General features: G+C 37.4%; 1 long non-coding RNA gene across 1 annotated transcript; it reads right to left on the reverse strand.

Moving 5' to 3' along the window:
• Positions 1-6589: 6589 nt before the first annotated feature.
• On the reverse strand, positions 6590-54711 carry LOC117291911. Its single transcript, XR_004519220.1, has 3 exons — positions 54356-54711; positions 33969-34033; positions 6590-6660 (listed from the first exon to the last, which is right to left on the reverse strand). It is a non-coding gene; the product is annotated as an uncharacterized LOC117291911 (long non-coding RNA).
• Positions 54712-63427: the final 8716 nt, after the last annotated feature.

The following is a 63427-nucleotide window of genomic DNA, read 5'->3' on the forward strand; positions in this document are numbered from 1 at the left end:
CAATCTCCTGCTTATTTATCTGAACTTGTTCATCATTATTCCCCTACTCGGACTTTACGATCATCTCAACAGTCATTGCTTTCTGCTACTAGAGCTTCTTCCATTTTTTATGGCCACAGATCTTTTTCTTACGCCGCACCGTTTCTTTGGAATAGTCTTCCTGTGCATATTCGCCAAGCTAATACTTTACAATGTATTAAGTCCTTGTTGAAAACTCATTTGTTTAAAGCTTCTTTTTTGTAATTTGCCTATTTGTATCTTGTATCTTTCTCTAATTGTTTATTTTATTGTTTTTTTAATGCGCTTAGAGGCTTTTGCATTAGGCGCTTTACAAATGTCTTATTATTATTATTATTTACTTGTTTCTTAATACTGGGTCTGATACTTTCCAGTGGCCTAGTGTTTGTATTAACCTGCCAACTTTGACTGATCTCTATAAACCATGGAACAAAATGAACTTCTGACCAAGCGCTCTTCCTATAAACATCAGGGTATTACTAGTTTATCCACGGTTTATCAAATCACCTTGCCAGCTTTATTATTATTATAAAAGCTGCTTGCCACTAGCTAACAAATTAGCTTAAACACATCTTTAAAAAATAAAACTTTAAAAAGTCATCACTGACTCAAAATTTAATTCACAAATTTTCATTTGCCTCACAGAAACTAGAAGTAATAATAATAATAATAATAATAATAATAATTAAAGCTTATAAAGCGCCATCTATCTAAGACTAAACTTTTTCCGAGGTGCATAAAATAAACAAAGAGAGTAACAAAACAAAAACAAAAATACAAATTACGAAGCTTGGAAAGAATAGGGTAAGCTTGGGTACGTTGAATAAAAATGTTGAATTACATAATTGTGCAGGCAAAAATAAATGGTTAAAAGCAGACAGAAAGTCAATCAGAAGAAATTTTGAATAAGTGGGTTTTTAGCAGAGTTTTGAAAGTAGAATAATAGCAGAGTCTAAAAGGTTGAAGCTTGAACTAAAACTTTTTGTACCGAAATGTACCGAATGTGGCTGGCTGGACCGACAGACAGACAAACGGAAATGATCTCTCTTCGCAGCTCACCAAAAGGAAGCGTGGACAACCCATAGCTCCTAGTTTTAGACTCAACTTGGTAAGTTCACCAGGGGTCGATTTCACAAAGAGAGAGATAGGAGTTATTAAAAACGTGGCTAGTCTGAAGTTAGGATGAGTAACTCGTCCTAACTCAAAATAAGACTAGTCTATTTATCTCTATGTGAAATCCACTCCAGTGGTTGGAAATAAATTCAAGACTCTTGAACTTGAACCAAAACGTTGACAACATTGATCTTGTACAACAGCTGCTGAAAACACTAGCAATTGGTTATCATCTAAGCTATCCATAAATCCACTTTACAGAATGAAACACAAATCTCTGTGGACCAAACACACTCTTGAACAAAACCCAGTCATTTATCACGGACAATCTAACTTGTTTAACCTAGAAGGATACAAGAGTCAGAGTTACACACTTGTGTTCTGACACCCCTGATTTATTTTTCACATCCTCACCCTTTCCGTGATCTCAAAATCTGAGAAGGTTGATGGTCATTCGGAGGATGATGATGCAGAATGACAGTCAACCAGCTAAAATGAAAAACCAGCTACCATGAACACTACTTTTTAAATGAAATGGAAAGATGAGTTAAATTGGGACACCCCACAGATGGGCTGGCTGACAACCTTAGAATTGAGTTTGTTGCACTCTGTGACCTATTTATGTACTGTACAGACCTAGAATTGTCTTCAACTCATAACATCTTAATGAGGGAGACAAAAATAAAACAGAACTTAAACTTCTGGAGAAACACCTCACCAAAATAAGACAGGGGTCAAAATTAAGTGTATTTTCTTGAAAGTCAGCAAGGCAAGTACCCTAGAGATTTTAGTAGCCATGATGAGATTTTGGTAGCCCGAAAAAACACACTACGTTTTAAGTTACGGCACAAATTGGTCACCAAAAGTATTTTATTTTGCAATACCATCAGCACGGGTCATTATTGTTTGTGATGTTGATTTACTGCATTATTTTCCCACTAGCCCGTCAGGCTATCAAACTGAAAAAATAAGTTGCCCGGCTGTAAATCGGCTGTAAATCGGGAGTGGTAGTCCTGGGCGGGCAGGCTAGTGGCAATTTCGACCCCTGTAAGATGTCATTATTCATGTTCAAACCTGCCTCCTAAGGTGTACACAGTTGACTGGTTTGTTGATAATTACCTTACAATCCGATAGATTATGACAGATCTACAGTACAGTTACATCAACAAAATGTCTCTTGGAGGTGCAGCAGGGGTACTTAATTTTAGAGCTTGTTTTTTTTTCCTTCAAAAATCCGAGATAAATTTAAGTCTTGACATCTTTGTGAGATTTTGTGGGATGGGCAATTAATGGAGGGGGAGTGCAGTACTTTGTCTCTAGGAAATATTGCCACAAATTAGAATAGGCCCTATATATACCTTTTCGTTTGCATTAAGAAAATAACTTTGTCAAAACTCAGTTGAGATGCATCTTTTGTACACTGAAATTGTCTGGCCCATACACATGGTACTGAAGGCTCTTTGGTTTTGCTGTCCACTGCTTTTGAAAAATCAAGACAGTTCTCAGTACAACATTATTGGATTGGAAAAGGAAATGAAGTTGAAGGGGAGGAGCCACAGGTTTTAGGGAACTATTACGTTAGGAGACTTTATTCAGCATGGAACTTGCATTTTAAAGGCAGTGGACACTATTGGTAATTACTCAAAACAATTATTGGCATAAAACCTTTCTTGGTGACAAGTAATGGGGAGAGGTTGATGGTATAAAACATTGTGAGAAACGGCTCCCTCTGAAGTGCCATAGTTTTTGAGAAAGAAGTAATTTTTCAAGAATTTGATTTCGAGACCTCAGATTTAGAACTTGAGGTCTCGAAATCAACCATCTAAATGCACACAACTTCATGCGACAAGGGTTTTTCTTTTTTATATTATTATCTCGCAACTTCAATGACCGATTGAGCTCAAATTTTCACAGGTTTGTTATTTTATGCATATGTTGAGATACACCAACTGTGAAGGCTAGTCTTTGACAATTACCAGTAGTGTCCACTGCCTTTAAGCCATCAACCCCCTTGCCAAAACTGGCCAGGTGGTCCAATAGTGATAACATGAATGTATAGGGGAAAAATGTTTGATATGGGTAGTAAATCATAGAAATGACCTTTGGTGGCTGCTGACATTGACAATAACTTTTGGTAGAGACATTACTGCTAGGTACATGAAGGTTCATGGCTTTGTAAGACTGATTCAAGGTCTTGGGATCTAGAGCTTATAGCATCAGATAGCAGTATAGTTCATGCCCTATACTACATGCATAGTGTGGTAGACCCAACTGCTCTCCTGAATTAGGGGCTGGAGTCTTGGTACTCTTTTTCTATTTCTTAGTCACATACTCATAATATATGCTTAGCTTTATATTTTGAATTAAATTGAGCTCAAATAGTTGTCACCAAACCCATGTTTAGACCTTGAGTAGATAAAGCCATCTGCTATGAAGTAACAACAAAACCTTGTTTTGCATTTCCATTAAAGGCAATGGACACTATTGGTAATTACTCCAAATAATTATCATTATAAAACCTTTCTTGATTACGAGTAATGGGGAGAGGTTGATAGTATAAAACATTGTGAGAAACAGCTCCCTCTGAAGTGACATAGTTTTCGAGAAAGAAGTAATTTTCCACAAATTCGATTTCGAGAACTCAGATTTAGAATTTGAGGTCCTGAAATCAAGCATCAGAAAGCACACAACTTCGTATGACAAGGGTGTTTTTTCTTTCATTATTATCTTGCAACTTTGACGACCGATTGAGCTCAAATTTTCACAGTTTGTTATTTTATGCATATATGTTGAAAAACACCAAATGTGAAGACTAGTCTTTGACAATTACCAATAGTGTCTACTGTCTTTAAGACCAATAATGCATGGTAACTTTTACTGATACCCTTGCTATTTATGCTCTAGTCTTCTTAACTATATATGATTTACTTTTCAACCCCAATAGCTGTGGAGGCTGTGACTAATTACTCACTCAACCAGCCAATAACAATGGCCTTATGTGATTGAAACCATCACTCCCATTGGTCAATGGTCAGACAAGTTTTACAATCTATCCATTCATCTTGCACCTAGTAACTTAAAATAGGTCTGTTATGACAACCCAAGAAGGGAGGGGGTCAAACAAACCATGACCTCATTCCAGTAACTTGGGAATGTTATGCACAACCCAACACAAACATTCGTTTGGCTGACTGAACTGAAACAATACATAGACATTATGCACAGGAAACTTAAAGGAATGTCTGAGTTGACTCAAGATTATAGATAAGTCACACCCAAGCCTCGGGGTCTAGAAAAAAGAAATGATACTGGGCACTCTTTCATCCTGCATTCCTCAATATTCAGTGCACTATATTGTTACTTTTGACTTTGACCAACTCTAGGAGTAACCCACTTATGCCCTGGGGAGGTGAACTGCACTTTTCCCTCCTAATCCATACAAACAGTCTTTTATGAAACAACAACTTTGAGAATTAAGCAGGCCAACTGTATTAAAACATTTGATGCAGCTAATTGAACTGGGGGGAAAACACAATCGATAGACTCTCTAGAAGTTGATTGGAAATTAAATTGGGTTTCAGAAAATGAAGGGGAAAATTATGATATACATGGGACACATAGGCTAGAGTCATAGAGTTATATATAAGAACTAGAGAGCGCACTTGCCTATATACGCGCCCCGGCGGCCATTTCCTAAGTTGACAAAACTGGCATCTCACAGCGTGTGTTTGTGCGGCCATTTTTTAAGTTGAACAAACAGCATCGCATGAGCGTTCAATAAAAAAAACCTCAAACGTGTATTTTATATTCAACGCGCGTGCAGAATGACGCGCTTGTCATCTTGCGGTCCAATGGCGTTTGTGCACGAAGCATCACTCGTGCGCTCTCTAGTTCTTATATATAACTCTATGGCTAGAGTAGAGATGAGCAACAGTGTTCTTGCTCCACAAATTTCACAGGCAGTGTGCCTGATATTGTGACAAATTTAACTTATATGCCAACACAAAATATAATCAAGGTTTTAAGAACTTTGGAAAGGGGAATCCTATCGAATCCCCAGCCGTGACACTTGTGTCCTTAAGCAAGACACTTAACCATTGCTTCGTCTTTCGGATGGGGCGTTAAGCCGTTGGTCCCATGTGTTATGTAACGCATGTAAAAGAACCCAGTGCACGTATCGAAAAGAGTAGGGGTTCGCCCTGGTGTTCCTGGTCCGATCGGCAGCAAAATTGCGCCACAGCACCTTGTAAAGCATTACATGGTGCTATCAGAATTAGGTCTCATAATTCAAAAACGTAGTCCCACATCTGGCAGGAAATACTGTATGTAACAGCGCCAGGAGCGTCAGGGTGACGGATATGTGCGCTATATAAGAAGCCACAATTATTATTATTATAAATTATTATTAAAACAGGTCCTACAATGCTTTTGTAGGTTTCAAGACTACAAAATGCCAACCAGCCAGGAGGAAGCAGAGTTGTGCTGCAATGCTCTGTTAAATTTGTCACCATTCGAGCATGAGCTACCTCCATAATTTGAGGTAGAAACTCTTTACAGCCATGGTATTCTTACTTGGTACCAGTATTCTTACTTGGTGCATCCCACTTAAATACTTAAAATAACAAATCTGCGAAAATGTTTATTCCATTGGTCATCAAAGTTGCAAGAGAATAAGGAAAGAAAAACCCCTTGTTGCACAAATTGGTGTGCTTTCAGATGCCAATAAAAAAAGCTTCCTTCAGGCCAGAAGTATTTTGGTATTTGAGTGGGAAATTACCTCTTTTCTCAAAAACTGTGTTACTTCAGAGGGAGCAGTTTCTCGCAAAATTTGATACTATCAACAGCTCTCCATTGCTTGTTACCAAGTAGGTTTTTATGCTATCAATTATTTTGAGTAATTACCAATAGTGTCCAGTGCATTTAATTAAAAGTAAAAAGAACATGAAGGGGAGGATTTATCCAGTCATGTATAGCTAGGAGAGGGGATAATAATCAGTTTGTGTTTGAAAAAAACTGAACAAATATTTGAGCACACAGATAAACTTTCCTGATTCTTGGTAGACATTTACAATAGCATGCAACACACACAGTTTGACTGCTGTTCCACATGGTCTTGGGGCTAGGGGCACTAGGAGGGGTCGATATCACAAAGAGTTAGGACTAGTCCTAACAGATATCAAATACGTACAGCTTAGTCCTAGTTAGGGCTCGTAACTCGTCCTAACTCGAGATAAGACTAGTCCTAGCTCTTTCTGAAATCGACCCCAGATGGTTTTCCCAATAACCACAACAAGGACACATATGATGTACAATCCCCTAACAACACAGTCTCACTCACACATCACACAAATCATCAACCCATGAGAGGTAAAGTGGACTTCAGGCAAATATTTAGACTGCCAAGAATGAACAAAACACGACAAGTTCTAATTCTAAATAGTCAAATTCTACTTACAATTTCCTTCTCTCTATAGGAAAGAACTGCTTACACTCCAACTAAAATGTCCTTCCTCTTCAAAAGAATCAGTTCTGTAAGAAAAACGGCAGAAAGAAGCACACGATGAAGAAGGCATATATAGAGACATGAGAGACGTGCTGTCCAATCCTGTGTGAGTACCTACACCAAGTGTATGTCCTATTCCACAGATTAGTGTGCCCGGTAACTTATTGAATCATGTTACACCATTGGACAAGCTGTTATTTCACTGGCAGAGTAGACTAGTGAGTATACATACACAACAGAGATGGGCCTACTATAGGGGTTTGTGTGGTGGTGGTATTATACATGGAAGGTTGCACAGCCAGTAGTGACTATGTCATCAACTGCCAAACGTTTGCTGGGTGATGATTGGTGGAGAGAAGGGATACTTGATCTTCAAATTAGGGATGATCACAAGATCCCACTGCTTGCCGGGAACAGCTTTGGGAAAACAAGTAGGTTAGTGCTTAGATTTATAAGATACTGGACACTATTGGCAATTGAGAAAGAGGTAACTTCTCATTCATATTATATGTAAAGACTTCAGGCCTGAAAGCCTTTATTTAGACATCTGAAAGCACACAAAATTGTGCAACAGGGTTGTTTTTCTTTCATTATTCTCTTGCAACTTTCGTGACCAATTAAGTCATAATTTTCACAGGTTTGTTTATTTATGCATATGTTTGGATACACAGGTCTTTGTAACAATTACCAAAGGTGTGAAACAGTGTCTTTATCTGTAAAGCTGACTTAAAATGGAATATTAGTAAACACTCTGTATTGTGTTTGAGGTTACTTAAGGCCTTTTTTTGTCAGAGTAATGACTTTGTGTGTACCTGTGTATGAAGTGATGCAGGAAGGGTTATATGTTTTATTTTGCCAGGAGTCTAAAAGATGAAGTGCTCTTTGAGAAGTGACAATTCTATTTTGAGTACGATTAATAGGAAAAACGAAACGCTTTCCTTCTCAACTCTTTGGAATTCAACAGTCAATTAGGGTAATTTGCAAGATGTTGACTATAAATTTAAAAACAGGTATGAGGGGTTTGTGTCCCTCCTTTGCCCCGCCCATCCTCCCCTGAGAAAATCCATATATTGGATATAAAGTTAATAAATGCCTAGGAATGCCATGTGAAGTTGAAAACAGTCGAAACAATAAGCACATTAATCAAACGTCTGAGTTGAACTTAAAGAGTGACAGCCACCCCTACATGAAATATCACAAAGGAATTTCCAGAAGAAATCCACATCGAAATGAAAAAATATGCTCTCCGACCAAATGGTCGGCCCGAGGTTATTAAAGTAGGACTGCAGACCACTTGAACATCTATCCATCACCTTCCAGTGCTGAGGAATGCGTGGTACCCCACCTGTTGTTTATGCTGCTGTTTATTATTATACCTGAGCTGGGGAGCTGAAGCTGCCAAAAACGTACCTGGCAAACACTTGTTTTCTAAGATAATAATAATATTTCCTACACCCCAAACACAGTCATTTATTAAGCCGATGTCGTTCATTAAACTAGTTTCTAACATCGTAAAGGGATGATATCATGAGGTTGATGATCTCAGGTGTGATACTGACCCTTGACAAAAAAAGTAGGACAATTTTATTGAGGACAGGGCTGGCCTGAAGTAGGCCTACACAGTTGTAGTAACTACTATAGTACAGCCCTTTTTCTGAGAGCAAAATAATCGGAAATCAGAAGAACACCAAACCTATCCATAATCTGACTTTCAAAAGAACCATCTTGTGATGGTTGCATCGTCCTTACTGTATCATGGTTGCATCAAAGTAGATTCTATAATAGCTCTGTATATAGCTCCAAAAACCCACACAAAACCTTCTCTTAAAACGGACTCATATTTTGGACAAGTAATATTTATGCATTTTCTATTTTGTTAATGAAATTTAAGACTATTTAAACCCATGCTATAGTCATTTGTTTGAATATCAACACCAAAACTACAATTTCAATGTCACAAAACGTTGTTGCTGTGAACAACATGAACATTCTTTGGTTAACCGCTAATAGTTACAAACCACAGAAAAGAATTACAACTTGAGTTCCATTCATGATATGTTGACAGAGTGATTGTAGAATCAGCATGGGTATTTTACCTTTCCCAAATGCAGAAAACTACTTCTTGCAATACTGGAGAAGTTACAAACAGTTATAACTAATCCAAACCACAGAAGAGAACAAGAAGCTATGACAGGGAAACAACTTGCCCAAGTTTACTGAAAATATGTTTAGTCCATTTACAAACCTTTAGTTCACATGGTTCACATAACAGTAAAAACAAGATTTGCCATTTTTTAGTGACTAAACTAAACCAGTAGGACCATATTTATCAGCTTGTCATGTCATTAATTCGCCACTTTTTTCACTGGTTCATGGTTTTCTTTCAACAATGTCATTAACATACGTGGGACTTTGAACTAATATGACTTGAAGTGGTGTACGTGTTGCGATGTTGCTTCAGTGTTCAGCCAAACTGGATGGACAGAATTATGCTTATTGCTCCCCTTTGTTTTTACTGGCATTTGAAAAGTGGTGGATATGTTTAGGGAGTTCGCTCATCAAGATGATTCACATAAATAGTGACAGGAGGATGCCCTAATTTCCCTAAACCACGGAGAAAACTTTTCGCTTCTGGCCAACAACTGGACCTGGGTCCATAGACCTTTCCATTGTTGATAAACAAACTGCACTGGTTGGCATGGACGACCGAATGTTAGCAAAACATTCAGTTGTGTTAACAGATGTTGTGAACAAATTCAACATTTTCTGCAAACTGTCAATTAACTCAAATATCTCTTTTGTTTCCAACAAATTTGACACTATCTTTTAAATATTTGTGTAACATTGTTAGGAATTTATGTATAGCTATCTGTTTTTGCCTTGCATTGATAGCTTTCCATAGTTTTTCAACCTCAGTTGGTAAAAACCTGGGCTGTGATGTTGCAAAAGAAAGGTCTATCAGATACAGAAAAAAAAGGTACATTGTAATTTAAGAGATGTTAAATTTGCATCGGGGACAAAGAATATTAATTTTGGTTTTTACCCAAACACTTATATCTTATATCGTTGCACCCGAGTAACATGCCTGTGATATTTTTTCACAGGACTCAGGGAAAGTACTGAGTATACAGTGCTAACACACATCGGTGTATGGGTAAAAACCAAAATTAATATACATTGTAATTGTCATAGCATGGAGGACTCTTTATCTTGTTTCAATCATTTGTGTGGATCTAAGTTAAGGTATCACCATTATTCCTATTGAGGTTAACACTACCAAAGCTTCCCATCCTTCTGTTAAAATATTATCTTGTGGGAATGCAAAGCCTGGGGCTTTCTTTTGTTTCCACAGCTGGTTTTCCCAACAAGGAGGCCATGAGGTGGGGGCAGGGGTTAGGGGTCAAACCAGGTCAATGAAGCCAAGAGTCAATAGTGTATGCAAAGGTATAGGAATCCAAAGGGGATTTTTATGTATTGTATGTGCAAGCCCACACTTGTCCTAGGAAATGTGCACTTCCATTACAAAGTACAGGTAACGGAATATTGTAGATTTGACTTCAAGTCTGAGATCGCTGTTATTTTTGTCTGCATATCAGCCACACAAAATGCCACTGGTCTTTTGTTGGCTATCACAACTTGAGATCCAGACTCTCTGACCCTCGTGTGTTTACGGGATAGTTTGTAACCAAAACTGTAATTTACATAATACAGATGCCAGATAATTAAAGGCAGTGGACATTTTTGGTAATTACTCAAAATAATTATTAGCATAAAACCTTACTTGGTAACGAGTAATGGGGAGAGGTTGATGGAATAAAACATTGTGAGAAACGGCTCCTTCTGAAGTGAAGTAGTTTTTGAGAAAGAAGTAATTTTCGAGACCTCAGATTTAGAATTTGAGGTCTCGAAATCAAGCATCGGAAAGCATACAACTTCGGGTGACAAGGGTGTTTTTTCTTTCATTATTATCTCGCAACTTAGATGACCAATTGAGCAAAAATTTTCGCAGGTTTGATATTTTGTGCATATGTTGAGATACACCAAGAGAGAAGACTGGTCTTTGACAATTACCAATAGTGTCCACTGGCTTTAAAGGTATGATTATTAGTGACCAATATACAACTCCCCTTTTTTTAGTGACAGCATCGCTATTAATGTTTCAAGAGTCAATGTTTACAAGGTTAATATTGCTTTGGCATATCTTTCGTTTATGTTTCTCGACCTCAACGTTGAGTAGGTTTCTTGGCTACTGTAACTATCAACTGAACTAACATCAACAAAGACAAAGGCGATAAAAGACAGCAAGTAATACAGTCAAGGAAAGTTTTTTTATAACAGTTGACTTTGACCCTGAGAAAGTTAAACCATGGAGCTAGACTTTGTATAGCTCCATGGTTAAACATGCACAGGTATTTCATCCATTAGGGAGTCCACAAATCAAGAAATACCTGCAACTTTGACTTGGGGATGAGGAGGGTGACCACACCTTGAGGTAGTTCTAACTTTCTCACCTCATGTTTGCTATCATTATTGAAACTAGTATTAAGACGGTCCCTGGATGACCTACTAATAATTTGACTGACCTGGTTTTAAAGGTATTGTGTGAGTCAGGGGAAAATAGCGAAAAACCATGTAATGTACACACACATTTCTTACATTTTGGTTCAAACCAAAATCAGCTGATTGAGTTTATCAAATCATTTAACTGGCAGCAGAGGGCAAGGGTGACAAGGTGTGCAATTTATATCCACACAGCATCAGTGGGTTTTAAATTCAATCAAACCATGGAGGTAGAATGGTCAAGTTAAAAAGTGTCTTACAGGTTGTTAATATTCCAGGGTGATACAAAACCACATCGTTCTCAGGGCAGTAGAATGTAAGATGTCGGAGAGAGAAAGAGAGAGGGGCCATCTGGGCTGAATTTCAAACCCAAGCAGATGGTAGGGGATCAGGATTACTGGTTCACAGTGTGTGATGATGAAACTGCTGGCATTCACCCAGCAGGGGAACATAAGTGGACTTGATGACTTAAGTGGTAGGCAAAACACCAGCTTATATAGTCCCTACTTCTGGGTCCTTGATCCCTGCTCTAAATACGGATATCATTTTCAAGTACAAAGTCATCTGATAGTGTCCATCATTATCACTGCTTTCAAAACAATGCTTTCTTGAAGGGTTTTCATAGAAGAGCTTGCTTCTTCTTAATAAGGGAAACGTCAAATCGTCCGCGGGAAGATGATGTTGGTGGAATCTAGTTGTAAACATATGGCAAACAGCCAAGGAAACTTCATTAAAAAATCGGTCTCACATTTTATTGAATTGAGAATGAGAAAGAAAAAAAAATAGTAATGTTTTTCCAGGGATTTTTGTCACATTTTAACATCGGGCTCTATTTCAATTGCAACAGTCAAAATCATCATCAGTGGTAAATATGGCGTTTTTTTATTTTGATAGTAATTGAGCTGAATAAGGCATAAAAATAATTATAAGTTAAGTCTGGAGGATTGGTAGAAACTTTATAGCCAGTAATGAACTTTGAATTTAGTCTTGTATTGTACTCATTTGTCAACGCAGAGAGCACATTTGATATCATTATCATCTCATGGTAAAAATAATTAATTTTCAATTGAGATTACCTGTTGTGATTTACCTGTCTTATGGAACAATTTTGCAAAAATGAGGCGAAAAAACATTGGGTCAACTTTGTCTTATCATAGATCAAATTTTCCTTGCTCTGAGTCTATGGTGTCATGTGCCCGCATACTGATACCGTACAATATGCACTGTACATTTTCTCTATGGTCAGTTATGTGGACTATATATCCTCCATGACACCTGTCCACACTGAAGCCACCTGTTTAGTATTGAAAATTCCTCTGTTGGGTTCAAAAGTGCTATTCACACAACAACAATTTAACTGGGGTCCCTTGCATAATTTTAGCATGGTTGTAAAAATGTCGCAAAGTTTGACAATATTTTGCAAGAGAACTTGGACAGTAAAAAAAATTGATGTCCTTTCATACGAGGTACATTTTGTAAAACCATGCCACAGTCTAGCAAGGGACCCTTGCTAAATTGCTCTCGTGTGAAAGGGGCTGTAGTCAACTCTCCTTCTTGGCCATCTGCCGCATGGTAACTTGCCCACAAACTGTCCCCGATGTTAGATACCTGTTCATATGAAGCAGCCTGGATCCATTAAAACCAGGCTCTATTATAATCAAAACTCCAGCCTAATGGTGGCCATTAGTTCACTGAGGTCACCTGTTTCATGGTCAACTCCCAAGGCTACCTGCCTTGTCTGTCCACCCATAGAGCAAGGACCACCACCTGGCTAGTTGAGCCAACCTTAAAGGCACAGACACAGGGGTGGATTTCACAAAGAGTCTTATCCTGAGTTAGGATGAGTGTACTGGTCCTAACCCATCTCTTTGTGAAACCGACCCCTGGACACCTTTGGTAATTGTCAAAGACCAGTATTCTTACTTGGTGTATCACTAAAATATACAGAAATAAAAAATCTGTGAAAATTTGGACTCAGTTGGTCATCAAAGTTGCAAGAGAATGAAGAAGTAAACAACACTCTTGATGCACAATTTATGTGCTGCGATATGCATAAAGGCTTCAGGTATGAAGTCTTTTAATATTTGAGTGAGAAATTACCTCTTTCTCAAAAACTACATCACTTCATAGGGAGCTGTTTCTCACAAGGTTTTATACGATCAACAGCTAACCATTGCTCGTTACTGAGTAAGTTTTTATGCAAACAATTACTTTGAGTAATTACCAATGTGTCCATCCCTTTAAAAGCTTACATCACATAACAAACCATCTATCCAATTCCAATAGTCGATGGATGCTCTCCTAAACACAGCTTTACAAAAACCAGACAACTACCCCTAACCTTGACAATTACATAATCAATAAATAATTAATAGTGAACAGCCCAAAGGTGAATCAAAAGAGATCACACTTGAAGATAATTGGATGGCTGCGTCATTGGATACTTATCCTTCATGTTGAAAGATACACACATTCCTGAATGAACAGACACAAAATCCATGGGGAATTTACCCTTTTTCTTCTTTACGGTACATTGTCGAGCAATATACGCTCCTTTTATGTTTACCTGTTCACTTTTCTGGATGAATATGTTCAACAACAGTAATTAAAATTTCATTTCATTAGTTTATTTTGGTTGGGAAGCCAATGACTCTTAGAAAAAGCGTATTTAATTACTCTACCAGCCAATTATGAATCCTATGGAGAGACGACTAAAAGAAGTACTCGTTTCAGTTTAAGATGTGGGAGGAAAACCCCAGAGAAATATCCCAGGTAAAAACCCATGCTATCAGATAGGGACTGATTACCCGATGCACATTGTGCCTCTAGCAGGATTCGAACCAGGATCTTAGAGGTGGAAGGCGTGGAAAGGTACTACTGTGCCAATCTGATCATGCAATAATAAATGTTTTGTTTGTTTATGGTTTGTGATCCATCACGTTCATGGTTTTTAATCCATCACGTTCATGGTTTTTAATCCATCGATGGGTGTTTATTTGGGATGCTAGGTGTCAGCAGACTTAACACTGTAAATTTACCTAGTAAGTATGCTGCCACCTAGCATTCCAGAGTCTCCCATTTGTGAATTATATTCTGATAGAAACAACTTGATTGCACTTAAAACCAAATCATTATTTTGATATTGAATCTACATCACATTTTTAAAGGTCCAACCGATAAAACAGACCCAATAATAATTTTCACCCATTCAAGTAATTTTTTTTTTATACAACACAAATACCGTATCATAACTGAGAACCAACTGGGCCCAATTTCATAAAGCCTGTAAGCACAAAAATTTGCTCAGCATGAAATTTCTACCTTAATAAAAACATGATTTCCAACAAAATTTTCACGTGAATTTCAGGATAAGCAAACAACAGCTGAATGCCAGTAACAGGCAATATGCAACAAATTAAAATTTGGTTGGTAATCTTGTTTTTTATCAAGGAAGAAAATTCATGCTAAGCAAATATTTTTGCTTAATACAGGCTTTATGAAATAGGGCCCTCCACACTCTTCAAAAGAGGTAAACAGATGAATGAAACCATCCTAGACATTACAACCTGTCATGCTCCATAAATAAAAAATCCAGACCCCCACAATGCTGCGATACGCTTCATATTCTAAGGACAAGTTGAGAGTTTTCAATCATTCATAGTCTTTTAACTATCTACTTCGCTATGCAAGTCAGTGCACCCAGGACGAGGGGTTGACGGTATATTATCTTCTCACTTTTTTCGTTGGTGTATATGGATGGACACAGCAAGCGGTATTCCTGGATGAAAAAAAAACCTGAACAGGTTTTTTTTTTTTGGAGGTTGTGGGACGACGACAGATTAATGAGATCATTATAAAGCAATCTAGGCTTGGAATGGCGGATACAAGCAGATGAATATTGAAAGACAACATTGTTTGTGAGTTTTGGTGGCAATCGGGATAACGTAAATTAGGTCGATGTGTTTGGTACTGTTTGCACTTGAAACCGATCATCCTAAAAAGTGTTGTTTTCGTCTAAGATATTTTCCTCTCCAAGGAAATCTGATTTACTAGAAATTTCACTAGGCTACAAGATATTTTCAAATGGATAATGCAACCAGAAGCCATTTTATTTTGGTTTAAGCTCACATTCGTAACTCGGGTTTGTGCATAGCATTGCCAATTTTACATCAAGATTCTTCAACACGATCTCTATATAGTTCTAGTGGGATTTTAAATAAAATCCTGTCCTTTTTTTCCTTGTCATATTTATCTTTAACCAGGAACCATTCGTCACATGCTTTAAAATTGTCTGTGTGCATAGCATATGGGTGAACTGCTAGTACTGACACAACACAAACAACTCCTCATGGATTAGAATAACCCTAGAAAGTTTTTGAAGAATTTTAAGTGATTTTGAATCAACAAACAACACTAACGTCACTGAACCGTTTCAGCCCGGTTTCTTGTGGTACAGGGTGGATGAGATCTTGGGGGAAAGAAAACAGATTGGGTGATTAAAGTGGAAGATTATCTGGTAATGATCCGTGTCAAAATAAAGAGAAAAACCCATCAACAAAATAAGCGTCATTTCCGATGCGTGACCCCGTTGCTTACTTCACCCTGCTTCTACCCCCCCCCCCACCCCCAACAAAATATCCGTTGATGACATTCTTGTGCGCAAACTTCCATGATGGTATTTCGGGTCTTCCGGGCTGATGGAGTAATCTTCATGGGGCTCTTAGCTTGATGAATGGCAGAATACTCCAGAGGGCCAAGTAGCAGATAGCCGAGTCAAGGAACTTTTCACAATATTACATGGCGTATCTTAACTGTGTACGACAAGCCATGTGTGGCGTATCTTAACTGTTTGTACGTGTACACGACATGAGTTGAGCAATGTTTACATCAATTGAATTTGTCTAAATTGGGTGTTGTTTTTTTTTCACCATCAATGAAAGTGTGTATTATTCACTTACAGATAACCCTCCCAATGCTGTAAACATTGAGAGTCTCATTACAATATGTCAATGATATTATTAATCATAGTCCAGAAAGTAAATGGACAGATGTTGCTGTCTAAAGATGTACCTGGTACACTTTGCTTTTATGAACAGTTCTAAAAATATAGCTAAATTCAGAATTAAAGACACTTAATTATGAATAATACTGGCAAGAGTATTACGCATCATCATGTGTAAAAAAAGAATTGCCAACAAGCGTCATCACAGAAATATTGCCCTACCAAAATGTTTTTAAAAAACTATTTTGGGGTTGAACATAGACAAATTGACTAAGCGGCACTCTAACCTGTGACCTCCAGATTTATGTGCCAGCGCACTACTAACTGAAGTGCTATCTAGCCCTTTTACATTGAACTGAACAGGATTTATGTGCCAGTGCTCTACTAACTGAAGTGCTATCTAGCCCTTTTACATTGAACTGAACAGGATTTATGTGCCAGTGCTCTACTAACTGAAGTGCTATCTAGCCCTTTTACATTGAACTGAACAGGATTTATGTGCCAGTGCTCTACTAACTGAAGTGCTATCTAGCCCTTTTACATTGAACTGAACAGGATTTATGTGCTAGTGCTCTACTTACTGAAGTGCTATCTAGCCCTTTAACATTGAACTGAACAGGATTTATGTGCCAGTGCACTACTAACTGAAGTGCTATCTAGCCCTTTTACATTGAACTGAACAGGATTTATGTGCCAGTGCTCTACTAACTGAAGTGCTATCTAGCCCTTTTACATTGAACTGAACAGGATTTATGTGCCAGTGCTCTACTAACTGAAGTGCTATCTAGCCCTTTTACATTGAACTGGACAGGAGAATAACCAGATGGCTCACAAATGTCTTTTCTTCAAAAATTTGTTTGGAAAATCTTTTGATTAGCTGTGATAAAATAATATTCATACATTTTGTTTAGCAAACATATTACAAGTATCCGCCTCTAAAACTACAAGTACATTTATCCACTTCAAATCTGGAATGCTTCACTGGTTATCTTGAAAGCAATCTTGTATGAGCCGCCTAATAATGCACAGGAATTCATAACGACATGCAAATTGTGTGGATTGAATTTAGGGGGTGGGTTAATGGATACTTATTATGGATGTCGATGATACAAAACAAAAGCAGTTTCAGTTTTCTCCTTTTGTGATAATTGCTTCTTGTTCTAGGTACACATCAGTCAATCCCCTCAGAGGGCACTTCTCTCCTAGTTTTCATCCTTAATACTCTATACTGAGTCACACTAAAGTGCATCCATCACGGAAGAGTAGAGATATTAACTTAAACAGATCGTTAAGAACACTTCGACCCTTCTAGGGTAAAGAATCCAAGAAGTACACGTCTGATTAATCAAAAGAATCGCACAAGCTTTTAAAGACTTGTCTGAAATCATCAACAATTTCAATGGCAGAACAGCTGATAGTCAAAGTCAAGTACTTTCTCATCTTCCTATTACTAAGTTCTGTTAACCTTACTCTATTACACTTGTATACACTTCGGCTCAGGCCTTTGTCACAGGGCCACCACCCTGCCGGTTTTAAACAGCATTTCAGTCCGCAGCATCTAAATCTGAAGTGACACGAATACTACAATACAAGCATTACACCTGGAGCGCCTTCAGAAAAAAATTTAATAATTATTTTGTTGATGATTCATCAGTCCTATTAATAAAACAAATGATATGAATTAATTTGCAAGGGACTGTAATATTTATAGGAAAAGTAGTCGGAGGAGTAGTGACACGTACTTTAAAGTACCTGTCATCCTAGATTATTTCACAGCGCAAAATAGTTATGTTAATAACAAATGGTGTTTAGACTTTTTAAAGACAAAGTATGCCTTTAGTTTTGGAAATATTCAGTTGTTTTAATCCTGTACAAATAATACAATATAACTAACCTGTGGTAGTGTTTTGAGATTGTCGAAAATCTAAAGCGTTCATTTATTTGTTTATTTATATTCTCAAAACCTCCAAAAAATGGAGAAGATAATTTTTTTAATAAAAGTTACATCAAATATACAGTATAAGGGATATTAACACATAAATAATGAAACAGGATAACCCTGACAGTCTCAGATGACCCCCAGACCATCTTGACAAAGTATGAAACAAAGGGATTGTCAGATTGATCTGAGTAGCAGACCGAGAGTATCAAGGTCATCACATTCAACAAACTGATTACGAAACAAAACTGTTTTTACACTATCACAAATACCATGGTTGACGCAGTTTACATACTTAAGGTCAGACTTAAATTTCCGTCTTCAAGATGGATTAATAATGCAGTTAAGCAGCGAAAAATAATGGTCTCTAATTGGAATACACAGTCTGATAAACATTTCATGCAGAAGCGTTTCTTTTCTCAGATTGCATATTTTTTCAAATCCCTTGTTTCTAAATATGTAACACATTATCAATAGCTGCAGTGCTTCTTTCAAAATAAGATTTTATGGTAATTAATTTTGTTCAGCAATTACCAAAGGTATACCTTCTCTTTAAGTGGAGAAATGTTCCTATTACCAAGTACTTATTTTCAAACCGTATTTTGAAGGTGTTTTTTTTTAAATTTTTTTTTTAGCACTGGCACTTACACCAGAGCAAACAGCTGTGTACATTGTGCAAATATGCAAGCCTACTTAGAAATCCAATTAGGTATAATTTGTACACTGAACGGGTAATCAATCATTTCTGGCATTAAAAATCAGAATCAAAAGCTCATTTGCAAAACTGGGTAGGCTTTGCCATTATACAGTTGTCAATCTGCAAGTTTGGGTATAAATTGTTTGTTTTCAAAAAGGTCAATTTGTAACTAAAGATTGTACTTGTCTTTAGATTCCATAGCAAGGAACATGTTGGAAGCTTGTTGTAAAGAATGGCTTCAAAGATGCTATGTCAGATTTTTGGCCCCAAACATTAAAAAATAGATTTTTTTTGAGTGAATGGTATTTCAAAGAGTATTACCTGCTCTAACGAAAAAGAAGTCTAACTTTTACTTTTAATGATCAGGAACCATGACAAAAATTTAAAACATTTCTTATAAAACACATAAGAATAGGTCACGTGATATAATTGTCGGGATCCCAACAAAAACAAATTTTGAGCACTTTATTTCACTGCTACTAATAATTGGTGGACTTTTTCGAGCAATGGCTCAAAGGAAAGCTTGTACATTTCTCGACCCCCATAAAAATACCTGAATTTTAATTTTAATTTTAAATCAAAATTTGTTGGTCAAATCGGCCAAAAATCTGACATAGCATCTTTAACTTGTTTTTGTAGACTTGAATAAAACTTTCAAATTAATTGTGCGTTCATTTCTCAAAACCCAGTGGAATTTGTGGATAAAAATTTAGCCTAAAGCCATAGAAGTATATTTAATGTCTTTTGATTTGCAGCCAAATGAACGAGGGGTATTTCTATCTTGCTAAGAGAGACCTAGGGAGGCAAAATGAAAGAAAAAAAAACTCACTCCTTGCGACTGTTTTTGTAGAACTTGAATAAAACTTACAATTATTATTTTTGTATACTTCTCAATACCCAATGGAATTTGTGGACAAACGTATTTAAAACCTTACGGTAAATTTAACGCTTTTTGATTTTCAGCCAAATGAACGACCAACATTTATATCTCGCTGTGAGAGAGCCAAAGAGAAGAAGAAGAAAAAACCCTCACTCATCACCAGTTGTGACACACTATCTTTAAAGCTCTAAAGGCCACATACAGAGCATATCTTTAATATGTTCCATTTTATGAACATTAATGCAAGTTTTGGCAATGTAATTCATATACAGTAACAAGTACCGCTCTGCGGCTTTGGCACCGAGTGAAGAGACGCAATTCCCGGGGCGTTTTACAAGTTCATATTTCTTCATCTCAGTATTGTCTATGACATCCTTCTAGCTTATCACAGCTGAGCGACATCAACTCCTTCTTTCATTTACTCTCAATAAACTATAATTTGTAATTTGAAACTATCGCAGCCACTGTACACAGTATGAGTTGCAACAGTAAAGTGAGTGTTGTCATGTAACATTAGGAGATTAGTTTTAAAGGGAAATTTATGACCGTGTTAACTTACTTGGTCAAAAGCACAGCAGCTTTTTTGATAATGCATAATAATAATAATTAACCATTCTTATATAGCGCATAACACATAGAAATCAAACATGTCCCTAAGCGCTTAACCTTTTTAGAGAGAGGGATTCAAAAACATATTCAAATTGAGAAATGTTTCAGCACGGAAATGATTCTCAGATTGATTCCTAATTAGAGATTATTCTTCCTGCGTGGACATGCATTTCGACAGTAGTCAAAAACGCTACTACCTGTTGAAATGAAATTTTTACATGCTAGTCTTATTGCTTATATCTACATTTAGATGGGATTAAAACAAGAATTCAAAAAACCAAAGGTTTACTTGTACTTTTAAACAAATGATCAGGACTTTGCCAATTTCAGTTCATCATCTTCTCTTCACAGGTTGTCAAGACGAAGGCAAAGCTGCAGTGTAAGGTACTTTTGAAAATCACTTGGTTTGATAACGAGAATTGTATTAAATAAATGAATAAAATAAACAAATAAAAACAAACAAATATACAAAAACTGTTATTACCCAAAACTATATTTACTCAAAATTTAATATAATTAATGAAAATAATAACAGAACAGAAAATGTATATTTTTTTTATAACTTTAATTTTAAAAACGTTTTGTACTTTTAACAATTTTGTTTAATTGAGGGTGAGGGTGGGGACCCATTGGTTCCAAATACAGTACGGTATAGCACTTAAACTGATATCACATTGTAGCCTACTTTGGCAGCATTTACCGCAAAGTCTTCAATGATGGTGAATGTTTGGTCTGTTTTCACTTTTCATAATGCCACATGATCAGGACATTCAACGAGGAGGGTTTTAAACTGAAGAAAAGGGGTAGGGCTAATATGAAACATGAACTCGTGGGGATAACAAGTTCAGCGTGTCCCCTTACCAGTCCCTGGATCTATAGCTGCCCAAAACCCTTTTTGAACTCAAACCCAACAGCCAGTGTGCTCACAAAACTGGAAGTTTAGCAAAGGGGTTTCTGAAGACATTTAACGCTTTATGAATGCAAATTATCATCACCACATGATGAATTTATAGATTATGTGCCCTTCGTTTACATGTAAACCACCCTCTATTGAAATCTTCTGGGCCGTATTCGCGCAGAGAAACTTGGTTAAAGGAGTGACAGCAACGGTAGAGTTAATCAAAGGCAAGCTGACCCATGACATAACTCCAAATCTAAACTTGTGCAAAACCGTGATGATGCATGCGCCCACCGTCGTCGGGCAGAAATTGAATGTTTTGGTTTTGTTTTGGCGTCAAAGGTCATATCGTCTATAGAAAGTCAAGCATACGTGAAATACATGTTATGTTTGTATATTTGAGCGTTGTATCTTTTAGAAGTGTAGTGTTTCCCCACAAGGGAGCCACAACACAAAGCTCCGTACCTTTTTGCATCATTGGTTTGTTTGTACGACATTTCTGCAAACATAAGGCTTTTTTTGTCCACTAAAAGGTATTTGCACTCACACAATGACTATCAACCTTGACTTTCTCAAAATCAACGACTATCACAATTTTGTTCAGTGTATAATTTTGTTGGGGAGGTCAGACACTGTTATACTTTCCACAATCCTTTCAGTGTGTCTTTAATTGTTCCTATCAGCCCTCTTGATCTATCCTTTTTCCCACCCTTGAGAACGAATAACAACGTGAGCATCCAATTCACTTTGGCAGTCTCTTAATGCATGACAGATATTACATTTAACACAATAAGACTGTTAATTACGTTTTGCAGTTACAAGCCCTAATGCAAATGTATTAGCCTTGGGTGTGTGCCGTCAAAACATAGCGTTTTGTTGACAACCAGTACCTTGCCAATGTCCTTTTTCCATTCTTTCTCAATATTGTGAATTATACACACAAGAATCTAACTATTCCATGTATTTCTTAATGACAGGCCTGTATGCTTCATTTTTGAAAAGGGCAAGGGCACCAAGGCATTTTTTCTTTGGTAAAGAGCACCCTATGAGAAAATTGTAAACTTCTACTTAAGAGCATTTCATGGGCACCAAGGCAAGAACCAGGGGCATATGTAGGCAATGGCCTTTGTTGAAGTATCAGGCCTGAAATGATATCGTTTATCTCATGGCAAGTCATTTGGTTTCCACTTCTTACAAACTATACATTAATTAACTAACATGAAAGTTGGTAAAAAAGTAAACACATTTTGTTAAGGGCAGCAGGGTTTGAATTCGGGTAAAAAATCCGCAAGAGTGCAGTGCTTGTAGCTCGAAACTGGACCAGAAATGATGTTAGAAGACCATGGGTCGATTCACTGTTGTAGGTCTCGAGACCTGGTCTCGGTCTCAAGATCGTCTCAAGAACTTTTTTTGATGTCTCGATCTCGGAATGCAAAATGTCTCAGGGTCAGAGGGCTGGTCTCGGAAGTACTGGTCTCGATCTTGGTCTCAGTCTCCAATGGGGAGGTCTCAGTCTTGGTGTCTGTCTGGGACTTAGAGGTCTCGACTACAACACTGGGTCGATTTTCACAAAGAATTAGTACTAGTCCTAACTTCCTAGGAGACATTAAAAAAGGCTGGTCCCTAGTTAGGACGGGTAACTCGTCCTACCTCGAGATAAGACTAGTCTTAACTTTTTGTGAATTCCAGCACTCCGGGGAAGATTGAGTTTGATACTAGTATGAATTTTTTGTAATTTTTTACAACATTTTTCCAGTTGTGTATTTTTAAAACCAAATTGCTATTTTTGCTCATGTTTTGTATCCTGCATTTTAATGTGTTTTCTTGGCTGTAAAGCGCTTTGAAACAGTGTTAAAGCACTTAATAATGATGCGTCTAAGGTAAGTTAAGTTAAGTTAAGTTATACTCTTGAAAGAGAATTGAAAGATAGTTATCCCAGTCACAGTAAAAAAAAATCACAAATTTATTGCACAATGAAGAGATTTAATCAATTGGAAAAACATAAGACCACTAGGCTTGTTCAATTGAGTGTTTAATACTGGCCTCACAATGAAATCATAGGCCTCGAGCCGGTGGTACAGTGATAATTTTAAGCCCTGGGCAAGATGAAAAAAAAATTAATTAATTAAGTAGCTTGATTCCTTCAAAAAAGAGATTTTGTCTAAGCTTAATTAATTCACGTTAATAAGCGGTTCGACTGAAACGTTAAACAAAATTTTAAAGACGATCATCTTTAAAACTGAACATTAACTGCTCTTGGACCCATGCATATTTTTATAAATTTATAAAAATATATATTAACAGTCCCCAGTCATATACAGAAGTCAATCCTTAATTTGAAGTCTATCCTTAATTGTAATTTGAATCGCAGTAGAAAAAAAGTCCAAGACTGAATTTGTACTTTTGATAAAAATAAATTTTCAACTGCATAATGAGATGTCAATTTGTTACACTAATATTGGTTATGGCAAAAGACCAACCATTGTATTTAACGAACCAATGTACAGCTATAATAGTCCTTTGCTGACGGAATGAGTCAGCGATTCAAACATGGAAAATTTGCCATTTAAAAGAAGGAAAAAACACACTCAAGAGGCCGAACAATGAATGCTATCTACTTCATTAAAGGGACACGTTGCCTCAAGATTGTGTGTTTTCCTTTTACTTTGCGAACTTACAATAACACGGTTGTCCCTTTTTGTGGAGCCAAAAATTTGACTCTTCAAATTGGAGTGCCCTATTAGGTCGCCATGTGCAATTTCGAGGCATATTTGTGTGGACCGTTACTTTACTTTTTAGAACATCTTTCAAACCATAATGCATTTTATAATAAAACGGTTTCAAACACTCTTCATAGACAAACTCGCCCGATCCAAGGCAATGTGTCCCTTTGAATGAAGGTGTCAGTATGAAGATGCCTATACCATACTGATTTTTAGATGATAACCGGGCCTGAAATTACAGGAGCCAATGGCCTCTATTGCCCCTGGTCTTCGCCTTCCTGCCCTTGCAAAATTTCCCATAGACTTGGAGATTCTCCAACAAAAAGTGACCCTTTGCAAAATGAAAATGGCCTGCCCTCACAGAGATGAATATGATAACATCGATGGGTTTTTCACTGTAATGCTACAATTTGATTTCTCTGTCGAGATACATTTTTTGAAGCTCCAAATAGAACTGTTTCTTGTTATCTTGTTAAGGGTGTGAGAAAAGGGTGAGTTAAGCAGGCCTGTATGCTTCGTTTTTGAAAGGGCAAGGGCACCAAGGCATTTTCTCTTTGGCAAAGGGCACCCTATGAGGAAATTGTAAATTCCTACTGGAGCATTTCAAGGGCACCAAGGCAATGACAAGGGGCAACGAAGGCAATCGCCTTCGTTGCCTCCGTGAAGTATCAGGCCTGGTTAAGTATGTACCCAAGTAAACACAATTTGACAAATACCAAGTCACTGCTCAGAACCAGATGAGGAGAAAAATCTCCCCTTCTTCAAATTGTTTTGTAGTAAGTCCAAAAACAAAGTGCCACTTCTGAAGTGTGAGTTAACCACATATTGGAAATAATAAAATTACAAAAAAGAATAGAAGACATCTCCAAACTAACTTAAAATATTTTCCTGCGAATTATCTGACTGACCATATTAAATATCACTTGTGATTAAGGTCATCATCTGTTATGTCCATTTCCTAAAGTGTTTAATCTTCAATGACTGGTCAAGCAGAGCAATTAGACCCCTATAGTTAATAAGGGTCATTATTAAATTATAATTGAGAAAAGTTGTGGCCTTAGAGATGACAATAACAAACACCATATGTTGTTATGAGGCAAAAGGGAGAGAAGGAGGCAAACTTGTTTCATCACAGTTTATTTGATCGTATTTATTTTTCTTTCTCCAAGATTTCAGAGACCTTCAGAGAGTTTTGACCCAAGCAAGAGTACTAAATGAAACCTTATGCAAACACACCGTCTCTTCTTCAGTTAACACTTCTCCCAAAAGAGTTGTGTACTTGGTTGTACCCACAAGCTTACTGTTTTTCTTACGCAAACAATTGTCTCTTCACATCTGGAGCACCTTTGGTTCAATCACATACTAGAATGCTAATTGCCATTTTTAAATGGTTAAAAACATTTATGAACACATTTGGCCACTATCAGCTGAAGTGTGCAAATATTGCTGAGATGGGCATGGTTGAAATCTGATCATAATACTTAACTGCTAATGGACAAAGTGACCAAAACGGTTTGAACAACTCAAGTGAAGTGGAAATAATAGTGTCCGTATTCTGTAATAAATAAAGGCCGACAAATTGATGGTCTGAAGCTTCAATTAATGAACTGGCAAGGCTGGGGTGTTGTTGCTGATGATGGCCTTGGTCTTAGTCCTTGGTCATTATAGTCATTGGTCATTGAATGGGTCAATGGGCTTTATTTTTAAAAAACAGGGCTTTGGTGGGATGCTACACAAGTCTGTTTTTCATTTAGTAAAACCGTTGCACAGTCGGTAATGTACAGATTTTGACGGTCCTGGCTCATTAGTCTGATAGATGAGTTCGCATCAGTTTTACCTGGTTTACATGAGAGGTGAAAATATAAATGATTATAAATGATTTCACCTGAGGTCATTGAACCAAGATGAATTATAACCAGTACCCGACCTAAAAGTAAAACATGTGGTGGCATGTTTACCCACACTGCAGGATCGTGCAAATGAGTTCAATAAACTCACTTTAGCCCTTTTCACCCTACATGTATTTCCCGGGAAATTCCCGGGAAATGTTAGTCGATCTGTTCACACTACAAGCAAATTCCCGGGAAATAAAATTTTCCCGGGAAATACTTTACCCAGTTAAGGGGTAGGGTTAAAGGAGTTAACCCCGGGGAAAAACGTTTTTCCCGGGAAAAGCAGCTAGTGAGAACGAAAGAGGGTTTAACTTACCCCACCTTTTGCTTTCACTGTGCTGAGACGTCATTAATCTCGAAAGGTCACAGACGTCACAAATAGCGCGCCAAATAATTCGCGCGATCACATGAGCCCTTTTGTGTTTTTTTCTTTCTGAAAGTGTTTACATTTAAGTACGAAAAAAGTGACTTAATCTGCAATTAACACAGAAAAACATGATTTAAAAAATAAGACCACATGAATGAAGTAAGAAACGAATCATATATTTGGCGTGAACAAGGCTGTGGCAAGCTGCCCTCTCGTGTGTACACCACGTGTGTATTATTTCTTCTTACTCAAGGCCGTTGGCGTACATGCGTACTATTCGACCGATATTGTTGTCATTAAAAAATATTTTTAGCTAAATATTTGTCCTCACTTAAGATGGGTAAAAGTGACCGATGGAGTGACGATGAAATATCGAACTAGTTGCTCTTTGGGCCGATGATGAAGTACAAAAACAACTTGATGGGACGACAAGAAACGGGAAAGTTTTCTCAAAATTGGCTGACTGCCTGCGTGGTGCTGGATATGAACGGACCCCTGCCCATTGCAGAAAAAAACTGAAAACCTTGGGAAAAAAAGACTATAGGTAGGTAGGATACTAGTTTTGTTTTTCAAGGCCTAAATATTTTCAATTGCATAAGCATTCTCCTGCCAAACATTTTTTTTCAAGAAACATATACAATTAAAAGTCTTTTGAAGCCATGAAAAAAGCTAGCCAATATAGTGTTAAAGCCTATTCAGTGTTCTTTCTTTGCACAATGGGAAAACAGCACTGTTGATGTTGGAAGGGAAGATTGCTTCTTTTGCTTTCTACTGCTATTGTCAGATTGTGCAAAATCGACCATGCGGTATTTTTTTCTCTAAAACCTTTAATTACCTTGGCCCTAACATCATGGACATTATTATGCAATCCTTCGAAAATGCCATTCTGAAAAATTACTAGGCCTTACCCCAGGGTTGAATCCCTTAACCCTGCCCCTGAGCAGGGTTAATTATTTCCTGGGAAAACATCATTTCCCGGGAAATAACTATAGTGTGAACAGGCAAAAATTGAGATGAATGCCAACACAAAACCTCTGGGTAAAACACGGACACAAAAGTCCATTCAATTACAGTTCTCAAAAGAAAAAAAGCTGTCGCAGAGTAGAGAGCTCCCTTCCGCATTTTTTAATAGCAACTTGCTCCCACCATACCAGTGATCGCTCTTCTTGGTAGACCAGATTGACCTTTGACCAATTCTTCCAGCAAGTGCCATGAAACCCGTCAATCGCATGACATATTCCATCCGATTGTTATACAGCATGTCTTTAAAACACTGTCACAGCAATCGTCTTCTCCTGACAAGTCGTCAGCGACGTCTTCCCCGAACTGCAAGACTTCTTCTCCGCCGTAATCACAGAAATATAACAACACGCAAATACACATGTGCAGCCATTTTGGGTCGCATGTGGCAAGGATTTTGCAGCCAGGCGTGTGGCATTGTGGGAACGGACTTCCGTCCACAAACATTGGTAACTTCACATTTCCTGGGGTTTGATCGTAAGTGTGAAACGACCGTGCATATTGCTGGAAAATAGTACTCCCGGGAATTATCAAATTGGGATAGTGAGAACGGTTGCTGGGGTGGCGGTGGAGTTAAAGACTCCCGGGATTTTCCCGGGAGTTTATTTCCCGGGAAATGGCTCTGTAGTGTGAAAAGGGCTTTTGTGAGCTATTGATATTTTGTCATTTCACAGAAGCCACCCTGCTCATCACACTTACAAACAGACTGAAAGAAAGCATAATAATGCCAGGCCTGGAATCACACGCAGGCCACAGAAGCCATGGCCTCCAACGCCCCTGGTCCTGGCCTTGGTGCCCCTTCAAAAGTTTCCCATTAACTTTAAGATTTTCCAATGGAAGTGTTTTTTTGCAAACTGAAAATGGTCTTGCCCTTTCAAAGATGAAACTCCAGGCCTGTGGTGCTATGTTAGAACCTCACAAGATGGTACCGATATTATTAATTCCTTTTTCCGGAGGTCGTTGGTTCGAGTCCCGTTCTAGTAAATATTCCTTTGTTCAACCCCAAAATCATTAAAAAAAATTACCCGAGTCAGTTTCCCTTGTGGTTTATTTTGATATTAACAATCGATATCTTAATAGCACAATGCACCACAAAAAGAAGCAAAGGTACATTCATTGCTTCACCAATGCAACCGAAAGTGATAAATGATGACGTATCAATATTAACAATCGATATCTTAATAGCACAATGCACCACAAAAAGAAGCAAAGGTACATTCATTGCTTCACCAATGCAACCGAAAGTGATAAATGATGACGTATCAATATTAACAATCGATATCTTAATAGCACAATGCACCACAAAAAGAAGCAAAGGTACATTCATTGCTTTACCAATGCAACCAAAAGTGATAAATGATGACGTATCAATATTAACAATCGATATCTTAATAGCACTATGCACCACAGTAGTGCAACCCTAAGTGATAGGATAATTGCGGTATTAACAGCTCGTCTACTCAGCACTTCATGCAGTCTTAACCATACCCTGCAGTCTATTGACACTAGCTCATTTCAATGCATCTCCGTCTCCCAATCAAGAAAGGGATGAAGTTATCGTCATTTGGACATCATCCGCGTTGTCTCCACATGACAGGCAAAACTATTTAGGAAGATCATTGGAAATAGGTCGACAAGAGCGAGGATAGATCCCTTTTTTATTACACGTCAAGACGGGTTTTGTTTCTGCATGTCTGGCTGCGCTGTGTTCATCTAGGATGAAATTGTTTCGTATTTTACACGACATAAATTAAGGCACACGCTGCGAACTGCGCATTTTGATCCGTGTTGAGTTGAAGAAAAAATGCATAAATTTTCAGTATTGGTTTTCAAATACGGGAACGATTACAATTTAAACAAAATAAAAATATTTTTTATGTAATTATTTCAGAAAGATCATTATGTTCACAAATATGTTGAAGATGTAGTTTACTTTGGACGTTTGGGAAAATTTTTAAAATTCATGTGTACACAACATAACTTAATTTTTGTCTTACTTGTTGTATCCCAACATATGTAAAAAATAACAAACCTGTGAAAATTTGGGCTCAATTGGTCTTCGAAATTGCACGAGAATAATGAAAGAAAAATACACCCTTGTTGCATGAAATCTTGTGCTTTCAGATGCCTAAGAAATTCTTCATGTCTGAAGCCTTTCTCAAATTCCTCTTTCTCTACAGCTGGACTACATAATTTAAATCGAAGTGGGTTATTTCTAACAATGTTTTAAAATTTCACTGGCTCTCCAGTGCTCTTCACCAAGTGAAGTTTGTGTGGTCATTCACAAAAAGTAATGCGACATGCAACGTCTGCTATGGTTTTGAAATGTATAAAACTACAAAATAGTTAACGATAGTCCATGGAAATTCAGAAAGGCCCCTAAGTTTTTGGGACTGGTGTGGTTGAGTGCAACTTTTCCCCTGAACAGCAGGGCCCAATTTCATAGAGCTGCTTAGCACAAAAATTTGCTTAGCATGCAATTTCTTCCTTGATAAAAACAAAATTACCAACCAAATTTCCATTTGTTGCAAATAGCTTGTTACAGGTATTCAGCTGTTGTTAGCTTATCCTGAAAATGCCTGTATTTAAAAACAAAAATCATTTTTTTCTTTAAACACTGATAAGTTATTAATTTATGATATCATAAAGGAAGGAACAATGTGGTTACATTTCAAATGATCTTTCTTGCAACTGGAGTATCCTAATTTTGTCTTGTTATCATCCGAATTAGCATGCCACATTTTTCATTTATGACAGGTATATCCTGCTTATTTTTTGCTTAAAGGAACACGTTGCCTTGGATCGGACGAGTTGGTCTATAAAAAGCGTTTGAAAACGTTTGTTATGAAATGCATAAGGTTAGAAAGATGTTTTTAAAGTAGAATATAATGATCCACACAAGTATCACTCAAAATTGCACGGTTTTCCTTTTACGTTGCGAACTAACACGGTCGGCCATTTATGGGAGTACAAAATTTGACTCCCATAAATGACCGACCGTGTTAGTCGTGACTCCCATAAATGGCCGACCGTGTTAGTTGACGAGGTTAAAGGAAAACCACGCACTTTTGAGGCATACTGTTGTAGATCATTGTATTCTACTTTTACAACATCTTTCTACCCATATGCATTTTATAACAAACGGTTACAGAACGCTCTTCAAAGACCAAATCGACCGATCCAAGGCAATGGTTCCTTTAACAGAAAACTTCTAAGCATTTATGAAATTGGGCCCTGGTTTAAAAAAAGTTTCAGAACATTCCTAAACACATAACCTGGCCCAGTTCAAGACACCCCTCATTACACATCCAATATCACCCCAGTGTAGTATGTAATTAAATAGCTTTGGATATTAAAGATAATTATACCAGGTAGGGATCTCAACGATAATTCATATAACCATAGAAACAATACATGACATGTGAAGCCCTGCTTGGGGTAGTCGTTAAAAGCCCCAAGGAGAGAAAATATAGAGTATAGCAAATGGTGCTGGGTGATAAAATTGATGTTATCAATTATTTTATTTTGATATTCAGTGTGAATGGTATTCATTGAGCACAAGAAAACTACTATAATTGGTAAAAGCTACAACAAATTCAAATTAAAAGCATTCACTTTGATATTGTACAACATTGTTTGGGACAGCAAAGTGGTTTGTAATGATTGATAATGTAAAGTGAACAGTTTGTAATTTCAGTGTGAAGGATCTTGTAAAATGTTCTGTCTTCAAAGTTTTTTTTGCAGAATGGTTAAAATTACCACAGCCGGATAAAAGTCCCTCTGCAGATGACAGAAAAGCTCAGAGCTTAATATTATTTTAGCTAGTTAATTGTCCCCCCCCCCCATCACACACACACTATATTTCCATGTCTTGACTTGTGAAGAAATATCAGCAGTATCATTAATTGAAATGCAATCTAAGCTTGCAAGTTATAATTTATTATTATTAATAGCATTAATTGTCTTATTATTTACAAAAAAAGGCTTAACGAAAAGTTGAATTTACAGAAAAAAAAGAACGAAAAATTCTGGGGAATTCTCTGAGAAGCTGCAAAAGTAAATCGCCTCAAATCCACCAAAGGGGGACAAAATATCCAATCAAAATGACCTATGGAGAAGACACAACATTTTGTAGTCTTAATAATATTTTCGGCTCATTACCTGTCCCCCTCCCCCACCAAACACACTTTAGATTCACCTATCTTGCCTCGTGAATAAATAAGCAGCAATATCAATAATTGATATGCCATCTCAGGATGCGTCGCAACACGCTTTAATAGCCCAGGAGAAATGGACCGATCTCCTGTGATAGTCGGTCTAATAGACACAAATTCTGATAGAGGTCCGGCGGGGCAAATGACTAGAAATTCTCACTCACGTGTCACTCTCTAAATATTGCCATAGATTAAACTGCGAGTGACAACAACATTGGGGAAACTCAATTATAAACATGTACTGTATGATGAATAAATGCATCCTAAGAGTATGCATCAGTTAGATGGACTGCTTTCTTTTCTTTCACAATAATGAAAGCGTTGAGCCTAAGGAATGCGCAACCTCATTTTGAAAATCTCCAACGTTTAAGAATCGCTTAAGATAAACTGCAGCATGGAATTTTAAGGAGGTCAGTTGCATCTGTTGACCTTGTTTGACCTGGGTGCCCCTTTAAAGTATTAACATAGACTTAGAGATTTCTCCGTGAATGAAAGTGACCCTTTGCATGGGAAGTACAAGATTATGGGCTTGAACAATGCAACCTCCCAAAACTCCCTCATTTTCCTCTGCCAAGCGCTGACAATTTTAGAGGGGCACAAGGGGTTGACAATTTTTTTTCAAGGAGGACAATTTTGTTCAAGGAGGGCATTTCTAGCCAATAAAACTTCTTATTTGCATATTTTCTTCAAACAAGCCCTTTTTCAGCGCTCTTGTTATCCCATTTTGTACTATTTTCAATAAGATAATCTGACATGGAGTTTTAAACAAATAAGCCTACATTGTCTGCATGCAAGTAATTGTTCAAACACTGAAATTACTGTATTTTAAAGCTCATAAAATGTAACTCTTCTGGGTAACATTTTGAAATCTAAGATAATAGGTCAAATTTTAGGATTTTACTCAACATTATGTGAATGTAAATGTTGCAACATCCTTCATCTTTCCTTACTTTTCATGACTGTTTTTGCTCATTTAGTATTTTGCATTGATAGCCCCCCTCCCATCCCCCACCCAACACGCTGGAAATGCACTTAAAATGGACACGACCTTAACCTGCGAAGGTAGCCTTGTCCCTTCAGAATTAGACATCCAGATAATAAGCAAAAGAGTCTATCAATTCCTCAACTCATTTCTTCATTCTCTGAACCAATATATCTCCATCTCTTGCCTTAACCCATTGGACTCACCTCCTCAGCATCTCAGCAGACATAAAAATCAGAATCTCTGAGATTTAAGATCTACGTGGTCATCAAGAGAACATCACCCCGGACACAAGAGGGCTAAATCAGGACCAACAATAACGCCACAGGGGGCTAACTTGGCAACAAGGCCTTCTTAACTAAGCATCTTGAGCCCACTCCTTTGCCTGAATACAGCAACCCTCCAAACACCTTAAATCCAAACTCTTCAAAGTGACAGCCTAATCAAGTGTTGACCAGCAACTTCCACCTAAGATAATGATGAAAGTAGGGAAAGAGAGAAAAAGCCAGTGACCCCCACTGTGTTCTAGCAGGAAGAAAGCTCAAATCCTAGCATTATGGACTCTCGTTAATCTGGGACGGGTAGTATCCTTTCAATGCATTTCAAAGACCCTCAGTGAGTATTGACAAACAATTTAAAGGGATTTGGCGCTGAATCCCATAGCAAATCTGGCAGCAAATGATACGTAAAATCCCTGCAAGGAAGTTAGGAGGGGGCTTACTCCACTCTGGTCAAATAAATCTCAAGGTTTGATCCACCGACAAAAGCAAGCTTCTGAGAAGCTAATCAGTAAATCCCTTATTGTAATATTTATAGCTTGGAAGTGCTTTTAAACAACTTGTTGTTGGCATTTTCCATCAGTTTCTGTAACAAATCTGGCCACATTATTCAGACATTTTTGAGTGTAAAGACCCAAGGAAAAAGAAGCTGGTAATCCTAAGCCTTTATAGTGATGACCTAGTAGGTGAGGTCCCTCAGTCTTTAAGATTTCCGTTCAATAAATTACTGCACCAGTGTACATTCATGTACCTGATCGGTATCAGTCAAAATCAGTCACAGCAAATGATCTGAAACTCAGTCTCCTCTGGCAGAGTTTGTTCTTGGGTCTACCCATAATGTTACATCCTTTCAAACCCCATTGTTTTTCTTTAGCAAATGTTACAAATGTCGACAAGCTTATTACATCGCCGCTAACAAATTTATATTGTCGATCAAGGAATTGTCCTTTACCATGTATGTTCGCTCACGCTTTTCAAAGGTTGTACGATCTTTTGCGGTAAGTTTCAGTATCAAGTAGAGCCAGGAACTTGGTTCCTGTTGTTAATGACTTTCTTTCCAGACTCAAGCCAGTGATTGACCATGGTCGGCAATTCTGAATTTCTGGCCAGAAGTGTCAATGCCCCCTGTTCGATACCACCAGAGAGATCTGGCCACTATAGTAAAAGATTCAACTCTTCATTTGTATAACTATTTTACTTTGATTGAGCCTTATTCAGAAAAAGAAAAAAAAATCATCTGAAATGTTTTCTCAGAGAATATAAAGTTGCTTACCAATCCAGAGAGCCTTTACTGAATCTGTTAGTCCGCTCCTCACTTTCTGCATACAAATTCAACCTCTGGAATAAAACAAAAACACAGACATTCAAGGATATTTTAGGAGTAGTTCATCTCCGCAGCAGAGTGTGGGTTCGAATCCTGGTCATGAAACTTGTGCCCTAGAGCAAGGGATTAACTTAACCATAATTGCTTCGTAAAAAGTTGGGAAGGTAGTGCATTCTACTCTAGTGGAATGGGGTAGCCCAAGCCTGTTTCAGCCCCTAGGAGTAAGTGGTAATCTGTCCCTGGTGACAGTTGATCTGGGTCAACAGCCCAAATCAGTTAAGTTTAGCCCTCACCTTACGGGGGCCATCCAGCCTTGTGAGTTGGGTGAAATCCCATTTAAAAAAAACTTGTAAAAACTTTTGTAGGATAATTTATCCACTACGACAGCAGTTGCTGAAAGTGTGAGTTGACACAAAGTACCTACCATTTAAGAAACTGATGAATGATCTGGTAAAACCAACTAATGGGTAAATTCAGCCAGATATGGCACTTTGATACATGCATGCTTATTTTTGTTTTCACAAGTACTAGGCACAAAAGCTTTGCAAATCTTGGACAACAGAGGTTTGATGCAGTATGTTGAGTGTTTTAAAGTGGGTGGATTTCTCAGCTGGCCAGGTCACCAGGCCACTCCATTTAGCCTTTGATTGGATCTCCCACAAGAACCTGCAGAAATCCATTCTCTTTATTTTACTTTTTTAAATGAGAAAAGGTTTTGGCAGCTGTAGATTCCTCCTTTCATTTTATGTAGAACTCTTACTAGATATGTCAGAAGAAAACTGCAGCATGTGATTACCCCCCTCCCCCTAAAAAAAAAAAATTGTACCCTTTACCTATATATCAGAGAAGTTGAGTAAGATACAAATTGGTCTTTACTTTTTTTATATTACAAAGTATATTATTACTATCATTGTAAACAAAACTGATTGAGAAAATATTTGTATTATTGTTAACATACTTTTATTTATAACTGATAATATCAATGCACCAATGCATCACATATTGTTAATTTTTTTCATAATGTAGAAAAGAGTAAATGTCTTGATGTCTCGACCTTAGTAGATTCTTTCTCAAATGCTAACATTAAAAATATACATAACTGAACCTATTGCGATCTTGAATATTACCTTCTTAAAGTAAAAATTTTACCCCACAAAATGGTCAACAGTGTTTGTTTGGGATGTAAAGAGGAAAACTGTGTAATTTCAAGGGATGTTTGTGTGGATCATTCTATCCTACTTTCAAATTATCTATCTAATGCATTTAGTTACAAATGATTTCAAACGCTTTTCAAAGACCAACTCGACTAATCAAAGGCAACGTGTTCCTTAAAGAAATACATCCCCAGTGAATGGAATCACTCAAGCAGTTCATTGACCACAGACAGGCAGAGTTACCTTTCGTAAAGGCCAGAAGTTACATCCCACTAGAAATCTAAGGCACAGATTGACAGAAAATAAACCTAGCCATCTTTTGTTGTCGTTAATAGTGTGTGAATTATTAGATATCTTGCACATGATGCTTTTGGTTGAATGTACTTTGACAGTCTGAAACGACTAACAGCAAATTAAGACTATTTATAGACAAACCATAGGTCACTCATCATCTTGCAATTTGTCGCAGTTCAAGAGGAATGTTAAAAGATATCTTCTCACTCTTTAAATTGTCCTTCATGTCATTGTAGCCCTTTGAACTTGTGTTGGGCAACTTTGTATTAAAATAAATATTTATATATTTCATAACATTCTAGGCATCAGATTAAATTAAAACCTTGGAAGCGTCCAATTTCATAAAGCTTTTGAGTAGGAAAGATTGCTGAGCAAAAAACCCACAATAATAATAGAAAAACAGTAAAACATCATTTTGGCTGGAAACCTGTGTTTGGTAAAAGCATATTTTGAGATTTGTTGTGTTTGCCATTTTTGAAATTGGGTCAAGATGGTATCAACAGACTTTGTCATGTGATGGCGTTATTCTTTATTGTTAAAACAATAACAATAACAAAATCAAAATGAGGCTGAACGGGGAAATAGTCAGCCCTCAGCATCATCAGTATTATTAAATGCACTTTGATACAGGGAACAATACAAAGATGTATGAAAAGCTTGAGAAAGTCCTCGTTCATTTAACACCAGCACTATACACTCTCTTTAAAGACCAACCCAGTTACCAATTTATCAAATTTATCAAATGTTATCCAGTTATGGTCTAGGTTGACCCAAAACCTCACATTCATTCCAGTCTTCAGAGGGGACCTAAACCCTTTCTATTGAAAACAACCGAACATGAGCCAAGGCAAACTTACTGGAGGGCTACCAAGATAGCCTGAAATTATAAATTGTTCCACGTAAACAAGTAGCAGATGGGAACTAAAGGTATCAAGTCCAAGAAAATGTTCCCGAGTGGTCCGTTTATTATTGTGGTGGCTGACGGTTACCTCATAGCAGGGGCCATGATGTCACGACTGCTCTTCCTTTCCTGATGTCATCGTCACCACAGTGTGGAACATTGTTTTTACACGTTTACACATCATACAAGATCTCAATCAAATTTACTTGCAATCCCGGTCCAGCAGCGACTGTTTGTTGACTTGGAAAGATTTCACGGGCTGCTTCTCAACCTTGATCTTTTCCTGGGGATGATTCTCGCAGACTTGATCTCAAGTCATCACAATCCTTACTGTAATTAACTCGTTAAGGGTTAATTTTCATCGGGCGGAGGTACACATCATGTGGGATGCATTCCAGCGTCATACTTAAGTTGGTTTTTTTATTTTTCGTCACTCAAGTTTGCAATGCCAAACCCAACAGCTGTGTTGACAAATCACTGTATGTCTCTGCGGTTGTTGATTGCCCGGAATAAATAAATAAATAAAAAATGGGTGACAAGAAGTTCATTAACGTGTTTAAAGCTATAACAGCAAAGAAACTACGCACATTAAGTGGTAACCCTTTTACAATTTACAAGATTGCGAGACTGATTCCCAGATGGACTTGTGGTGATATTATCTTTGTAAAAACGTATAGGAACTTCACTATGCAAAAGCCATCATGTTTTTTCCTCTCAGTGAGAGATATTTGTTACCTCTCAATGAGAGGGAAACAAAGTATTTTCTTTTCGCTTTTTAGTGTCTCAGTATTTTCTTTCCTTTTCTCTTGTGTGGTGACATTGTCTCTGTAAAAATAAATAGGAACTACACTATGAAAAAGCCATCTCGGTTTTTTCCTCTCACATTTAAGTCAATATATATACAAATTGAGAAGCAGTATTATTTCTTGCTGTTGCAAGGGCACATTACCAATACTAGAATACTCAGCAGAAAAGGTACAATGCCCTTAAAAGTATGTATGGCATCGATGATGCACACCTCACTAGACTGGTACTACAACATCACCGAATGATCAATAGAAAACATTTCAAATTTATCCAGTCAGTTTCCCTTGTGGTCTGAAATAAAAAATTGCACCCCTTAAAGGAACACGTTGCCTTGGATCGGACGAGTTGGTCTATAAAGAGCGTCTGTAACCGTTTTTTTTTTAAATGCATATGGTTGGAAAGATGTTTTAAAAGTAGAATACAATGATCCACACAAGTTTGCCTCGAAATTGCCTGGTGTTCCTTTTACTGTGCGAACAAACACGGTCAGCCATTTATGGAAATTTGACTCCCATAAATAGCCAACTGTGTTAGTCGCCTACGTAAAAGGAAAACCGTGCAATTTCGAGGCATGTTTGTGTGGATCATTGTATTCTACTTTTACAACATCTTTCTACCCACATGCGTTTTATAACAAACGGTTACTAACACTTTTTATAGACTAACTCGACTGATCCAAGGCAACTTGTTCCTTTAAGGTAATCCCCTTTGGTGCCTCTAGAAGGTTGTATCAAAAATTTGGATGTGATCCCTGGCTACTCGACAGTAAACGGTTGTATGGCTTCTGACCGGCACCCCAGAACAAAGATACGCCAACACAGGGCAAGATACATTTGTAGCTCAGTTGGTAGGGCACCTGCACATTAATCTGGACTCCCGGAGGTCGTTGGTTCAAATCCTACTCTAGTCAATTTGTCTTGTTCAACTCATGACCAAACAACACTGATAATTACAAGCATAAATTTGTTGCTCAAACGAATAAACACAATTTATGCCAACTTGTGGGCAGAGCAGTTTATCTAGTAAAAGGAGTTGTGACAGTTTTGGATTGTACAGGCAGAATAATTTGTTTTTAATTGAGGTACAATCCTCTTGTCATTCCACTTGAACTTTTTTAAAATGAGTGGGTGGCACAGACATGTGTGTGTGTCTCTCACACGCCGCTAAATCCACTATGATGCTATTAAGATAGTGACTAAATGTAAACAGGGGGAGCTTAATAGGGGAAATAGTAGCGGCGTTATCGCACAGCAGGTATGCAATATCGGAAAGGAGTCATATTGCAACCTACGTCTTAGGACAAAATGTACTTTCAATTTGTCTCCTCTCTATCTTATCAGAAAAGCGAAACTAAATTCCAGGTTGTTCTTAAAGGAAGGGTTTACCTTGGTAATTTATACAACTCCAAATATTACTGGGCATAAAAACTTACTTGGATAAGAAGCACTGCAGTTGTTGATAATGTAACACATTTTGAGAAATGATTCCCTTCAAACGAATGTGGTTTTAAAAACATTTCAATGTGAGAAATGTTTCTGCATGAAACCTTTCTCAGATTGTGTATTCCATTTATAGATTATTCTTCCTGAATGGACACAACCGCTCAAGATTTTCAGCAATTATCTCAAAAACACGGCCACCTTTTGGAATGAAATTGCACAGGTTAATTTTCAATTCAATTCAATTCAATTTATTATTCACATCATGTCAAAAACATTAAAATTGCCTTCCAGTGTGTATCATAAAAAACACAGAATTTAAAAAATATAAATAATTTTTTGTTGTATGCATCTTCATTTATAGAGGATTAAAACAATAACTGGTCCAAAAACCATAAGTACTTTGCCTTTAAAGGGAAGGTGTTTGGTAATGTTCTTTAACTTACTCCAACCATGTTTTTCTTTTTGTTTTGGAATGGAGATAGACTTCATTCCTCATGTTGGCTGTACAGATTTAAATAGGAGCAAAACAAGATGACTTTCAAGTTATTCATTTGTGAAAACACAAGCACAATGAAAACAAAATTTTCATTTTCCTCTATCCGCAATTGATGAACCCTTTATGTTACAAATCTGCAGTGAACCCAGGAGGTGAAACTTGTCACAGCCGTTTTGTTCCTTAAATGTTTTCATTTTTCAATAACTTGTTTGTCTGTTTCACTTTTGCTTTGCTTTACTCTGTCGTGATACCAACAGCTTAATCTACTGTAACTGTTTTATTAGAAACTACTTTACAAACCTGCAAGCCTTGGAACAGTGCACTTTTTTTTCTTTTTGAAGGAACAGTTTCAATGGATATGAGGATACCAAGGGCAAAGCTTAAATGATAGCGGCAACTGTAAGAACTTTCCAGATCGGAAAGATTGGCCTGCATCCGATTCATAAGTACAGGGTGAAGAAGTTGAATGTAAGCCTAAAAACCCTCCTGAGCGGGACAAATAATAAACATATTTATAACGCGCCTGTAACGGGCAAGGCAGGTTTCCCCCCGAGGTAAGTCGATTCCATCAGAAAACAGGAATCCTATGGGTATATCAAGGCACATCAAGGTGCATGGAGACCATCTGGACCAGAGCAACAGAGCCAACAGCCTTATTAATTTCATGTCTGGCCTGGTATCACAAATTCAGGGCTCGATTTTGGGTGGAAAATCTACAAGATCGTAGTGCTTCTAGCGAGGGGCTGGAGCAGAAATTCTTTTAACAAGACCACAATCAAAAAGAGAACCACTTTCTACACAGTTTAACCACATAAACTGTTTTTAGTTGGAAAATCACTAATAAGAGAAGGTTTATCACATTTCGTAAAAGGTATCCTTCCTCGGTCAACACAAAATTAAAAGATATTCGTCAGCCTCAAAGTCTGAAAAATGTCCAGATCACCAAACTTGTCCGGTCATGAATTTACTGCGCTCCAGTGTTAAATCCAAGTCCTGCAATATGATTGTTACACCTAGGGAATAAAACATAAAATCAAAGATTCCCCTACTCCTCCATCCATCCCAGGGCCCCGCCCCCGCCTGACAACGAACATCATGTATACGCATACTACATGTACAGTGTTAAACGAAGCACCTGGTGTGTTTTGAGCGGATGCTTACGCACACTACTCCTATCATACTGACTGTCTTACGTATGTCATGGGGCTGCTCTATGTTTAGCTTCAGCTGTCCTGTTAATCAAAGCCAGCATGAGGGTATCTTTGCTCCTATCTTTACACGTTTAAAGGGTGAATGAATTAACACGCAGATTTACGCATTGATACATCAAAAGTTGTCTTTAACTCCATAAGGTTTCATCCGAAAATGTTAGATGAAATTCAAGTAATTCAATCAAATTAGGTATTCATACCAAATTTACTGTAAAAAATCTATAAGGTAAAAGGTGGTGGCTCTGAAAAGAGATGGTTATTTGTGCTTTAAATTGTAAAAATGTACAAACATAGCATCCTCGAAAAAAGTATATAAAAAAACTCTTCTAAATTAACAGAATGGTCTAACAATCAGACATACTTCTTAACACAAATATCAGACTGGAGCGATTTCTTGTTTACCCAACAACATTCGAGATGAAGCAACTATGACAAAATCTACAAACCTAGCATCCTCAAATGAAATCCTAAAATATTGGACTGGACTGATTCTAGTTTACCTAAGAGCATTCTGAGATGGTCCCCGTACATTGCTAACTCTCTCGTCAACCATTCCCACGGAGAAGCGATATTTTCTAATATCCTGAATCTAGTGTCTGCGGCAAGGTCAATACCTGGGGGTACTTCTCTATGACCCCCCTGCTTCTTTGTTAGACTAACGACTGGTGTCCCTCGGGGTATAGAAACCTCCTACTATGCGGGGTTCCAACAGACAACGAAAGATCAAGATGATTTCACTTGTCGTCAAAGTAAATTGGTCTGAATTTGATTTTTGTACATGTTGGTAGAGGCTGTTAAAAATAACATGAGTGAAATTTGACTGTTGGAACCTCTATAATTAGTGGAGTGATGAAGTGCAAACTCGTCTGCTCAGAACTATAAGGTCATTAATGGCAAATTCAGGGCCTATATGTAATAAAGAAAAGGTAATTAAATGAAAAATGTGTATAATTTTACAACAAATAATCAATTTTTTTAAAACATTTTACTTAAAAAAAGAATGTTTCTTTTTTCGAAACTAATACTTTGAAGACCACTCTTGATCAATTAAGCCCATTTTCCAGGAGCTCCAATATACAAGCGCAATTTTACAAATTCTATACAAACTTCACTAAGGACCTTATAGTTCTGAGCGAACGAACATTAATTCAGGTTTATCGCAGAGTGATTTTTACAAGAAAAAAAAATTATGTGAGCAAAGGCAAAGTAATTTGGGGCGAGCCAACGATCATGACGAAAACTGGGGGCTGATTACTTCTGGTTACCATGGCGTTAAGGTTTGAGATTAACTGTTGCATGCTGTGCAGGAGAAGGATCTTTGGTCACTCATCACAAACTTAAGAATGTGGGACATAGCTTGGTGGGATGTGTTGGCAAGCAAAGGGTATATAGACCATACAGATAATCCTTATGCCAGACACTGCTTAACTATCACAACAGGTTGATGTTCCGGCATGCAGAAAACCCACTAACAAATAGTTCATCTATGTTTATTTTGGCAACCATTCAAATGAATCCGGTGAAAACCATTTAAGAAAAATAAATCTAAATTTTTAACAATATTTCACAGAGGTGCCTTTGAGCCCCCTTTTAACCCAATTCCAAAAAGTCTATCTATGTTCAATTTGCAAACCATTCAAATGAAACTTGCATGAACCATTTGGAAATTTTCACAATATTCTATAATACTTCACAGAGTGCATTGTTATATTTTGGATCACAGCTATTCGTCTAGATTTAGATGAAGTAAACGCCCTTAGCACACATACAAAAACTAAAATAAAAAGGAAAACTCATCAAATGAAGCTTCACTTAAAGTTTCATTTTAACATTTAGACCATTTCCAAACAAATTTTGAGGCACTTTTTATTTGAACATAATTTGCATAAACATTACCTCAAATCTTGCTGACGTACAGTGCACCTTTAGGGTGAGAATTTATGTTGTTTTTCTGTGGTCACTTTCTACTGTGTTGCTTAGCACATTGGTTTTGTAAGCAATGTTCAAGAGCTCTATGAAATGGGCCCATATTATAGAGAACTCGTTCTAACCATCTCATTTTTACCCAATCCTCCCTTCATCATCCCCTCACCCTCGTCAGAAATTTGTAGAGCTGCTCATCAGCTGAACTATTGCTGACAAAAACACATCACTTCTCTCATGACCAGCAATTTTCTTAGATTTTCTGCTCAACCAAAACAAATTTCTCTAATACTTCCTCTTTGTAAGGAATTCAAAACATTCCTGGTCCTTTTGGGAAAAGCGTACATAATGAATCTTCGGGTGTGATCGGTTTTTTTTCTTTAGTGATGATCCCGCTGCTGCAACCAAAACAAATTAAAAATACATGGATGCCATTTTTAATGTAAAAATGCCTTAGGGAGGTACATGGAAAGACTTTCTTCGGTGACATCTTCCTGAACTCCAAGGCCATGAGATTTTATCATCGTGGAGTGAGGAGATAAGGTCTAGGTGCATTGCATCTACCCATAAAAATACTTTCCAGCCCTCAGGAACTGACAAGGAATTGTAAAGACCAATCTGTATCATGGGCAAGTGCTGCACAATAATTTACACAATATCCCTGACATAAAAGATGAAATAATGAAAATAACTAAAAGCATGGTTTTCCCTGAATCCAGTGAAATATTAGAGTACATGTATGCTACTTAATTTGTGATTTAGCATTGTCAAACCACCTATGGTTGAACTTATGGGGTTGGGTGAACTGTGAATACACCATGTGAGTCTTTAGTTGAGTGACAGCAAGTGCTATTTGAACTTCAAAGTATTTGAAACTCAAAGTTATTTCTGTTCAATCTTATTAAATGTAATATCCAAATTTAAAAATGAGTTGCTGTCTGAAAGCACCTTTTTTTCGTAAAGTCTTTTGAACTGTATTTATTCCACATCTATCAGAGACCTCAAAATTTGAAATATTAAAATTCCCACCACAAATATGGTGTCAAGCACCCGAGCCTTGTTTGATGTAAAATTCAGTGTCCGTGTACGTGACACTTTTTTTCAATACAGTCTTTTGATTCCATTGCGGTACCCTATGTACATTTACCTAATGACCATGGGAGACATAGTGTGACATCTTCAGCTCTCCTGGGCTTAGCCTTTGAATCTTAATGTCTTGTGTCCCAAATCAAAATGCCAACATTCTCTTGAGAATATCCTCAACCTGGTCTTTAGCAATCTTCTTCTACACTCTAGTGATCGCACTTGTATAAGTGTTCAGGTTTTGTAAAACGGGGAACACGTAGTACCTTTCTTACCGATCACAATTAATGATTGAGTACGTTTTAAACTAATTAGTTTGTGTTGTGAATTAGTACTGTTATAATGGAGTGGCATTAGTAGGCCAATGTTGCCTTGCTGTATGATGGGGTCAAATTGGTTTGGTTATAAATAACCCACTTTCAGTGCTGTTTTAAGAACATGGTGTCAGAAGTGGGATTTGAATCCAACGTCGTATTAAAAGTGTGTATAGATCCCTTGCATAATGCGAAATGCTGCTGTTACGCTGAGGTCACGTAAAAGTTTTCTTCGTACCAGGAACAGCTATTGACCAATGAGCTGCCTCCTCTTGCCTCAGTGAGGGGGCTGTTTGATAGTGTGAGGTCACACGCAAGGGGTCTACTGATTGTAAATGCGCCGCGAACAAATCTCACAACAGAAAACGCACAGTGTCATTCAAAAATGCACACCACTGACCCTTAAGTAATCTTTATCAAATTACTGTTCTTAGTCCACTTAAGACACTTTGATTTTCTTATTGTTCAGGAGACGCTTAGCTCACAAGGGAAAGAAAAAGGCACTGAAGAACGAGTGGTTAGTGGCCGTGTATGAATGGTGGAAGCAAGCAAGTGTGAGATGTGAAGTCTTAAGGAGTGCTCATGGAAAGTGGATACAGACTGACTTTTATCGTGTGCGTAAATGACTTTAATTGCTTGTGATATTGCATCTGTATGACCGTGAATGCAGTGGAATACTACAGTGCAACACACATGGTTAGGTGATCGCAACTAATACATGTTTTAAAATGTCACGATCTAAAAATGCCTCTTGCCGTTTTTATTTCGCCATTAGGACTGAGAGGGATGATCATAAATTATGTCATTGACACTTAATGGATTGCAAAAGACTCACAATCTCAAGGACCTTATTGTAATGTAAACAAATATTACAGATTTGTTGTGGAATGTTAAATTGTTTGGACGTCTTCCATTATTGCCGAATTATTAAACTACACTCATTTTGTTTACATTTCAAAGAAAAGATAAACACTTGGGGAAAAATTAATATATTTGTCTTGGCATTTGTTGTCAAATTGTATTTAACAAAACCTTTTAATTGATTTGTCATCAAATTAAGATGTTTTCTGCATGAAACTTACTGTTTTTGTGAAGATAGGCCCTCCTATATGATTTTTTTCTGCACTATTATTTGTCAACTTGAATTCAGCAAAGCCTGTGAATTGATTTGTCATCAAGTTTAGAAGTTTTCTGAATGAAACTTATTGTTTTTGTACACTCCCCAGATACTATATTTTTTTCTGCACTAAATTTAGACTCCCGTAGACTCCATTGCTGCAAGAGGTGTTCAGACTTTTTTTTTTCAAGTAGTCAGTATTTATAACACAAACAGATTAATCTCTACTGGTACCAATTCAAGATTCTAAACTGCATACCTTCAACAAATCCCTCTCCATAGGCCAAATGTTAAAATTCTTTTCTTCCTTTTTCGTTGTTGGCTCTGACTCCCGACGACGCGGTGGGAAACACACTTATACCTGAGTTTATACAAGTTGACAAGTTTTGCTAGTCTCCAAAGCATGCCAAATCGAGTGGAAAAGCTTAACGCGAGGGCAAAGAAACTGGAGTGATGAAACAAGTATAGAGTTTCTGAACAAACTAGGGGTTTTGTAGATGCCCTGAAGCCATGAATTAACAAGACTTGTGAAATGGAAAAAAAAAGGGGGAAAAAACCCAGTCTGAATGAATCTGTACTTTTTTTTATTATGGTTACTTTTTACCATTTCATTTTTAACAAAAGAGTTGATCAGTTAACAAGCCATATATTTCCTTGCTTTAAGAACATATCGTTAGCAGCTAGAAGTAACTGAAATGCCAGAAGTATAAAATGGCATCAACCAATACACATCACAGAAGCCTTTAGTAAAAGATGAATGGGATAAGTTTTCCCATAGAACAGTGTAAACAATAAAGCATTCAAGGCTTATTCCGCATCTATTTTCCAACCTGAAGTGATCCTTTGCGCACACGCACAAACCAATCCTTAGCATAACATCAAAATCATCAACAAACCTTGCCCTACTATGAAGTAAAAACGAGAGAAGAAAAAAGTGACTTTAGGTTTTAAGCATGCACACTACGTTTTTACTAGGGAAAATATTTCATGAAAAAAAAAACTCCACCAAATCAGCCCAGTGTTGTCTGCTTGCAAAGAACCTTCAGGCCTTTAGACCTGCGTATGTCTAAAGCGATCAATTAAATTGATACAGTTCAACCGTCATAAGAAAAGCTTCCGCATAATACAGTCTTAGTCCTCACAAGGGGGTTTGGATTTGGGACACACAGCATTTTATGTTCTTTCTTCGGTTGAAAAGCATTTTCACACGCGAGAAGAAAAAAAAGTATATAGGGGATGAAAACAAATCTTGAGACGACCATAGATTGGCCTAGATTGCCCGTGCATCGCACAATAAGATAGAGATTTACTTGGGACAAGAGGTACAACTCACAAGGGTTTGTTAAAAGATTAATATCCTTCCCACACCATGGTTACCCATCCGGCTTCTTCTAAAATGCACGTTCTACATGTTTTTCTCTGTGTACTCTCCTAGGTACACTCAACGATTCAAGGACTCTGTCTTGGAGATATCTTTACAATGAATTTTGTTTTCCATCAGCAAGGTAAGATTATCTAAGAACTGGTTGCAACCTGCCTGTGTACCAATTAAATTTCCTGACAAAAATACTATCCATATTACAGATAAGGAGCAGTGAATAATGAGCTTGTAAGTTTCTCTTGTGGACTGTAAAACACTTCTTTTTTTGTTTATTATGAGAAACAACAATAAATAAAACCGCTCATTCTCAAAGAGTTTTCTGAACACTATCATGCAATTATGGCCTACAGCAAAAAATCTCAATTCCCAATGAACCATTTATTTGTTACCAGTGATTTCATACAAACAACATAGCATGAAGGCATGAACAGGCACAACATGATTTTCAGCATAGGACTGAGATCAAGAAATCTAGGCACGGGAATTTTTTCTCAGATTTGATAAATGGCACATATAAAATATATAGACTACCAAGCAACCCCCCAAATCACCAAACAGAATTTTTATTTAAAGATATCCAGTTAACTGAAGTTCAGACAGTTACAAATGATCCTTGCTTTTCTCTATAACTAACAGAGGTACAATAAATTAGTATTCTAATCAGAGCAGAAGAAAAATAGCGATTGCCTCTGAAAGCAAGAAGTCACCTCCAAGAAAAATACTTCACATCATTGACTCGGCAAGCAACAAAAATAAAGACAAGATAAAAAACGATTTGATTTTTCTCAAGTCTTTCTAACTCAGAGAGCAGAGGGCAAACATTTAGCTTTGATTCGTGAGGATACTCTTCATTCCAGACGCCAAGGAGCTCCGCCAAGAAGCTCTGCCGTCGAGCGTAGCACCTTAGGGGTATACATGTACACTCAATTAATAAGGAACATCTTGTCGATCAATATAACAAACCGTGGCCCCATTATAGTCCCTACACTGACTCTATATAATCATCTACCCTGTTGATCAATACAAGAAAGGGTGAACGGTTACACTGTGTTCCTTTCGCCCCGCTCTCTCATTCCCTGTGCCGTTTTCTCTTCCCTCCCGACCGACCGCCATCTCTTAAGTTGCTGAATTTTCAGCGGAATCCCCCCTGAAGCAAAAACAATTATTGGAGAGTTATGATTGTGACACGGTCCTGGAATAAATCCATACTAGCGGGCATGTTGAATCCGGGATGATACAAACTGCAGCAGTCGGAGCATAAAGGAAGAAAATGAGAAAGAGTAACCACTCTGTGTTTATCCCTATCCAGAATTATGACAACTTCTACCCACAAAAAATTTACTGAAATACCGACATCTAAAAGGGTAGACTTATCAGTGGTTAAACCATTTGTTGGGAGTTATAACTCCTTGCATCCATTTGATGGTGAGAAACAAGGAGGGTATCATTTCTAAGAATTAAAAGCTGGATTCCAGTCGCAAATCAATGTACCACCACAAGGCAATTGGAATTCTGATACAGGGTTGCGCATACACTCAATCATGGTCTCCTGCAACTCCCTGTGGAAATTTAAATAAAATTACGACTCAGGAGCTGAGTTTGACTTTTGGTTCTACTCCATTGGGTTGAAAGCAATTCAGGCCGGCGGGTGAAGATAAGATATTACAATTAAATGCTTTCATAATGTCCAGTCGAAACCATTAAGAGAATGATTTAGTACTGAGGTATCGATACTGATGGAATTGGAAGACAGGTTGGAATATTCATTTCAAATTCATTGTTAAGGTACCAATTTTAACATTAAGCCGGCAATTTGTTTAAGGAAAACAAAATTGAGGAAAATATTAAAATTTGTGACAAGACCATGTTATTTAGAGCATGTGATCATAGTGCTGCGCTTGATCATGTTCGAAAACTAATGCATTGCAAAGTTGACTATTTTTATTTTCTTAATTTGATGTCAAAAAGGTTATAGCTTGATGACAAACATGTTAAAGACATTAACCTGGCAAATTTAAGGTTTTGCCCTGAAACACCTCACATAAGTTTCTGTCATGGGGTGGTCGGGGGGGGGGGGGACTTAAAAACAAAAATCCACCATCTATGGCCGGATCTGAAGAGTGGAACTTTACAGTACTTCTCTTCAAAAGATGCTCACATAAACTACAAAAGATTTTTTCCCGATTGTCCTAACAATATAAAAGAATCCACTGATTATCCCATCCCCCAAGTCAAAGATACAGAGACTCTCTGGGCCAGGTCTTTTTAGCAAAGGTGCTATGGACTCTGAGCCACCCTTAGTGCACATCACCCAACAGACTTGGCATAAGGACCCTCGATCGCCAAGGACTCCTTGAATGTCTGTGACTCCCTGTAAAGACAACCCGGCAAGTGAGCTTCTCAAGAGCTAAAATCACTACCCAAAGACAGCTAATGCATTTGTGGTTACATTTCGCTTACAGACTCTCACCCCTGGTTGTCTGACTCGCAAAATAGAAGGCATTTTCGCCGGTTTCTATCGATCGGGTGGTCTTTTTTCGTCTCTTCCGGTTCGGATTTCGTGGGGGGAAGGGGGCATAACGGTAACATAGAGAAGGTTTTTTTTTTTTTGCTTCCTCTGAAGGGAATGGGTAGTGTGCACAAGGCCACACTGTTCAGGAATAATTGACCCAACAATTTCTACTTAAACCTCAGGGAAAGTAAATAATGGAGTTTTTCAGGGGTTCAATCGAGCTCTAAATCTGCCTCAAGAATCCAAATTGAAACAGCACATAAACCTAAGTAGACTTTGTTTTAGTCCTCACGAAAGAGAGCAAAGATGTATTTTGTTGTGGGGTTTGTGGGGCAGGAATTCAACTGTTTGACTATCTGTGCCTGTTTATATCTTAAATTTGGTTGTTCATGACAATCAATTGATTGCATTCAACTAATCATCCCACAAATTAGTTTCAATTATATTTTTTTGTATGCGAGGAGGGTTTTTAAATCATGTTCCACCTTTGTCACTAATCAAATCATGTACAATGATATACAAATCTCCACTTATCTTACTTTCAAAGAATATTTAAAAAAAATACCTGAATGTTTTGGAGCATTCACAAAGCAAGTTATAAACACAAAAACTTATTGAAAACATTTGTTAGTGCATGACATTTCTCATCCTTTAAATCGTGTGCCATATTCTGAGATGTTGTAAATTATCTGTGTCAAAAACTGAATGATTCTTTTCCTGTGTGAGTCTGTTTCCAACATACATCAAGACACTCTTGTAAGTACACTCTCTTGATCTTAGAGAAGTATTTGATGAAGGGGTCCAAAAGCACTCAGGGCTTGGCAGATAAAAAGTGACAGTGATGGTTATTTATCTCCTTCATTCTGTCCAAGATGTGCAGTTGCCAAAAATGGCTGATTTGACTTGCTAAAAAGACTAAGATTTAATTTAATAGGATGAAATGACCATTTGTATTTCATTAGACTATTTATCAGAAACCAAAGGTTTTTTTTTTTCATAACGATTTATTTCTAAACTTTATAAATAAATATTCTGTGTAAATAATGAAAGATACAAAATTAAAGAGAAAAATGAAATGGCTAAGTTGACTTGATTAAAACAAAGTTAGATTGAGGATGACAGAATTTTTGACACTTGTAATAACTTCATTAGACTATTCATTAGAGATGGACAGAAGGTTATTGAGAAGTGACCTTTGCAACGGTTTGCTTCAAATCTTTAGAATCGATCATTTAAAGGCAGTGGACATTATTGGTAATTGCTCAAAATAATTATTAGCATAAGACCTTACTTGATAACAAGTAATGGGGAGCTGTTGATAGTATGAAATAACGTAGTTTTTGAGAAAGAAGAATTTTTCCAGGAATTTTATTTTGAGACCTCAGATTTAGATTTTGAGGTCTCGAAATCAAGCATCTGAAAGCGCACAACTTCGTGTGACCAGGGTTTTTTCGACGACCAATTGAGTTCAAATTTTCACAGGTTTTGTTATTTTATGCATTTGTTGAGATACACCAAGTGATAAGACTGGTCTTTGACAATAACCAATAGTGTCCAGTGTCTTTAACTGAATAAAGTGTGACGACATTGTACTCCAACAAATTTAGTAACATGTTAATTTACAATTTTAAAATAAACAATTTATGTTCATTTGTATATAGTTTGAAATACAGTTTGTTTGCAGCAATAGTTAAATGCATATTATTTTAATATTTCATATCAATAGCTCCCCTTGAGTTTTACATCCATTTAAAAAATAAAATTACAAAACGCAACTCAACCTTTTCATGACTGTCTTTACTTCATGAAACGGGAAGTGATGACAAGAAAACGAGTGAATGAACTTTTTCTTCTGAACAATTAACGAACCTGCGGGCATTTTAGGACAGTTTGATATAAAAGAGCTTGTCTAAATGGTTGGGATCGCCGAGGCTATCCATTACGGCAGAGTGGGAGGAAGGAAAAGCTCATAAAAACGTAATTGCGATAATAATTTCAGCCTTGAAACAATACGCATAAATTAGTCAGAGCATCTCTTTAACCGAGGAGAGAGTTTGAGCTGATGTTTTCTTAAGACATTGATGTCAAGGAGGTAAATGTAATTGCTACTGGGATTGGAAATTAATAAATGCTCATACTACGGAGGATAAAGGTTAAGACAATCGATGGTTTCTATTTAAAGATTCAAAAAAGATTGTATTGTATTGCCAGCTTTACAAACTCTTTCAATATCAACTTTTTACGTAAAAAATTATATTCCTGGCAGATGACTGATACACATTACAGTATTTTAACAACTGATCTTAAGGTCTGTCCTCCCATTTTCTTCCAACTCTACCCCCAACATTCCTTGACAGTTTAATTAATAATAATAAAAAAATAATAATAAAAAGTTTTTAGTATCTGCTTTGTTGGTGCCTAACTATTACAACAAAAAGTAGAATTAACTTGCTCAATTCCATTGCCAATTAAGTCCTAATAAAATGTACATAACTTTCATGTAGGCCTATGTGTTGGGGAACTTTTTGTAGCACGAAACACAATGTCCACAGATTTACATTAAACATACACAGTTTGAAGATAATGACGGTAGAAGGCTTCCCTTGAAATATTACTTGCTGAGGTGCTGCAGTTTTTTTAGAAATAAGTAAAACAATTTCACAAAAATGCTAACATATTTTTTGTGACTTGAAGGGGATGAAACACAGTGACATTTTACAATATTTTGTAATTTGTTTTGCCTTTTTCACAAGGAATATATATAATTGAAAAAGTGTGATCACAAAATTTAATTGGACTTTGTACACATGTAGCCCCCCCCCCCCCCACAATTCAGTGAAGTGGATTTATAATAAATCCAAACTGATTGTATCAAGTTTATATATCTAATCGCATTGCTAATCGGACAATCAGATATAATGCAGAGAGCTTCTCCTTCCCTTTCTACTAAACCTTTTGCTATTCCATAAGACATTCAACTCACATCAACCCAGCTCTTGTGTTGAGAAAGTGTAGGACGAACGCCAAAGAAGAAAGATTAAAGGCACTGGACACTATCGGTAACTACTCAGAACAACTGTTAGCTTAAAAACTTGGTAATGAGCAATGGATATCTGTTGATATGTTAAAACATTGTGACAAACTGCTCCCTCTGAAGTAACGCAGAACACAAATTTGTATGGACAAGATTTTTGTCCTTTCATTATGAAGCTTGCAACTTTCATTCTCTTGCACCTTTGATGACCAATTTAGTCAAAATTCTCACAGGTTTATTATTTTAAGCATATGTTGGGATACACCAAGTGAGAGCACTGGTTTTTGACTACCAAAGGTGTCCAGTGCTTTTAAAAGTCACCATAGGTTATAGCAAGCAGGATGTTACAATTGAAATAAACAAAACCATGGTGGAAGTTACAAGTGCGTCAGTGACAAAGCAAATCAAATCGAAAGGATGTCTTTGTTCTCCATGTGAATACATGACAAATTACACGATTTTAGCAAACAATGAATTCAGTTCCTTCCAGATAATTAACTGTTCCATTAGCCTCAAGGTAGGTTTGAAAACCATGAGCTTTCAAAAAGTACATTGCCACCCTGTCAGATAATCTGCTTTCACGAAAAAGAAAAAGAAAAAACTCTCCAATGGCTGAAGCAGAGGGTCAGGGCTGTATGGTAAGGAAACAAAGGTGAGCGCCAGCTTGCTCAATGGTACCAGGCAGAAGCAGAAGCGACTCTGAGGAAGACTTCAAAAGAGCAAAAACCACGTAAACAACCTCTCAAAGATGCCCCAAATGAGTTGACAAGGCCCCAGTAAGTCAAGAGATCCCACAACAAAAGAATTCTTTACAATGAACTTAATGCTCATTTTCAGCTAGTGTCCCCAGCCCCATGTCACAATATACTAAAGAAAGTTTGGGGGAAGTCTTTCTTAGGAGTGAACCAATCGCCACACTGATCATAATCAGACCACAGTGCCTGGGAGCTTGCTTAAGAGTTTTACAGTTTGGTGAGAGCTCAAGCAACCATACAGCCAATTCTTCAGAAAAAAATCAGTCTTTTGTTGTCATTTTCTCAGTTGAATGCGCAAATGGGCTCCAGTAATCATGGTAAAATGTCCCGAGGTATGTGATGACATGCACAAATGTATAAATATCTTTTGAGTAGTGGTGGAACCAGTTGTTTGACAACTTGACGTTCCTCCAAATCCTGACATTTATTTAACTAAAGCTAAAAGCCTGTTTTCCATATTCACTTTAGAGTGTATAGGGCTAGATTTTACAGGAACCAATGCTTGCTCTTTTCAAGTTTTACTTTTTGCTCCACTTTTGATGTTGTAGAGCAGTGGTTTATACATTACACACTTAAAAAAGTCTTTCAAGATTTGTGGATACTAAGTAGTTGAAAGCCTCAGGATAATCTTAGTTAATTGGCTGCTTTGCAGGAAGGTCTTACTACAGAGTAAACTTCTGAAATGTTTGCTTAAGATAAAGGTAAACAACATACATGTAGTTCACAATGTGCAGCAGACTTCAACAGATTTCAGATTGAGTAAGATAGCCCCCTCCATTTTAAAAGCTTTTTAGCGCGGTCCCTTCTGTTGAAATGCATTCATAGAATGCCCAATCCTAGGTTTCAGTTTTCTTTGAGATCCTAGATTACTTGTACAAGCGCACCGTTAAAATTTGGATCAGTTTTAACATACCGAGTGTTTAAATATCACAATGACAAGATAACTTCCAAGAAAGTCCTGTTTCTTAAATTACAACTCATGTTATCAACAGTCATCAAGCAAACACCACCCCAATATGAAAAATGTGGTGAGCCATCTTTTTCTTCCTTACAAGTGCTGGTTCATAGTAGAACATTACCACATGCACTACTCTCAGAACTTCAAGAGATACAAATTTGTCTTACAAAATTGTACAAAACTGAGGTCATTTTAATACTGCCTGATTGAAACCTCCAAAATGAAGTAAATTGAATGCTGAAAGATTCCTGCCTCTGGTAACTTTTACATTCCTTCTTGTCATTGTTGTGATGAGCTTGCAAAAAAATGCTCTAAATGTTTCAGAGCTAAGATCTGAAATACACCAATTATTTTCACGTTGACAATAATGCTGTTTATGAGAAAACCTACCTTGTGCCATACATGTAATCACAGGAATTAAAAAGAAACATACATGTCAAAAACAAAAACAACTGCTGTCATTTTTCAATTTGTTGTATCCACTTCGTCAAAGTGACCAGTTAAAAGCACAACAGGGGAGACTGGTATTTGACTGCTACAAGTATCTCAGTTCATGGGAGCAATTCTATTGTTTAATATGTACAAAAAACTGTCATTCCTTTGGCCTTGCAGCCTTGGAATTTCTTCATTTAGAGGGCGAAGCCATTTTGATTTTGCATAGGGCACTTTCATTAGAAAATCTCAAAGTCTTATGGACAACTTTTGATGGGGCTCCAAGGCTAGGAACAGGAGCAACAGAGGCAACATCCTCCTCAGTGGCCTTTGTGTAATTCCAGATCTGGTCATGGATTTGAAACTGATCAGAAAAATAAGTTGAATAGTTTTGCCCAATCAGTGTTCAATCAAAACCATTCACAACAAATTTGAGTTTTAGAAAAAAAAGAAGAAAAAAAAAATGAATTAGCAGATGGGGTAAATACTTTCTACATGCTCTCTATAAAACCAAACACTTACCTGACAATAGTTGTACCTTTGGCTTCAACAGAGAAGAAAGTCTTCAGAGTGAAATCCAGCAGTGAAGAAAACCGAGGTCTAGATCAATCGATCGATGAGACAGAGCACTCCTTACTTAACCCTCGCTACGGAGTGACTGAGTGACTTACAGTAATACCACCGGTAAGAAAGACTTTCCAGCGTACATCTGTAATGCTTCAATGGGTACACACACATGTATACACACACACACAGAGCTAGGCACTATGACTGAGGATGTACGGCAACACTTTCTGTGTCCAGGGACATTGCCCGTTTGTGTCAAAGATGAAAGGGGGGATGGTTACTGAGTTACACACGATGTACGTCATCAGATTCAGAAGAGGAGTAGTGGGATGAACTGTAAATCTCAGGGGAGCACTTTGTGGAAGGGGAGGGGGGGGATTATTTTGTTGAGGGCATTGGGAGGTGACAAAGATAGTCCGTCTTGGGGATGGTATTAAGGATAGATACCTACAATTGATTGGGGTTGCTGAGCCATAGGGTCATGCTGAGTTGTGGTATAACAATGGCCTGGCCCCAGCAGTCTCCTTTGATTGTATGACAATGATTGTGTGATGTTTGAGATTTGCTCGAGAACGGATGTCTGCCACAAAACCTGTGGAGTATCCAGTAAATAAATCCAATAAGGATTAGAAGACAAAAGATGCCGCAGTATTCATCCTCTCAATGTGGGACAAGGATTTTCTTTTTTCTGGTTCTTTACTTCTCTTTCCAAATTATTCTAAATGAAGAGGATGATATGAAAGTGAATGTTTCATAACCCAAACAGGACTGGCCAACAGAGGGCACCATTAATTTCACACAATAGCAAATCAGATCATGCGTAGTGACTGCGCGCTGAGATTCTCATGAACATGACAATTTCAGAGGCATAAAATGCCTACAACAAATTTAAATAATTCAAACTTATCATTGAATATGAAAAATAATAAATTGATATTCATTTATCAAGGGAACAAGTTGTCCATCAGTAATTTTTGGGCCAGTGGCCTTACAGGACTAATTCAGTGTGTTGTCAGGCTCTTTCAAGGTAGTTGGTAAAGGGTGGGAAAATGTGGATCACTTTCTAAATAATTACAAAGTGCCCCATGGATTTGTCGTGAAATGATGTGATTTTCAAGAGAGATCAACCTTTGAATAGATAGATCATAGGGCTTTCTTAGTGGACAAAATTGTCAAACTATTCTTGCTCGTCACATGATGATGATTGTGCCCATTCAATTGTACTATGCCTTTCTTACTCCTGCCAATAGGTGGCGCTCTAATCAGGCATGATGGTCCATGGAAAAAAGTAGGAACATTACACAGCCAATAAAGGATGATCTCAATATTTTAACTATTACCTTTTTATGGCCAAATAGACATCGTTGATACCGGTTAATAACCATTTTACTATAAAAATTTGCATTTAATAATGAATAACTCGAGTCAAAAATGCACCCAGCCGCGCGGCTTTTTCAGCCGAGAGTCAAAAACGGCTTATCTATTATAATGACCCCTTGACGCCAGTGACGATTTTCCCCTAATTGGGTTTGAACACAGTTCTCCAGCTATGGCAAACTGAGGGCGTGATTTTCCACATCAAATAGCCGCCACTGACGTCACAATTCCTTTGTCGCGCGGGTTTGTTTGACCCAGCGTTTTTCAGAAATTTGGCTTGGAGCGTTCTGGAGAAAAACCCATTTTTACCATGTTTTAATGTGAGGTAAGAGACTCGTTATATTTTTTTAATGTTTCCTATGGACTACAGCTATTAGAAAACTGTAATTTATCTATATATTTGAGATCATCCTTTATTTGCTGTTTAAGGGTTGACCTGTAGACTCGATGTTAAAAGAGAGCCATACACTCAGCTGAACAAGATGGGCTAACTAAGAAAAACAAGTTTTTACACTCAGCTGAACAAGATGGGCTAACTAAGAAAAACAAGTTTTATAGTGTCCAGTGTTTTTTCTTAAACACACTTTTTAAGATTACTTTCCTTTTATACCCATAGATAAAATAGTGCTCTGAAAAAGCTGTGTTAATTAATGGGGCTACTTAAATACTTTACTTTTACGCTTTCTCTCCACGTCAAAAAACTTCAAACAACTGCAACATCCAGTAACTGGGGCTCTGTACTCATTTAACAAAAATTACATTTGCATTTTTGTACTTACTAGGTGTACACTACGATACGCAATATGCATTTTTAGTTACTATAATGCAATATGTAAAAAGAAATTAAGTGCAGAGCCGGCCCCATCAGTTACTTTGGGTCTAGTTTTTGAATGTTACACTCACAGTTACACTACAATGAACATTCTAATCTACAAGACCTCTGTGCGTTGTAATAACAATCATAGGACCAACAAGCCTATACGAACCAGCTGTAGAGATCTCAAAGTAATATTAAACAGCATAGTCATACATGTCATAGTCATATTAACATCTAGTCATTTTTTTTTTCTGATAGCATTTTGTGTCCGATCTGCACTGCATCAACAATCAAGCACCCTTGGCCTAACGTCCTCACGTATAACCCTTAAAAGGATTCTGCCGAGCATGCCGAGTGTAACCGTAGACGTAAATGTAAACGTTAACGTAATAAACGTATTCATAAACTTACAAAATAATTTGTTATTGTTGGATCATTGGTATTGGTACTTTCTAGAAACTAAAGGCTCATTGGCTGCCCTCCAAAACTTCAGTCCTATTTTTCAGTCCATCTGCAGCATGGACGGAGGAAGGAAAAGGCATTTTGAAGGGGAAAACGAAAACAATTTCCACTTCTTCAGGAGTTTGGCAAACGTTTTCAAACTAGGCCTCTAATAAATAAAAGTAAAACGGCATAAAAAATGGCGCAGTGCCAGTCAAGTCAGTGGTCAACCACGGACGGAGAGAATGTACATGATTGATAAGAAACCGGCTTACCGGGTTTGAGTTTTTCCCGAAACATGTGTTGGTTACTTTGGCGGCTCCAACCTACTCCGTTCATGCAGTTAAATACCTACGACTGAAAAGGTGACAGATTTTCCGCATGAACCACCCAGCAGACCAGGCTGAACTCAGCACTAAATTTGGTGCTAGCACCAAATTTGTTGCTGGCGAGAAATTTGGTGCTGGCACCAAATTTCAAAAAAACCTGTCAACACACCGTCATGACGAAGCAACGGCGGCGCGATAACAACCGTTACAGGCAGTAAGAGGTACTACGGTATGTTAAATGTTTTCAAAGTAAAATCGATAACCTTCAGACTTTTCTTCGAAGAAATCATCCTTAGATCCCAAACCATCATACCTAGGCGCCCCTAATGAATAGATTGGCTAATTAGCTCAGCCCAACTAATTAAACATTTGCATAATATAGCCTGTACGCACATTCTATATACGAAAAAAGCGCAAGTATCGAATAGTACCAATTTTAATTTGAAATGTTTTCAAAGTAAAATCAATAAATCTTAAGATTTTTTTTCGCAGATGTCTTCCCTAGATCCCAAACCATCATACATAGGCGCCCCTAATGAATAGATTGGCTAATTAGCTCAGCCCAACTAATTAAACATTTGCATAATATAGCCTGTATGCACATTCTACATACGAAAAAAGCGCGAGTATCGAATAGTACAAATTTTAATTTGAAATGTTTTCAAAGTAAAATCAATAAATCTTAAGATTTTTCTTCACAGATATCTTCCTTAGATCCCAAACCATCATACCTAGGCGCCCCTAATGAATAGATTGCCTAATTAGCTCAGCCCAACTAATTAAACATTTGCATAGTATAGCCCGTATAACGCACATTCTACATACGAAAAAGCGTGCAAGTATCGAATAGTACCAATTATAATTTGAAATGTTTTCAAAGTAAAATCATTAAATCTTCAGATTTTTCTTCACAGATGTCTTCCTTAGATCCCAAACCATCATACCTAGGCGCCCCTAATGAATACTTTGCCTAATTAGCTCAGCCCAACTAATTAAACATTTGCATAAAATAGCCCGTATAACGCACATTCTACATACGAAAAAGCGCGCAAGTAGCGAATAGTACCAATTATAATTTGAAATGTTTTCAAAGTAAAATCATTAAATCTTCAGATTTTTCTTCACAGATGTCTTCCTTAGATCCCAAACCATCATACCTAGGCGCCACTAATGAATAGATTGGCTAATTAGCTCAGCCCAACTAATTAAACATTTGCATAATATAGCCTGTACGCACATTCTATATACGAAAAAAGCGCAAGTATCGAGTAGTACCAATTTTAATTTGAAATGTTTTCAAAGTAAAATCAATAAATCTTAAGATTTTTTTTCGCAGATGTCTTCCCTAGATCCCAAACCATCATACATAGGCGCCCCTAATGAATAGATTGGCTAATTAGCTCAGCCCAACTAATTAAACATTTGCATAATATAGCCTGTATGCACATTCTACATACGAAAAAAGCGCGAGTATCGAATAGTACCAATTTTAATTTGAAATGTTTTCAAAGGAAAATCGATAAATCTTAAGATTTTTCTTCACAGATATCTTCCGTAGATCCCAAACCATCATACCTAGGCGCCCCTAATGAATACTTTGCCTAATTAGCTCAGCCCAACTAATTAAACATTTGCATACCATAGCGCCCTCTTGTGATCAACCTTCGTCATTTTGCCTACGAAGCAACGGCGGCGCGATAACAACCGTTACAGGCAGTAAGAGGTACTACGTAAATGTTTTCAAAGTAAAATCAATAAATCTTAGATTTTTCTTCACAGATGTCTTCCTTAGATCCCAAACCATCATACCTAGGCGCCCCTAATGAATACTTGCCTAATTAGCTCAGCCCAACTAATTAAACATTTGCATAAAATAGCCCGTATAACGCACATTCTACATACGAAAAAGCGCGCAAGTAGCGAATAGTACCAATTATAATTTGAAATGTTTTCAAAGTAAAATCATTAAATCTTCAGATTTTTCTTCACAGATGTCTTCCTTAGATCCCAAACCATCATACCTAGGCGCCACTAATGAATAGATTGGCTAATTAGCTCAGCCCAACTAATTAAACATTTGCATAATATAGCCCGTATAACGCACATTCTACATACGAAAAAGCGCGCAAGTATCGAATAGTACCAATTGTAATTTGAAATGTTTTCAAAGTAAAATCAATAAATCTTAAGATTTTTTTTTACAGATGTCTTCCTTAGATCAGAAACCATCATACCTAGGCGCCCCTAATGAATAGATTGGCTAATTAGCTCAGCCCAACTAATTAAACATTTGCATAATACAGCCCGTTTGCGCATTTTGCGTCCAAAAAGTAAGTGTACGAAACCATTAAATAAAGTTTTTTTCTTCACAGATGCCTTCCTTATATCACAAACCATCGTGCCCAGACCAAACAATTATCCACTTGGCCCGAATAATCAAACTTTACATAATAAAGACCCATAACTATAAGAGTGATTAACAAACGTCAACCGCTATAGAAACAACAATAAACACTTCGATTTATCTCGGTGGCATATGAACTGCCTTTTATTTAAACTTTTTCTGTAATTTTACATAGATTGTAATAACTTTAACTGTTGTCCCAATTGCAAAGTTACTCAAAACCATGTGTCTCTTCACTCTATGTTATCCCCGTGCCAGCTATATCTTGGCAGTATGAGACTTAGAGTCACTATGCAAGCAGTTTATGAACAAGGAGTCATAATGAACTTGAAAAACAATACCACAGTTTTAACATCACATTCTACAGAAAAGGGACTTAACAAACATTGTATGCACATTGAAATATATTTCTTTCTCTTTGGAACCAAGTTCAACACTGATTTTTTACATAGATATTAAACTGATCAGAAATTCAAAAGCATTTCACAGTGACATCATTATAAACGTTACTAATCCAGTGCCTGCTCACTATGTTGTGTTGACTATTAGACTATTATGAAGAACTAAAAGCCCGGTCCCACAGGCCCCGATAACGAGAACGACAAGAACGATAAAAATACACGCACTCGATTGGTTGAAATGCTCCACGCAGAATACGCCCACGCCATTCAACCAATCGAGCGCATGCATTTTATCGTTCTGGTTGTCGTTCTCTTTGTCGGGGCCTGTGTGACCGGGCCTTTAGTCCATCCTTCATATTTTAGTAAATACTTAAAGTACCGGGGTAAGGCTAGACGTGGATGCAACATGCTTCGCTGAACCATTTCTCATTGGAGCAAGTCCGAACATCTCTCCTGTCATAGTACCGCACTGTAAGCTCCTCTTTGTCTACTACCAAATCACCAGACCCGTCGCCGCCGTTCGTGACAGCAAGAATACGATACGAATGAGTCCATGTCACACACCACGGGTCTGTGGTGTAAAGTCGCTCAAATAAAAAGAAATAAAACAAAGAGCGTTATTATCACAAAATAGTTTTCAACAAAGCACGCTGAAACTGGCCAAAGAGTCCGTATTTTGTTTTATCAAGATCATTTTCTATACAAAAAATGGTCAGCCTCTCTATGAGGAAAGATGTTTTAACGCACACACGGTGTAGACCTTACTTGTTTTCTACTAATTTATGTATAGTGTGTAACAGTTTGGTCACTCATAATGCTTCAATATAAGTCAAACAAAATGTAATTGTATAATAATTTGCAATGTATTAAAGCTTTTGAAAAACAAATAATTTTGATTTAGTTCGTGTTAAATAATATGTTAAATCTTTTTTTAAATCATGCGTTGTATAGCAAAACTGCTACTGTATCGTTTTTTTGTGTGTTTGTTTACACATTACTCTGTTCAAAAAGTTGACGTAACCCGAGGTCTATTATGTGACTTCTTCGAATGCAGAGAGTGTAAGATACATTCGAAGCGTTTCATTTCGATCGTGTTGTGTAACCTTTCTTTTTGTAAGGGAAACTTGTTCAGCAACAGCACAGCAATACAGCCCACATGAGTCAGAGTCATCTTGGGTAATAATTTAATGATTTATCGCTGACGAAGATACGATCCACCTCATTGCTGCTGCGTATGAATGTTGGCAAAACTCCCCAGTATTTTGATTTTTTCCCATAATGAAAAAAAAAACCAAAACATTTAGCGATTTGACGCAATAGTGGTTCTGAGAAGGGCGACATTGAATCGTAACAACATACAGATCGTTTAATCTTATCGATGACAAGAAGCCTGAAATGTGAGTTTCTAAGAAAAGGGCATAATATGATGTCGCACCAATGACCGCTGACGAAACATTTTCTCTGCACCGAACGGTATGTCGCGGCTGTCACATCTCCCGTGAGAATTGCACTTGTTTCACAGCACAATAGTGCAGCACATGTTTGACTTACTTCCTCACTTTCAGCCAATTTGTTGCGTGTAGAAATCTACAAAGAAATCACTAATCCATCCCCGGTTGAAGTTTGGTGACAGTTTTATGAAGGATTGATACACAGCGGCCGGTATGTGTACATTTAGCATGGCAATATGGGCGAATGTCAAAATTTCGTTCGAAGACTTCAACTTTACTGCCTGTTTGTTTATTAGGCTCTCATCTATGTAACCCCAAACATTTTCTACGAAGATCTTCTCATTTTTGTTTACTGTGAAAGTATTACTTTGATCGAAAGGGTCCTCTTCGTTTGTGGAAATGTAACTATCATCAAAATTGTAGAAGAAATTGGGATCTCCTCTCAAGTCAGAGCTCTCTGCTGTTATTGGAGACAATCTGTATTGTGTTTTTGTGTGCCCCTCTGATGAATTGTTGTGCTTTTGGTATATCAGTATGTATGCTCCCTCATCGACAGCTTTGCTATGATCTTCGTCAGTTACTTGACGAACTATGTGATCATCGAACAACAGCTTTCTTTTGTAGCTTCTGTCATTCACATATGTCACGTAGTGGCCACCTTCAACAGTTCCCCCAACATGTACAACTACTGAGATAAGGCGATATTTAGTTGGTTCGTTTTTAGTCATGCACATTTGTGTGAGGTCCACAGTATCGGGAACCTGGATTGTGGTCGTAACTTTTTCGGCTCTTGAATCTCTCCAACGAAAACGCATTAGTTGAATGAGTAACACTGAAGGTGCGTGTAATATTTTGGTAGTTACCGTTTTCACTCCAATATTTACACAATGCGTACACAACTCGTCGGGCAGACGCACGCATCTGAAAAAACTGTTGATGTTATTATCTAAACGTGAATTTGTTGCAGGAATGGTCAAGACAGTTGATTTAGTTGTGTCTACCGTTGAGGCTCTGTCACACAACGCACATCGTGATGTCTTCTGTAATACAAAACGTGGCGATAATCCTGCATCGTGAAAAAAAGTGCATACCTCGTCACAAGTTAGAAATTCAGCTGCGTCTTGCTGTCGTTGGACACTAACAGAAAGGAACGAGGCACATAGACCGATACTTTTTTTAACCGAATGAAAGGGAACTGAATGCCCTATTTCATCTTTCAGTTGATCAAATATGAACATGAGACTTCTTTTGAACTCATTCAAGTTAGGTATCTGACTAGCAGTTCCACGAAGTTGTAGGTACAGAGGTAAGAGCGCTTGAATAGATGCAATCCACCAACAAGAATATGAATTATTTGATATTCCTCTCCCAAGTGGAAAAAGTGGCCGATAATCAGACTTATTTTTTGTTGTGGTAATTTTGTTTCGCTGTTTGTTATTGTCCTTTCTTAAGATTGGTGTGCTTGTTTGTGGAAATTGTTGTGTTGAAACCTGTTTCTTTTGTTCACATGATCCTTCTTTAAATTTCATTTTTTGGTTGGGGGTGTCAGGTATTTTCCCTCTTTTCCTGGTCGGCGAACCCTCTTGAGCCATTTTTCGGAAGCTAATTTTTGAGACTTTGATTTCTTGTTACGAGCCTTGCAAAAGCTTTCTGCGAATTCTCGATGTAGTGGTAACAAATCATTCTGGAAAATTGAAACAAGAACATGTAGTTTACTACATCTCTCATACTGCAGTTTATTCCGTTTGACCTCACCCATGCTTTTTTCAATTATTCCTTGCGTTCTATTGTTTGATGAAATATTTTG

This window comes from Asterias rubens, chromosome 6 (assembly GCF_902459465.1).
Source record: "Asterias rubens chromosome 6, eAstRub1.3, whole genome shotgun sequence".
Taxonomy (NCBI): Eukaryota; Metazoa; Echinodermata; class Asteroidea; order Forcipulatida; family Asteriidae; genus Asterias; species Asterias rubens.